The sequence below is a fragment of the Artibeus jamaicensis genome, unplaced genomic scaffold (genome assembly GCF_021234435.1).
Source record: "Artibeus jamaicensis isolate MK-2021 breed Jamaican fruit bat unplaced genomic scaffold, CSHL_Jam_final contig_1526, whole genome shotgun sequence".
Lineage (NCBI taxonomy): Eukaryota > Metazoa > Chordata > Mammalia > Chiroptera > Phyllostomidae > Artibeus > Artibeus jamaicensis.
Window position 1 is genome coordinate 1,198,022 of NW_026521297.1, and position 64,737 is coordinate 1,262,758.

The following is a 64,737-nucleotide window of genomic DNA, read 5'->3' on the forward strand; positions in this document are numbered from 1 at the left end:
TGAGATATCTCCCAGAATCTTGGCTCCTCACCCCAGTTAGATCACCTGACTCCAGCGACTAAGGCACCAGATAAGATAACATGAGGTGCTGAATTAATCAAACTAAAAAACAAACCACTGCACTGCAGCTCTAATGAGAATTAACCCATCAGCTTCGCTCATGACCCCTAACCTCTAAAATTTAATCTCTGCCTTTATAAATCCTTGATGAAAAACCACCAGGGAGTTGGGGTTTTGAGCTCTAATGCCTTAGTCTCCTGGCTTGGAACCCTACCAATAAATGGCTTTAATTTGTCTTCTGCAAAACTTGGTATTCAGTGTTTAGCCTTACTGGGTTTTGAGTGGGCAGACCCTCTTTGGTTTGGTGATAGTGGGGGGATAAAAGACATATGTGAACTCCGTACTTTCTGCTCAGCTCTTCTGCGGACATAAAGCTGCTCACACAATAATGTTTTGTTTTGTTTTCTAAGAGCACAATAATTAAACAACAATAAAATAATTTAAAAATAAATAAAAATAAGAGCACAGGACCCAACAGGCAGGGGCTACCACTCACCAAACCTTGACATTTAGAGAATCAAAATAATGATATTAATAGATTATGGCCCTGGCTGTTGTGGCTCAGTGGATTGAGTGTCGGTCTGCAAACCAAAGGGTTGCTGGTTTGATTCCCAGTCAGGACACATGCTTGGGTTGTGGGCCAGGTCCTCAGTAGGGGGGTGCCCAAGAGGCAACCACAAATTGTAGTTTCTCTCCCTGTCTTTCTCCCTCCCTTCCTCTCTCTAAAGATAAATAAATAAAATCTTAAAAAAAATAAATTATAGCCCTGGCTGGTGTGGCTCAGTGGAATGAGCACTGGCCTGTGAACTAAGGGGTCTCTGGTTTGATTCCCAGTCAGGGCACATGCCTGGGTTGCGGGGCCAGGCCCCCAGTTGGGGGCGCATAAGAGGCAACCACGCATTGATGTTTCTCTCCCTTTCTCCCTCCCTGCCCCTCTCTCTAAAAATAAATAAATAAATAATCTTAAAAAATAGATTATAACCCAGTGAATAAAATGGAATTCTAAAAGTTCATAGTGATATATGTAATGAATTAAAACATAAGTGAGAATAGGAATATTTTTCTTACAGTGGAATGGCAACTAATAAGCATAGAAGAAAAGACAGAATTAGGAAATTACCATGGGGCAATTATTATCATAGTAATAATTAATTCAGCCAAGAAACATTAATGAACACTATAAATAGGGGTGGAAGTTTGATGAGGAAGGAGATATTTACATACTGTCAATTTTCTCTCCACCAAATATTTATTAATTCCAAAAGGAAAAAAAGAGCCACTTTGCACAGGAGGAACCTGGTAGGTACCACCTTAGCCAAGTGATCAAGGTGAATCTCATGGTTAACAGGGTAAATAATAGTCCCGTGTCACCTGAAAGGATGCATGAGAAGACCCCTGCATCACTTGTGTGGCATTCCTGCAAGAGATGCAAATATTGAAGCTAGTCATGAGAAAACACCAGATAAACCTCACCTGAAGAATGTCCTATAAAATGATACAAAAGTGTGAAAGCCAGTCACTGCCTGGCTCATTTCACTTAGTATAATATTCTCCAGTTCCATCCACACTTTCCCAAAAGGTAGGAGTTCTTTTTTTCTTCTGTGTAGTAGTCCACTGTGTATATGAGTGGATCAAAAAACTGTGGCACAGCCCCAGCAGGTGGCTCAGTGGCTCAGTGGCCTGCAAACTGAAATGTCACTGCTTTGATTCCCAGTCAGGGCACATGCCTGGGTTGCCACCAGTCCCCAGTAGGGAGGGTGCTGAGTCAACCAATTGGTGTGTCTCTCACACATCAATGTTTCTTTCTCCTTCCTCTTTCTCCCTCCCTTCCTCTCCTTCTAAAAAATAAATAAAGTATATTTTTTAAAAACCTGTGGTACATATTTTATAATCTTTGACTATGAGTGACTAACATGCTTTCTTAATCTTTGACTATAAGCTGCGTGACAACCAAAGCAACTGAAACATTTAGTTAAAGCCCATACCTAAGCATGTCTGCTGTTGACTGTCGGTCGCATTACTGTTCAGTTTAAGAATTCTTCATGTGTTTTGGATAAGAGTCCTCACTCTCCCATCTGAAAGCTAAAGAGCCAGGAGACCTAGTGGTGTAATTCAGTTTAAGTGTGAAGGCTTGAGAGGACGGGGAGCGCCAAAGTCCCAGCCTAGGTGAAGGGGGACATCCCCGGCTCAAGAAGAGAAAGGGAATTTGCCCATCCTCTGCTTTTTTATTCTATCCCTCAATGAATGGAGGATGTCCAGCTACAATGCTGAGGACAGATCTGTTTACTCAGACTACTGATCTAAATGCTAATTAATCTTTTCTGGAAACACTGTCACAGCCACACCCAGAAGTACCGTTTCACAAGATCTATGGGCATCCGTTATTCCAGTCGAGCTGACTTATAAAAATGAATGTCACCCTCACCCAGAACATCTGTGTTTTCTTACTGAGGCGGGATAGTAAAAAGCTAGGAAAATAACTTAGCATATGGAAAAGGGAAACTGAGGCAGAGAGCTGAACACAGTGGCTGAACAATTTACAGCCAGATACACAAGCTCCCCTCCCTGGAGATAACATCTAGGCCTCAGTTGTATTTCAGCTCCAGGCCCAGAAATGCTGCAAAACCAGGTGGGTGATGCAAGGACTGGCTGTAATGACTAACGACCCCCTGCCCTGGGCTGACCAATCAGTGGAGACCACAAACCCGAAAGGACACACCTCGAGAACTAATGAGTATTCTGCTGAAACCTTCCCCTGAGACCTCTCCTCAAGATTCCTGCCAGAGAGAGAGAGAGAGAGAGAGAGAGAGATAAAAACCCAACACAAAGGACCCAGTGCTCTCCCTCTGGGAGGCAACCTTCCCTTCCCCTTCTTCTCTCTCTACTTCTTCCCCCACAGGCATGCATCTCCTAAACTCTAAGGGACCCCGAGACTTGCAACCAGGGGAGCAGTGGGTAGTGGCAGCCCAGCCCAGGCTCATTTCTCCTCCTAGTCCCTCTCCTGTTGCTTCTGTCCTAAGCCCTTCTCTGTTTCACTGTCCCCAGTTTTAATACATTCACCCTTAAAGTCACCTGGACTCATGGTGTGAAGTCATTCCTCCACAAAGTTAACGACCCACACACTGCCGGCTGGCCCTAGCTAGACAGATGCACTGAGGGCCAGGTGCCCTGTTGGGTAACACTAACACAGACTTACATCCCACCACCCACACAGTCATGGTAAGCCTTAAAATTCTGCACATAGAGCTCCTGTGAATTCTTCTGACACCTTCCACTACGCCCCACAGGAAATGTGGGCAGTAAGTGGCTATTGGAGCTGATACCAACAGCAGGTCTGTCCTGTCTCTTATCTGCCCGCTGGATGTTCCCACTGCGCCATGGGTATGAGTGGAGATGAGAAGGGAGAGAGTGATGTTCATTAAGCTTTTTAACAGAGCAACTTCATTCATCTGGATTCACTGTTGAGCTGACAAAAGAAATTCAGAGTGACCATCAGCCACACAAAGCCACGCTGCAAGGTGGAGCGGGACCCGCCTTCCCACAGTCACCATGAGAGCATTTCAGAGACAGCTGTCCCAGGTCTTCCACTGTCCATCAGCTATAGATTGTGCAGAGGCTGGAAGTGTCCTTGGCTAGTAGTGCATTTCTCCGTCTCCAGAGCTTTGCACAAGACCATAGCAGAGGCAATTTGGGGGAGAGGCTGTGCAATGAGAAACTCCTGGGTTGAGGAGATGAGTCCACTTACCAGGGGAGGGAAGTGGTCAGGGTGGAGATACTGAAGGACAGATCGTGTCTATGCTGGCTGTGAGTTCTCAATCCAAATTCCCACAATTTAAATAGTTCTGATACCTCTCAATACCTCTCACTTGACTTCATAATTAAATTTCTTTTGTTGACTGAGAGAGAACGAATCAAGAAGCTTTGCTAAAATTAAAAACTGTTAAGTTTTAGTGCTCTTACTGGTGTGGCTTAGTGGGTTGGGTGTTGTCCCACAAACCAAAAGGTCACCTTTTCGATTCCCAGTCAGGGCACAGGCCTTAGCTGTGGGCCAGGTCCCCAGTTGGGGGTGTGCAAGAGGCAACAGATTGATGTTTCTCTCTCTCATTGATATTTTTCTCCTTCTCTTTCTCCCTTCCCCTCTCTCTAAAAATAAATAAATAAATAGTATATTTTTTTAAATGGCAAATTTTATTCAAAGGTCCTAGGATTTGCAAATTTGAAACTGCCAGGTAACGCCCAGTGTGTTCCAAAGAAAATACTGTAAAAAAGGTGCCCTGGCTGGTGTAGCTCAGTGGATTGAGCACAGACCTGAGAACCAGAGAATCGTGGTTCAACTCCCAGTCAGGGCACATGCCTGGGTTGCAGGCCAGTTCTCAGCAGGAGATGCACAAGAAGCAACCATACATTGATATTTCTCTCCCTCTCTCTTTCCCTTCCCTCTATAAAGATAAACAAATTAAATATCTGGTCCTGGCTGGTGTAGCTTGGTGGATTGAATGTGGGCCTGCGAACCAGAGTATCGTGGTTCGATTCCCAGTCAGGGTACATGCCTGGGTTGTAGGCCAGTTCCCAGCAGCGGACACATGAGAGGCAACCATACATTGATATTTCTCTCCCTCTCTCCTTCCCTTCCCCTCTGAAGATAAATAAATAAAATCTTAACAAAATAAATTAATTAAAAATCTGAAAAAAAGTGACAATTCTTATATGAAAATGTGCTTTCTTGAGAATAAGTCCTGCATTCTTAGCTTCTGTACTGGTCTGAGATGGCAATGTCCCCAGTGACCAATGGTGAATGTCAGGTGTTCTGGACACATGAACATTCTTTCTTTCTTAAGTTCTTCATTTTTGACTAAGTCCTTCAGATGGTTATCTATAAGAATTTATACATCTCCAAACATTGACACATAACTGAAAAGTTCAAAAGTTTAAGTCCTCAGGCTAGTTGAAGTAAAGTAAAATCTATTCTTCATGCTTCATCCCATTTGGGCTAAACCAGTGTCATCAATTTGACAATACAGGCTCCATTTTAAGTCAGCATTGCTGTGCTGACCTCACTTTGTCTTCTTCATTCATTCCTCATTTTCATACATTGGTGTGGAATGTATATGCAAATAAAGTTCTTTGTTAAAAAGTCCTCTGTGTAAACATAAAAGAAAGATAATTTTTACCTTATCTTTCTTGTAAAATACCACATGATACTCCTCTGAGGAATGTCCTAGCAAACAATGTAAAATATGTCATATCTGGCATGGGAAAAACTTATTTCTAAAAACACTGCAGTACATAAAAAAATATATATAGTGCCATCTCAATCAGGTTTTCATAAAATTTGAAAATCAGATTGTGAATTTTCTGGAAAAAATATTCTTAAAGGTAGGGTTGGGAAAATAGACAAGAATTATTTGCAGTGCTATTATTAAATCAAAACACGGTGTACCTCTGTGTTATTAAAACCCACGTGGTCTGCCCACATCAGTTTGGCTCAGTGGGTTGAACATTGTCCCGAAAAGGGAAAGGTCTCCTATTGGATTCCCAGTCAGGGCACATGGCTGGGGAGTGAGTATGAGAGTTAACTGATAGACTTTTTCTTCCTAGCAGCATTGTTTCTCTCCCTTTCTTTCTCCCTCCCTTCCCCTCTCTCTAAAAATAAATAAGTGAAATCTTTTTAAAAAGCAGTGTGGTCATGACAGATGCACGATGCAAATTAGGTAAGTTGAAGTTGAAGAAAAAGCTGGTCAATTTTCTGCAAACCAGAGAGTCATGAGTTTGATTTCCAGTTAGGGTTTTGGCCAGGTCCCCAGTAGGGGGTGCTAGAGAGGCAACTGCACACTAATCTTTCTCTCCCTCTTTTTCTTCCTCCCTTCCCCTTTCTCTAAAAACAAATAAATAAAATCTTTTTTAAAAACCTGGTCAATTTATATTTGTGCACTTACTGTATGCTGAAGATAAAATTTTAACTCCATGAGAATAAATGGAGTATTTAAAAATAGTATCGGATGCATGGCTATTAATTTAAAGAAAAAGAGCTAGATGCCAACTTCATGGCATTCATAAAGTAATCTGGTATATAAGAGATAAATATAAAGAGGGCAACAAAATTATTAGGAGAAACTAAGCTAGTTGGAAAAAATGCGTTATGACGGTATATGTGAGAAGCACCTCTGAATCAGTTTCTATTAAAACTAAAATCTTTATATCTTGTGTGTAGACTGAGCAAATGATAATAATGCTCATTGATGTGGTACAAAGTACCAAGGTGGGAGAATGAAGTCAGGAATATAGAGGTTGAAGAAAAACTCTGAGGCAAGGATGGGAACTGGGAATCCTATTGGCTTCTGAAGACCATCCCCCTCCCGGGACAATCCAGGCTGTTTAGGGAAATCGCTGACTGCAGGTCTGGATGAAGAAAAGGACCAAGGGAGTCTGGCATATGTTGTTGATATAGAGAGTGAAGACGTTCTCAATAAGACCTGGGACACTTTGAGAAAATAAAAAACCCAGCACAAATAAGAGGATCCTTGTATACCAACTGGAGAGACTGGAGCACCTTCTAAATGTACAATGCTGCATGATAACACATTGAATGAAAAATGATCTCCCCCTGGGCATCAATTCTGATAATAAAAAGGAAGCAGAAAAAAGAAGACATTTTGGCTATTGAGAGGAAAGTAAACTTTACAAATACAAATAATTAAAAAACAAATGAAAATTATGTAGTGCGATAAATATCACTACAACAGCAATTGTATTACAACATTGAAATGTATCAAAGTAACATGTGTGCAACTTATATTTACACAATATTACATGTCAAATATATGCAATTAAAAACATTAAAAAATTGCCCCGGCCAGGTGGCTTAATTGGTTGGAGTGTCCTGGATGTCCCTTGTCCCGAACCCAGGTTTCTGTTTCAGAAGCTGGGCCTCTGGTGTCACAGAGCCTGTCACCTGTGACTGCAATTCTGTCCTTGTGTGTGGCAGTCAGGAAAGTCCAAGACCTTGGGGGAGGGGTTTCCATTTTGTTTGGGGTGAAAGTGGACAAGAAGTGTCACAGGTGATCACAGCTAACCATGTTCTTGGTGACTGTAGACAAAGGATTGAACCAAACACACAGAGAGTTTATAGCAGAAAGAGAGGGAGCAGATTTATTGAGCGATAGAACACTCCCCAGAACATGGGTGTGGGCCAACTCTGAGCAGAGATTGACCCCGGGGGCTGGAGGGATTCTATTTTTACAGGACAGATATTCCTGGCTACTTTTGGCAGGGTTTTGTTGTGCATGCACAAGTAGTTAGTTTACTTTAAAGCTACTGTGCATGTGGTCTCCCATGATTTTCCTTGACTGGACACCAGGGAAGGGGAGTCACACAATGTTAATTTATTATAATGTTGTTATAATGAGGTAGGAGTCATGCAGCATCTTCTGCACAGGTACATTCATGATTCACCATGATTCAGCGCTTTTCCAGAAAGCTGGAACAACCAGTCGTAGAAGAAGGTCTCTGTTCTATATCGATGTTCTTTATCTTAGCCCTAGGGCTCCTCCAAAGTTTCCTCCTTCCTGACCATCTCCTGCCTCAGAAGTGTCCTAAATGTGAAGGTGAGTTACAGGGCTGTGGTGGGACCTGGCAGGGACACAGATTTGCTGATGCAGAGGGCAAGCATGGCCCACGTTCTTGGGTAAGGCGGGGTGAGTAGCATTTAGGGATAATCAGAGTGAGGTTTGGGATTTTGATTTCTGGATCATATTATATGTACCCCTCTCAGGGAGGGCACAGGAAATACTTGGAAGTATGACCTCGAAAATGTCAAAGTAATTTTCAGTTGAAAAAACATTGCGTTTCCCCCTCTATTTATTTTCCTTTTTGTGCATCGTTTTACACAGTACAAAGTTTTTTTCAGTAAAAACAAATATTTCAAAAATATTTAAAAACCTTCTCACAAAATATTGGGCAAAAACGTTGAACTGTAGGAATGTAAAGTCATGTACTGATTAGTTTACTCTTCACAGGATTTTCTCCAGTTGTCATTTGATTTTTTTCTTTTTGTTCATCGGTGATGGGAAACACAAATGTTTGGTTCAAGGATCTGCTTATTTTTCTTTTATAACTTTATCTATTTTCTTTTTAATCTTTGAGTATTTGCATTCTTCCTAGATTGGTTTAGCTGATGATGTCTGTTATTTTGAATTTATATTGATGTTATTTATGTGACATGCACATTGTGAATTTAAGCGACACAGTAAAGCAAAGCTCCTTCCATCCTCAGCCCTCCACTTGTTCCCCTCAAAAAACACACTATTGCCTAGTGTGACCTTCCAGAAGGTTCTTTGCCTGAAAAGCATGTCTGCATGAACAAGATGGAGACAGCAGGTGCTGTCTCCACCTGCTGTCAGGTGCAAGAAATCAGCAGCTGGAGTTCCCAGGTGAGACCCCACTATGATATTAATTGTGGGATTCTGGGAGTGATAGGGCCTCTGTGCCTCAGTTTCCTGAATTGGAAAATGGTGATGAAACCCAGGTAAAATAAACTCACATTTGTAAAGGATTTTGACCTATGCCTGGAAAACATTAAACACTGTGTAATTCTTATTGAAGCATAAATGATGTTTGTTTTAAATTTTATTTAGTTATTTTTCAAGTACAGTTTTTTTTTTGTCTATTTCTCCCATCCCAGCCTCCCCCGCCCCTTGCTCCCCACCTCCCTCCCATTCCACCCCCCCCTTAGTTCTCGTCCCTGTGTCCTTCCTATTTGTTCCTCCAAATCCCTCCCCCTTTTTCCCCTTAACTTCCCTTCCCTCTCCCCTCTGGTCGCTGTCCCCTTGTTCTCTATTTCAGTGTCTTTTTTTTTTTCTGCTTGCTTGTTTGTTTTGTTGTTTAGCTTCCTGTTAAAGGTGAGATCATATGGTATTTGTCTTTCAACACCTGGCCTATTTCACTCAGCATAATGCTTTCCAGTTCCATCCATTTTGTTGCAAAGGGTAGTAGCTCCTTTTTTTTCTCTCTGCTGCATAGAATTCCATTGTGTATACGTACCACAATTTTTTGATCCATTCATTTACTGATGGGCACCTAGGTTGCTTCCAACTCTTGGCTATTGTAAATTGTGCTGCTATGAACATTGTGGTGCATAGGTTCTTTGATATTGATGTTTTAGGATTCTTAGGATATAATCCTAGCAGTGGAATTGTTGGGTCAAAAGGCAGGTCAATTTTTATTTTTCTGAGAAAATTCCATACTGTTTTCCATAATGGTTGTACCAGTCTGCAATCCCACCAACAGTGAACTAAGGACCTCTTTTCCCCACAACCTCTCCAACATTTGTTGTTTGTTGCTTTGTGTTTTAAATTTTTTAAAATATTTTATTTATTTATTTTTAGACCAAGAGGGAGGGAGGGAAAGATCAATGTATAGTTGCCTCTTGAGCACCCCCTACTGGTCACCTAGCCCGCAACCCAGGCATGTGCCCTGACTGGGAATCAAACCAGTGACCCTTTGCTTTGCAAGTTGGTGCTCAGTCCACTGAACCACACCAGCCAGGGCTGCTTTACTTAGTTTAAACAATACCAAGAATGACTAGATCTTGTTCATCTATCCACACCCTCATTACTACTCTCACTAATGTTTCTTGTCCCAGCATGTCTCACCCTTCACTCCCAGAGGCTGTGTTGGAGATGTGAACTTTTTCCAGCTCCACAGGCCGGCTCCAGTGGGGGTCTTGGACAAGGGTGGGGAATGCTTGAACCGCGCTGGGCTTCAGCTTCCTCCTCTGTCCAATGTGATTCACTCTCATCACTCAGAGCCGCTGTGAGGACTAAGCTGATCCTCGTGAGACGTGGGGTGGTGTGGATGCAAGGTCACCTCACCCCCACACTTGTTCAGACACAGACTTCATCACTGCTTCACCAACCGCAACCAGTAAGGTATCTGATATGCCGTTAAACGTGGCTGAGTTTAGCAGCTTTTTCGTCTTTTTCCAATTGACTTCACCCTGTTACAAGCAGAGTGAGTGATTCTGCGAGGGAGGGATTCTTGTCCTGGAGGGAATCCCTCCGCCCCCAGATGCAGCACGCAGACCCACAGGTGTTTGGGTGGGAACCCAAAGGTCTGACTCTAGGGATGCATTCCAGGTCCTGGTGCGGACACTGCACCAGGTTTGTAGAGGGACGTTTTGTGTATTCCAGACTCTCGTCTCAGGGGAGGCTATGCCCTGAACGCAGAACTGGGCTTGAGAAAGTGGATCGGAAATACTAGTTTCAGTCTGTGGTTTGTTGAATCTGCAAATGAGCATCCCAGGGATACAAGGACAGACCGCATATTTAGTGAAAAAATCTGTGCATAAGTGGACCCCCCCATAGTTGTCTGAGCCCCCTTTGTTCAAGGGTCAACTGTTCTCTCTCTCTCGCGTGCTCTCTTATGTTTGTTTAGTCACAGTTTGCTGATATCCAGGCTGCCAAGTCAGCTTGTATCTCACTGGGTGGTGAGTCTGAAGACCCCAAGAGCCCATCTCTTTCTCTCACACTGGGTCCACTGCCCCTGTATTTTCCCCAGTGCCTTCTACACTGCTCCTGCTAATTATTTTCAGGTGCAGCTTTTGAGGATGCAACTTCTTGAACTTTCTGTCCGTTAAAAATGATTGAGATTCTGCCAACAACCTGTACGAGTAGTGTATTCTCTCGCAAAATATACCCTGTCCAGGGGGATGGTAGTGGGGCTTAGGTTAATAAAGAACCAAGTTCACCCAATGACTCAAGTTCACCTAAAGAACCAAGTTCACCTAATGAATTACCTGCCTGTGTTCCTCACCATTCCTGTTCACTCCTACTGCATTTCTATGCTCCCTTGGGAGGAGGGAGTTGGAACCTCTTTGCACAGACCAGGTGATGGGGAGACCGCAGGTCACCTGGACCTGAGGACGATGTGGCCGCTTCAAAGAAGTGTCCCCAAGAAGAGGAGGTCAGCTGTCCCCGCATCTACATGTGGCAGATCTTCTAAGTCTAGTATCTAATGGGCAATTCTCTATTCAAAGTTGAAGGCAGGATTACCCGCATATCTGAGGCATTTCTGTATTGTGTATGCTGAATAGCATCTGCTTACATTGTTTACTAAAAAAAAAGTTAAGCTCCCAGTTCAGAGGTGTTGTTAGGGGTCATTTCTGGGGTCCTGGCATGGACCCAGCAATGTAGCCTTGGCACGGAATTGACCAGACCCTATTCTGGTGCTAAAGCTCCTTCTATTTATAATAGTTTGAGTATGTTCTTCTTTTCGGAAGTTCTTGCTACTGCTGCAAAGCACCTGAAGCCTGACCATCACATGTTGGCATGTAATGAACAGCCTCTGCCTATAGCAGAGACCTGCCTTTAAACTTGAAGTACACAGGTGGAGCAAAGGGCACTACTCCACCCAATCAGACTTTGGAGGATGGGCCCTCTAGCCCCTCCTCCTCAGCCACCTCCCACATACCTGACATTCTTCCACCCACCCCCACCCTCAGCCTCCTCCCGGTGGCTACTGTAGTAGCTCTCTGCATCTTCATACCTGACATTCTTTTTGAAAAATAGGAAGTTCCACCAAATTTCTGCCGATTCCTTGGAAGGAGCTCCCCGAGGCCAGATGGAAATAACACTGGGGCAACCAGGAGGAAGTTCTTTAGCACCTTGTGGTAAAGGGAAGCCTGTGACATTGCAAATAGCCATGCTGGTCTGTTTCACATTCCAGAATCAAGGGCCTGCCAGCACCACCAGGGCACTGTGGGAATGTCCTATTTAGGGCCTGTGCCAGGGTGTCCCTCCCAGAGGGGCTGGGCCTGAGACAGATGGAGGTTCCCCGGCTGGGACTTGGATTGTCTGGGTCCGGTCCAGATTGTGTCTGTGGCATCATACAGTGGGGCTTCATGCTAGGGTCTTCCTGAGAAAATTGGGCAGAGAGAATACAGCCAATGGGGCTTCCAGTACAATCTTTCTCACCGTGAGGCCCCGAGCATCCTCACGGAACCCTAGGTCCAGCAGAGATGCCAGACTCAACCCAGATGGGCAACCCAGAATGGGCAGCCCAGGGATGAGGGGTGTAGAGGCAGCTTGTTGGGTACTGTTTATGTGGTCTTTGAGTTTTCTTTCTGTCTTTTTTAAAACATGTATGGTCTTTCAGTTGTCTACTGTGCGGGTGTTAGCCCAGGTACGATATGGGAACAGTCAGGCACCACTGAATATGAAGTAATGCTTATCTTGGCCCAGGACACAGCAACACAACTCCCCTGAGGAGATGGGTTCAGTTTCATTCCCGTGTGAAATGACTGTGAATGTAGATGTTGCTCTTTTAATTTTTTTTTTTTTTTTTTGCCTAGGACCTCGGCCCAGGGTTTGGCTCCTATATGCAGGCAGAGGTAGAGGGTTGGACTTTTGTTCTGCCACCAAGTAAAGTATACGTGATCAGCTCCGATGTGTGCTGGGAGTGAGTGAGGTGGGTTCCATGCCATCAGAATCCAACACGGAAAACAAATCCTCCTCTTATACATACACGGAGATGAAGAAAGCTGCTGGTGAATATTGTATATGGTCCCTTGAGAAAGTGTAAAGTTTAAAACCCGGGACTATCTGGCCCCAAGCCCTCATCGCTGTTTAGACAGGGCTCTCAGTGTCCACAGACTGGCCCTCAGTGCCCATGTCACCTGCGCAGTCCCTTAGATGCCCCTACCCTACCCACACCTCCCTCCCTTTCCTACCCAAGTCCTGACTCAGGCACCTACAGAAACTAGGATCCAGGCCAGGTGGGAGATGGGCTCCTCCCTCCTCAGAGGTGCCAACCCGACTCTGCCCCAGGGATCCTGTATACCTCTGAGACTGATGGAGACACGGAGTCGTGTGCAGGGTCCAACTTCAGTCTCCACAGAAAACGCCTGTAGCAGAGGACATGAGAGCCAAACCCACTTTTTTAGAAGACGTGATGAGGCAGTTTGTCCGGAAAGGAGATGCAAGTTTGTGCCCGGAGCCTTCCCACCCCCGTGTTGACTATCTGTGTGTACGTGACTCACTGGAAAACATAGATGTTACATCATTATGCCAGGCGTACACAGATCAAAGACACTCTGAATTACCCAGTAATGGTCAACATTCTAAAAGTGTACACTATTCCGTTTTCAATAAACCCTCTTAGTGTTTGAGGTATCCATTTGGACAAGCTCACTGGCAACACAGGGGAGAGATGGTCACGATCTGCAGTTTGGAGGCATCTCTCTGCCCTGCAGCTGTAAGAGAGGGGAGGCCTGAAGAGCAGGGAGAGGAGCGTGCTGTCCCCTGGCCCTTGGGGCTCTGCTATTGCATGATTGTTTCTGCTCTCAGATGCCTCCTCCCTGCTCTCCTGCCTCCTGCTTAACCCCCCTGTCCCCTCTCTCACAGGAGACACACACTGGGATCTTCCACAGACACAAATCTTACCTCTTTTATCCCCTGCTTAGGACCCACTGGGGGTCCCAGAGCACCCAGATTAAGTCCCACAGGGAGACTGGCCCTGCCCTGCCCTCTGCCCTCCCATAGCCCAACCCCACTGAAATAGTCAGAGTCCCCGCTCATACTTACTTAAGGTCACCCTCAGAGAGCCCCTCCTCCAGGAAGCCACCCCTGATGCTCTTGGCCCTCCTCCCCAGCCCTATTCATTCTGGGTCATGTCTGGGGTGGTTGGTGTGTCTCACTGGACCTGAGAACCAGGAGGACAGGGCCTGGGACTAAGTCACCACTAGGTCCCCAGCATCAACTAGCACAGGGCTGATGACAGGCACAGTAGTGCACAGGGAATATTCAATGAGTGAGTGAATGAATGAAGGGGTGGAAGGGAACTCCAGTGCACTGCTGGTGAGAATGCAGACTGGTGCAGCCACTGTGGAAAACAGTATGGAATTTCCTCAAAACACTAAAAATGGAACTGCCTTTTGACCCAGAGATTCCACTACTGGGAATTTACCCTAAGAACTCCAAATCGCCAATTCTAAAGAACCTATGCACCCAATGTTCATAGCAGCACAATTTACAATAGCCAACTTCTGAAAACAGCCTAAGTGCCCATCAGGAGATGAGTGGATCAAAAAACTGTGGTACATTTCCACAATGGAATACTTTGCAGCAGAAAGAAAGAGGGAGCTCCTACCTTTTGCAAGAACATGGATGGAACTGGAGAGCATTATGCTGAGTGAAATAAGGCAGTCAGTGAAAGACACATACCATATGTTCTCACCCATAAGTGGAACCTAATTAACAAAACAAACAAATGGGCATAACAGAATGAGAGACATGGAAATAAGGAACCAAAGGACAGTTACCAGAAGGGAGGGGGCAGTGAGCTAATGGAGGAAAGAAGGGGAAGGAAAGAGTCAAGGAACATGTAGGAATGATCTACAAACATGGACAACATGTGGAAACTGACTGTGGGAGCAGGGGGTGGGATGGGCAGAAAAGGCCAAACTGGAACAACTGTAATAGAATAGCAATAAAAAAGGATTTCAAAAAGAAATAAATATTTTATGTACATATGTGAAAAAAAAAAAAAAGCTCTGTGTTCAGGGTGTGTCTGTCCTCACACACAGACTCTCTAAGAACTGGCCCCTGAACCTCTCCAGGCAGCCTCCCTGCTCTCCCTGCGATGCTTGTGTTCAGCTGGACCCTGGACCCTGGATCTCCTGGGCTGCAAAGGCCTGGGGGCTCCTTTGTGCAGAAGAACTTCCCTCCCAGCCTCCACTCTGCTGCTCATCTCTGCCACACACTTGGGACCCCTTTTGCAGGGTGGCCTGAGCATGAATCTCAGAGCAAGCAACTGCACCTGAGGTGTACAAGCTTTGTGTCATTGAATAAAAGACAGCTAAAACAACAACAACAACAAATCCAGAAGTGGACATAGTCTCCTTTAGGCAGTTGAGCTCCTGTCTTGGTTTCAGGAGTGACCCAAGAAAACTAGAAATTTCCCATGTTGCTCACCCAGGCTGCCAACATCCAGGTCCTTCCTGGAGTGAATGAGCTGGGCCAGGGCTCAGAGCCTTCTTCATTAGTAATGGTACTAGTGATTTATACTACTGATTAGGCTGCATCTCCTGGAAAAAACAGGCATTGCCTCATCGTGCCATTTACACACAGTTGCAAAAGAAAGTGAAAACAGGCCAAGAAGTGCACCATCAGTTTCCCTCAGGGGATCAGGACTTTCACCTTGTGATTCCATGGGGCTTCTCTCCGAGAGAAGCATGGCCCCTCCCATTGATCAAGCATATTCAGGCAGGAACAGAAGGAATTCCTGTGAAAGAGATAAGGGAAAACCTTTAATTCATCCTTTTTCCCAACTCTTATAGGGCCCCAATCTATGGAGAGTCTTTGGACTTTTTGTCCAGATCATCAGTAAAACAAGTAAGTATGACAATGACATTGGTCACATTAATCACCTCTCAAGTCATCAATTGCTGACCAAGTGTCCTGCACAACTTCTCTATTCTCCTCTCCATATTCTCCTCTCTTTTAAAACAATTTTTCTTCTTCCTTTATCTGTAAACATTGCAAATGTCCATCAGTTGATAAATGGATAAACTGAAGGTGGTATATCCATATAAGGACATATTATTTCTCATAAGAAATGCAGTACTGATACATACTACAACATGGATGAATCTTGGGAACATTGTGATAAGCAGAAAAAGCCAGACACAATGCATATACTGTAACTTGCTATCTATATGAAAAATCTAAAATAGGTAAATACATGGAGACAAAGAGGGGATTCAGTATTTTCTAGGGACTGGGAGGAAGATGGAGTGAGTAGTGATTGCTCAATGAGTGTGAAAATTTTTTTCATTCCTTCTTAGGATAGGGTTTTCTTTTGGGGTGATGGAAATATTCCAGTGATGGTTACACAACATTTTGAATGACCTAAATGGCACTGAACTTACAATGGTTCAAATGGTAACTGTACTGTATGTGCGTCCGGCCACAGGGAGAAAGAAAAAAGCACTGATGGAGCAAGAGAACTGTCCACACCTCTGGTGCTGACCAGGTGCATTCTCTCATTGTTTCTGGTGCTGGAATGGCCCATCCTGGGAGTATCTACACTTCACAGTGTGATTCTGATTCCCACCTGCTTGTGCAGAGTGGAGGCTGATCTGGTTCAACAAAACCTAAAGCCCTTGATCTAATTCATCCATGAAACCCATTTTTACCTTCTCACAGACGATCAAAAACCACAGCTGTGACTGATCCTCAAGTGTCTTCCTTGACGGCAAAGGGACAAAGAGATGCAAGAACTGCGAGGCAGAAGAAGACGTCCAAAGTGCCATCAGCATAGAATGGGGTGACTCATTGGTGTCTCTGGGTTCAGAGGTGTTGTGGAGGGTGGCATTTAAACTTGAAGCTGGAGAATAAATAGAATGCATGTGAAGAGAGAAGGGACACAGATGAGAACCATCAGGCATGGAGCCTGGGACACATGGGTGTGGAGGGGGGCGCAGGCACTGAAGTCAGAAACAGAAAGTGGGGAGAGAGTGGTGAGGCCACAGCTGTGAGACATGAGGGCAGAGCCCTCATGGAAGACATTTGGGGTTGCACTGATGGGGACCCGTGACAGGTGTGCAGGGCAGTTGGCATCCTTCCCAACCATTTAGGGGTTCCCTGACTCCAGAGGACAGGCTACCTCAGACTGCCTTTCCCAGGTGGCCTTGCAGCTGGGATGCATGTGAAGCTCTGGGCAGCACAGAGCTCCACCAGGTGTTTCCCCAGCAGCCACTGTGGGTGCAGGCAATAGCTCTGAGTTGCCTGAGGCTGCTGGGGCTGCAGAAGTGAGATCCAGGTTCTGAGTTCCATCAGCAGTGCCATTTTAGGGGTCACAGCCTAGAGCCTGCTTCTCCAGTTCCTTCTATGACAAATGGACTCTTAACTCACTGTTTTACCTGTGGGATCCAACCAGGGCTGGGGTGGGGAGAGACCATTCATTCTTCCATCCATTCTTTGGTCACCAAATGTCCCTTTGCAGGGAGAGGGGTTGGTAACTAAAATCCTGATGATGTTGTTAGAGCCAAGGAGTGACACATGTTCCTCACCAATCAAAGGAGGAGGACTTCCTGTCCCTGGAGAGCCCCAGCCCCGCCTCCTGCATGCCTGACATTCTTTCTCTGCACCTGAAACTACCACATTCCTGCCTGTTGCCTGGAAGGCAGCTTTCTGGGCCAGATGGAAATCCCACTCCTATGCTGACAGGAGGGATATTTTCAATGAATCCCTGGGCAAAGGGAATGCCAGGAGGAATGCCAGGAAGAAAGCTGGCAATGCCAGTGTCCCGGTTTCACACCCAGCAGCCCAGCTCTGTCAGTCTCAACCAGGAGCCTGGGAACATCAACCTGGGCTCGTCCCTGGTGTCTGTGAGCAGGGCCTGCCTGTCCTTCCCAGAGGGGCCTGGCCAGGGGTGCATGGGGACTCCTGAACTTGGATTCAGGAGTCCAGGGTTCTGTTCCAGCCTGTGTCACTGACCAGTAGGACTGTGGGTGGGTGTCCTACTTGGATTCAGGGAGCAGGATGGGAAAATAAAACCAATGACCGTTTGAGGTCAGGCTATTGAACTTACTACCAACAGAGCCAGAATCTTTTCTAGCCATTAGTAGAGGCAGAATCCCAACACCTAACCACGGCTTCAACCCAGATAGGCCGGATCCTACCTCCCAGATGGGGGCTCCCCTGCAGGAGACAGAGCTGTCCCCAGACAGCTTGTGTCCCACAGTGGACACAACAGGAAGGGGGTGCCTGAGGGAGCTGCTGGTGGAATTGGACAGGACTATGTGCAAAGGCCTCACTGACACCATCAGGAGGGGCCTGTGCAGGATCTAAATCCCAGCATGTCTCACCCCAAAGCCTGCATGCTGTTGGGTTAGTGGCTCTCAGTGTCCACAGATCTCAGGACCAGCTGTCTGCTCATCCACCCAGCCTCCCAAACCCCTGCCCTGGCCTGGTCTCCCTCCACCATCCTGTCACTCAGCTGTGTGACCTGGGCTGTGCTCTGGGCTATTTCTATTCAGGCACAACCTGAGCCATTCCCTGGGGAGTGTGTTTTCTCCCTCACCCTGCTGGCACCCCACACTTTGGCAGAGGCAATCAGGCCTGGGTCCCAGCCTGCCTGGCACTGTCCTGGGAAACTTTTGTGTCACTGCCTGCTCACTTAGGTTTCTGTGTGAAATGGGTGCCCTTCATGGAGGAGATTCTGGCTGGATCTGGGCTCCAAGGGGAGGGGTGTCTGGGAAAGCAGGCCTGGGAGTTCTCTTGGGCAAGCAGAGACACGGGAAGCAGGGACTTTGCAAAGGCAGGAAGGAGGTACAGAGGGGCAGGGCCTCCTACAAGAGTGACAGGTCACCTTTCCTGTGTCCCCAAAGAGAACTTTGTCCATGCTGCAATGTGCTGGGGTGTCCCTGAGAGATGAATTCCTGCAAAAACTGAGGGAGAGGCCTTCTAGTCCTCACTGCAGGGGGTGGGGACCTGAACTCACAGAGCTGACCCCTCAGTGTCCCTCAGGGGAGGTGTCCTTCACCTTCTGTCCTCACATCCTGACCCCAACGTGGCTCTCTCTTTTCAGGGAAAATCCCACAATCTTCTCCCTCTGAACATACACATTAAGGATCAAAGCCTTGGAAAATCTATTGACAGTGTGTAATTTCTCTCACACAACTTTACAGACAAGTAAGAGTGATAATAACATTGACCACAACAACCAACCTGAAAGTCTTTCTCTCCCTGACTCCCAGCCTCCCTTTCATGAACTGCATGTAAATAGGTACTTGTGAATAGGCTGCTTGCCCCTCTCTCACCTGTGTCTGAAACAAACCTGGGCCCTGCAAGGTGCTAAGTGGACATGAGCTCCTGAATGAATGATGGTGATGAAGAGACAAGAGATAGGGACGAGCACCTGGGAGTCTGTGAGTATCCTCCAAGCCTTCCCCATGGTTCTGTTTCATGAGCTGCCCCAGCCTCCTCCCCACATATCTCCTCCTTTCCCCAACCTTGTTCAACCTGGAATTTCCAAATATGCGAAAAGTAGTCCTTTGCACCCGAACACTATGAGCTGTGGTTTAGTGAACAGTGCCTGGTCTGGGGCTGTGAGGTCAGGGAGCTGATACTCTCAGGCCCAGAGGGTGTAAGGGGTGGGCAATATGCAAAAGGAAGTGGGGAAAACAGGAGATTCATAGGATGCAATAAAAAGCTCTTTCGTGGATTCATTCTGGAAGAGGGGATGGCTGTGAAGCATGCCCTGTGCCATCCTGCTTGGCCTTGGCCTGTGGCCAAGGCTGTGGTGTTGGGCATGAGTGGGAGGCACTTTGAGGGAGTAGCATGAGGAATGAGTCAGGCATCATCCTCTCTTATCTGTCAAAGGATGCGCAGTGCCAGGTCTACGTCTGGATCCTCCTGACTCCAGGGCCCAGAGTGTCTCTGCAGGCCTGGACAGAAGGCAGAAGACTGGATGACATCACACCTTATCAAATAAAAGCACCTGCTGGAGACTGCAGACCTACCTCTGATTCTGCTGCAGCCAGCCGAGAGCCATGACTCCCCGAAGCTACATCCTGGGTAAGGGGGACCCAACCCCAATTCCCTCAGAACTCATCTCCAATCTCAGCCACCACCCCATTGTAGGGAACCAATCTGCCTGGCAATGGAAATTTTAGCACCGCCCTATGGAAAAGCCCATAGGCCCGTGGTGGCACGCAGGAGCCAAACCCATGGCAAATCAGGCCTGCATTATACATAGGCTGCTTTGTGACTTGCTCTTGCTAAAACTCCCTCACCCGGAGTTGAGGCAGAAAATACTTACTGCATATCTTTAAAGTAACTTCCTGAAGTCTGTGCTAATTCTCCCAAGGACTAAAATTACTCTTATCCATCCCTTGCATTTGCAACATATTTTCTTGGTTAATCTTTAAGAGGTAATTGGTAAAATCCCTTCCATTGTTATCTGTAAAAAGTAATTACCTAAAGCAAACCTAAGCATAATGAATGAAAAATCTTCTTTGATGTGTGCTATTAGAAAGCCAATAAGAGCCTGTCAAGGCAAGGGTCAGCGTGCTCTCCCCTTAAGAGAGTGGCCATGCTGTCCCTCTTCCTCCACAGGACTTGGCAGTCCATGTGAATTTGCCTCATCTCATCCATGATGCCACGGACACTGCGGGTCAGTGTCTGCCCCAACCTCAGCCTAGTCCTCCTCCTTAGCCCCAGACCTTAGCCGATCTATATCCCTGGGATCACCCCCACCCACACCTCGGATTCACTTCTGAAGCTCATGCCCAATGCCGCACGTATCCCTCTTCCTTCCTCTTCCCCACAATCTAATCTTTTAACCTTTCACAGGGGTCCTCCCCAATACAAGCCACCAGCTCAGCCCCCTGAAAGCCTGACAGCCCTCCAGCCCCCTGCTCTCAGCTCCTGCCCAGGAAATGCCCACCCTCCCCAGAGCCCTACATCCAATTCTCCCAAGAGTCCTGCCAGCACCCTTCACCCTCCACAGGTCCATGGTCCCAAGAAGCCTGAACACAGGTGACTCAGTCCCACCCTGGACTGCTCTGAACCTTCCCCTGAGCCTCGGGCAGCACAGAGATCCCCTCAGACCCCCCCTCAGACCCGGCTCCCCGAAGTGGGCCCACGGCTCCCCTTCAGCCTCACTCACCTGTCTCCTCTCCCACAGCTGTCTCGGCTGCTCTCTGCATTGTCACCCTCCTCTGCTCACATGGAGCCCCAGGTGAGCCCAGGAGGGACAGGGACACATGGGGATCGGCTGCAACTCCCAGAGCACCCAGGGTGGGCCCTGCCTGCCCTGCCACCTGGGCCTCACCAGCTCTGTCTCCTCCAGTGTCTCCCACGGGCGCTCACCTGCTGCTGTGCCAGTCACACACAAGGTGTGGGGACAAGTTCTACGACCCCCCAGCAGCACTGTTGCTATGACAACGCTGTGGTGCCCTTGAGCAGAACCCGAAGGTGTGGGAACTGCACCTTCAGGGTCTGCTTTGAGCAGTGCTGTCCCTGGTCATTCACACGCCAGGAGACCTTCGTGGTCAAAGTGAGAAGCCAGGCGTGTTCCTTGCCCCGGTCCTCAGACGACAGGGTTTGTTCCAGGTAAGGTCCTGTCCCCTTCACAGGAATAGGGCATGGGGGGGAGTGTGGGGGCTGGGGAGGGTCTGGATGCCAGGTCTGTCCATGATACCACCTCTCTGCCCTGTTGTCAGCGTCCCCCTGTCCCCGTCCACCTGCTCTATTCATCCACCTGTCCCTCTCTCTCTCCTCTTGTTCTGACTTCTCTCACCCTCTTCGCTGTCCTTCTCGTGTCTCTCTTTCCCACCCCTCTGCCCATGTTCGGTCCGTCCCTCCATTTCTGGCCCCCTCTCTCTGCAGTGTCAGCTGATAGAGGACCCGGTGGCCATCTGGCTGCTGGATTCTGCTTCCTGGATGAGCCGGGACACAGGGCCCTGGTGCCGACAGAGCTCTGGGACGTGGAACAGATGTTTGGTGACAGAAGACACTCAGCTTCAATCGCTTGTCTTGTTCTTGCTCCTTTAACACTAAGCCTGTCCTACATTGGTGGCTGGTCCTCTTTCCACGATTCTGAACAACCTGGAGAGATTGCTTTGCTGTGGGAGGGTCTGGACACCTGGAGCCAGTCTCTCGAGCAGCATCTCAATGGCCTTCTCTGAGACAGTTCATTACCTTCAGCCATTTTCTCTACCTGCTGCAAAACAAGGCGATAAAAAAAATTTGCAGCTGTGCACATACTGTCCTGGCTCATGAACGGTTGGGAAAGGTCATAAATGGTAGACAGGGGTCTTTTCTTTGGCTTCCAGGGGTCGCAAAGTATGTCCAATTTTGCCAAATATAAGCAAAGTTTACCATGATCTGCTTGTTTCACTAATAAAAATTCCACCCCAATCACAGAAATCCGGTTTCTGTTTCCACCTCACCAGGGCTTGGGATGGGACAGGATATGATTCACTGGGAGGAAGGCCTCTCTGGCGCTGAAACAGAGTGTCGTCTTCCCAGATGTCTGGCCCCAGGGGAAGGAGGTCCTGGCAGCTGCGCCCTCAGGCGTGTACATCTGGTGGGCAGCACAGGGCAGTGGACGCAGGGAAAGCAGACTGCTCTGAGTGTGGACCAGCCTGGAGTCGCCAGCGCTGGGGGTAGAAAGTGCGCCCCTCCTGCAACCCAGCCCAGGGCTAAACACCCCACTTGTCCCGGTCAGCCGGTAATTTGTGGTGTGGGAAGTGGGGAATCTCGGACAGGAAGAATTTACTTGCCTCCAAAAACTTTGTTTTGGGATAAACCAATGAGGTGTCAGCATTTCCAATGGTCCACTTTCACCCTAAACCGAGGGCACAAACTCCTTTCCCACGTCCTGGACTCTCTGACTACAACTCACTCCAGGGAGCCACGGTCACCGGCAGAGGCAGGACTTCTGGAAAGGGGGACCCGGTTCAGGGAGGAGGGGCAAGCGGATCACAGCAGGCCCAGGGGTCAGGGCGGGACGAGGAAGGATAGAACAGGACAGACCTGGACGGGTTGGGCAGACCCTGAACAGAAGTTGCAAACGCCTCCTGTCCTCTCCAGACACTTTTTAAATTGTGGGAGAAATGAAAACTACTTTTATGTATTAATTTTTACTTAAACAGTCCTATGAACATTGGACAGAAGAGGCAGGGACTTCAGAGTCCCTGTAGTGGGGTCTCATGAGCAGGCCCCTCCCCGCTCCTACTTGGTGCCCCAGACCTTCTGAAAATGCTGGTGTCCTGGGTGCAGCCCTGACTGAGGGGCCTGAGATGAAATGGCCTTTGGCTGCTGTTAGGTCCCACCCACCCACCACCACTGGCTGAGGGAGACCCCTGAGAGTCAGTTCTTCCCCTGAGGAGGAGGCCCAGAGCCTCGGGGATTGTCCACTCGGACCTTTGTCTCTACTTTGTGTCACTAAGTCCAGACCTGCTACTTCTCAGAAACCTTTGCATGCAAGTCAAATAAAAAAGCAAAGCTCCTCCCCATCCTCACTCAGCCCTTGTCACCCTCCCCTCCAAAGCACACTATGGACAGTGTCAGTGTGGCCTTCCAGGAGGTTCTTTGCATGTCTGCACAGACAGAATGGAGGCAGCAGGTGTTGGGGGAGCGGCAACTCTGCAGCTGCAGGACCCAGGTGAGACCCTGCCTTGCTACTCAGTGTGGTTCTGGGAGTGATGATGTCTCTATGCCTCGGTTTCCTTGTCTGTAAAATGATGATGGAAACCAGGTAAAATGAATCTATATTTGTAGAGGATTTCAAACAGTACCTGGAATATATTAAATGTGTCAGTGTATGTTGAAAAATGAATGTTTTCGTCTCTGTCTTAACTGACGTGTACAAGCAACTTTTATTATTTTGCTATTTAAAAATTTTTAATTGTTGTTTAAGTACAATTTTCTGCCTTTTACTCCCATCCCAGCCCTCTCCACATCCCTCCCATTTTCACCCCGCCCTTATTTTTGTCCATGTGTCCTTTATACTTGTTCCTGCAAACCCCTCTCCTTTTCCCCTGAAATTCCCTCCCTATTTTGCTTTTTTAAGATAAGAAAAAAGTTAGAACTGTTTTGGTGTGAGGAGCCATAGATTCATCTCAAACTTTCAGCAAAAAATGGGTGTAGTATCTGAATGTATCAAGATTTTTAAATCCAATGTCTTTTGATATTTTAAAAATATATCTTAAAGACTTTAAAATGACAGGGAAAATGTTTATGACGTGATGTTAAAGGGAAAAAAAACCCCTAAGACTCATAACTGCCTAGACCAGCAGCCCAGTTTTTGAAAATGCGTGTCCCTGAGCTCCTAGAGCCTCAGGATTTCTTCAGGGTCAGCGAAGGGTGGACGCTGCCTGACCACATGGTACTTGGACGACAGCCATGTAGCAATACCTCGATGGCTGTTTTTCTTTCAGTGCTTGTCTTTAAGGGTGTATCATTACTATCTTAAATTAAAATTTACTTAACATAGAATTTCTGATTTAATTAGTCAGTGGGTTTTAAATGTGTATATATATATGATGTTTAGGATGTTGTGCAATACTCACTAATCCCCAAACATTTCCATCAACCCAATAAGACAGCCTGCACCTACTAGCAGTCACCCCAAGTCCCCTCCCCCCAACCCTTCACACCCACTGATCTGCTTTCTCTCTATGCATTTGTCACTTCTGGGCATTTCATATCAATGGAACCGCACCCTATGTGGTCATTTATGGCTTTCACTTAGTGTAAAGTTTTTAGGGTTCATCCGTGTTGTACTGTGTGTTGCGTTCCACTTCTTTTTAGTGAAAATAATCTTCCCTTGTATGGACACATCTCATTTTGTTTATTTGTTGTGGTAAAGTGCCTGTCACTAAGCTTTTAAAAATTTTAATTTATTAATTTATTTTTAGAGAGAGGGAAGGAAGGGAGAGAGAGGGAGAGAAATATTGTTACGGGGAAACCCTCAGAAGTTTCTCCCTCAGTGGAAGAGGGAGAAGCTTATGAATGAAGCAAGTTGAGCAAAGAAAAGCCTAGTTAGGAGAAAAGAACCTGGAAAAGCCAGCACTTTCCGCACTTTCCACTGAGGGCTAAAATCCTGCTTTCTGCTCTGGAAAACTAAACCTAAGTGGGGAATGCACCACAGGGTTGGGAGTGGGATTCTGGCATTCTGTCCCAGGACCTGTCCTAGCTTGTCCTCTCACAGATGTCTTTGTTGAGGCAAATGTTTGACCTGTGCCCACAGGGTTGGAGAGGGAGAGAGCAAGGCCTTCACCCAGAAAAAGTAACATGCCCCTCCCTGCAAATCCTGCAAGGAGTATTTGTTGTTTTTTTTTAATTTTTATTTTATTGATTATGCCATTACAGTTGTTCTATTCCCCCCTTCATTCCTCTCCACCCTGCACCCCCCCTACCATCCCCCCTTTAGTTTATGTCCACGTGTCTCAAGTTCTTTGGATTCTATATTTCCCATACTATTCTCGCCCTCCCCCTATCTATTTTCTACCTATCGTCTATGCTACTTATTTTCTGTACCTTCTCCCCTCTTCTCCTCCTCCCACTCCCCTGTTGCTAGCCCTCCATGAGATCCTCATTTCTATGTTTCCACTCCTGATCTAGCTGTCCTTTTAGCTTGCTTTTGTTTTAGATGTGGTTGTTAATAACTGTGCATTTGCTGTCCTTTCACTGTTCATCTTTTTTATCTTCTTTTTCTTAAATAAGTCCCTTTAACATTTCATATAATAAGGGCTTGGTGATGATGAACTCCTTGAATTTAATCTTATCTGAGAAGCACTTTATCTGCCCTTCCATTCTAAATGAAAGTTTTGCTAGATAAAGCAATCTTGGTTGTAGGTCTTTGGATTCCATGACTTGGAATACCTCTTTCCAGCCCCTTCTTGCCTGTAAGGTCTCTTGAGAGATCCGCTGACAGTCTGATGGGGACTCCTTTGTAGGTGACTGTCCCCTTAGCTCTTACTGCTTCTAGGATTCTCTCTTTCATTTTAATCTTGGCTAATGCAATGATGATGTGCCTTGGTGTGTTCCTTCTTGGGTCCAACTTCTTTGGGACTCTCTGAGCTTCCTGGATTTCCTGGAAGTCTATTGCCTTTGCCAGATTGGGGGAATTCTCCTTTATTATTTGTTCAGATAAGTTTTCCACTGGTGGCTGTTTGTTTCCCCCTTCTGGTACCCCTATAATTCGGATGTTGGAGCGTTTAAAGATGTCCTGGAGGTTCCTAAGTCTCTCCTTATTTTTTTGAATTCTTGTCTTTTCTGGTTGGTCATTTTTATCCTCCTTCTGGTCCACTCCTTTGATTTGAGTCCCAGTTTCCTTTCCATTACTATTGGTTTCCTGTGCATTGACATTCATTTCAATTAGTTTAGCCTTCATCTGTTCCTTTAATTTGTGACTAAAATCACCCAGTTCTGTGAGCATCCTGATCACCAGTGTTTTGAACTGTGCATCTGAAAGTTTTGCTATTTCTTCGTCACTTAGATTCATGGGCTCTGGGGCTTTGAGATCTTCTTGAGCCATTTTTGGTCTGTTCGCGCTCGTTAAATATGAGGAGCGGAACCTTAGGGTTGGGGCGGGGCCTCCAGGGCGGGTCGCTGGGTTGTGATGCTGTATGTGGGGGTGGGGTCAGAGCCAGGAAATGGCGGCTGTCTCTGCTGCCTCCTGTAGCTGGGACCTGCTCGGTCCTGTTTCACTGCCCACTCCCTCGCTGGTCTATCTGCTCAGGAATTCGCCAGCACAGTCAATCCGCTGCCCTTCACCCTTGCCGGATCTGCCAGTCACTCACTGGGTCGGCCCTTTGCAACCCCACGCCTGGGATCCACACGCCTAAGTCCGTCTGACCGAGTTTTCCTGTGCAACCCTGCTTCGCCAGCTGCTAGTTTCGCCCCTCTTATGGGTCAGGATGAAGAATTCGTTGTTATTGGACTTCCAAAAAGTTCAATTTTCTGTGTTCTGATTGTGTTTTCTGTTGCTAATATTTAGTTTGTCTCTAAACTTGGTTGTGTGAGAAGGCACGGATATCCACCTATGCCTCCATCTTGGTGGAAGTCAGGAGTATTTGGATATACATTGAAGTGCTAGAGAACAGACCCTGGAAGAAGCCACATGGGGGAGAGAGATGCTGCAAGCCTACAACAGGCCAACAATGTAAACTGACTTTTCTTATGGACAGGCTTAGAGGCAGAAAGGGTTAACTGTGGTGGGTGATGGGAGTTCATTATGAGTCTTCTGCACATCTTAGGAATTGACCGCAGACAACTCCACAAGGCCCCCACTTAAGTAGGGATGCCTAGGAACTTGGGCTGGAGGAAGTGCCTTTTTTTCTTTTGTCTTCAAAGCCCCTGCAGAGCCCAGACACTCATCCCAGATTTCATTGTTTCTATATCCAAACAGAGGCACAGCATATCTGAATGCCCCACTCCCACAATGCAGTATCTCCTTTACCCCAGAGGTGAGAGGCTGCACTCCCTGGATTTGAAAGAGCTGGAGACAAAGGGCGAGATCCAGTTACTATCCCAGTATCAGCACCTGAGAAACTCCTTTGCTACAGAGAAATTCCCAGAAACTCACTCAGTTCTTCTCACTGACACAGTAAACAATTACAGGCCAGAGAGCCTACTATCGTGCAAACAAAGTTTATCAGTGCTAAGTTGTAATGGGAGAGCAAAGAAGAGTGGTTAGAACAGGGGTGGCAAATGGCTGGGTGGCCAAAAGAGGTGGCCAGGGGTTCCCCTGTGTGGCAAGAGAGCCACAAGGCCAAGAGAAGAATGTCCTTTTTTTCTGAGGTCTTACATGGTGGGGGTGGATGGAGGTGAAGAAATTACATTTTGATTGGCCGGTAAAGGTGGTGCCAGCTTTCGGGGGAGACATGACTACCCAAACGTAGGTATGAGTGGGCGTCTGTGAGCCCAAATCTTTATCTTCCTCAAGATTCTATTTGTCCATTTTGCATACATGACAGGAGGCAGGCAGTTAACCAAAGTTGTTTTATGGCTTTTTTCTTTGGGCACTGTGGAATCCCTCCCCGTTTCCCTCCCAGGCCTTGGGATGAATGTACGGTCTCAAGGTGTTCCTTCTCCCAGCTAGTGGAGATGATACACACAGACTTTCAAGGGCTTCACTACCCACTACACTATCATAGTTTCACTCGTTTGGGATGCCTGGAAGCCTTGTCAGACTAGACTCAGCATTATTGGGTCAACGTGCAAGCTTTTGCTTCTAGCCTCCCGTATTAAGTTCTTTGTTAGATTATAATGGTGAGGGCCCTGCCTTTATTTCCCTTCTAGCTGCTCATTCCACTGTAACAATATCATGTGTGAGAGATACACCCCCCAGCTGGGGACCTGGCCCGCAACCCAGGCATGTACCCTGACCTGGGATTGAACCAGCAACCTTTTGGTTCACAGGCTAGCAAGCCACTCACTCAGCAAAACTAGCCAGGGATACAAGACTTTCTTAAATCCCTGTCTTGGTAAAGGGAAAGGAACATCTGAATACAAGGTATTTCATTCCATTTCCCTTCATTTTTGCACCAAAAATCTAGATGGAGAATAGAGTTACAATTGAGAGATCCAATCACAGACCTGACTTCTCTGTGCTTGAATTTATATTGAGGCCAGTGACATTGTAAAGGAAAATAAGGCATTTTTTTCTCTTGATCATCGCCCTCAGGTTGGACCAATTGTCAAGGAGACACCCTAGGGTGGGGGGAATGTTGGGGGATGCTTTTGTGCCATCCATTTCATCTCTCTTTTGCCTGGTCAGTGCAGCCGATGACTGAGGCTCCCTGTGCCAGGAGATGGGGCAGCAGATGCAGGGCCAATCCAGTTATTCCTTAGAATTCTATAAACTTTTGTCCCATTCAGCAGTATGATCTGAAATTTTATTTTGAGAAATTTGTAATTTAGATAGGTCAGGATTCTTCCATACATTTTAAAAAGATGAGACTTATGCCCTGGCTGGTGCAGTTCAATAGACTGAGCACTGGCCTGTGAACCAAAGGGTTGCTGGTTCTATTCCCAGTCAGGGCACATGCCTGGGTTGTGGACTGTGTCACCAGTAGTGGGTGTGAGAGAGGCAACCACATACTGATGTTTCTCTCCCATTCTCCCTCCCTTCCCCTCTGTCTAAAATAACTAAATAAAAGATTAAACATATTTGTAAACATATTAGAACAAAATGGTGACTGTCCTTAGATGACAGAAGAAAAGACCCCTTCACAGATCTTATCATAATGCGATTCTCATGGATCCTCCTCCTTCGCACACACAGGACATTTCAAATAACCTTCAGAATATAGATGAAAGTGTATCAGAACTTTGTAGACTCTTGGAGATTTTTACACACCCCCTAAATATTCACTTTAATAATACAAATATGTTTGTACAGGTAGAAACTATTTACTTTTTCTTTAATTAGCAAAGCTTCTCATGTGCTTTAAGCATACAAAATGGGCATAATTCATTCAAGATTTCTCTTTTGTAAGGAGAAAGAAAAATCCTTGAGACATTTCAGGGGCCCATTGAAGCATCTCTAAGACATTTCTAGGTTAGGAAGAAGTCTTTTAGATTTCCGGCCAAGATGGCCACAGTATGTGGAAATACTGTGCCTCCTCGCACAACCAAATTAAGGACAACAAAGATTTAGAAACAAAAACACAACCAGAACAGACAGAAAATTGTATGCAAGTCTGACAACCATTCATCCAGACTGGTAAGAGGGGTAGAGTTGGCGTCCGGTGGAGAGGGGTTGCAGCAGGAAAAGGTGGTGGCTGGCAGACCCGGGGGACTGGATGGCCCAGGGCTAGCAGACCCCTGGCACAGGGAGGAAACGAGCAGACCCATTGAGGCGTGCAAGGCTGTTGGCTGACCGCAGACGCACATTCACACGCAGATAAACCAAGCAAAAACGTGCAGTGAGACAGACTGCGCAACCCGGGGCCCCAGTGATGGGAAATGTAGCCTAAAAGCACCAATTGAAAACACTTGTGGGGGCTGAGGTGCCGGGAGAGACTCCCAGGAGAGTTTGTTGGAGAGACCCACAGGGTCCTAGAACATACACAAGCCCACCCACCCAGGAACCAGCACCAGAAGGGCCAGTAATGATGGAAAGGAAACTGGGACTCAAATCGAGGGAGTGGACCAGAAGGAAGAAAGAAACAACCAAACAGAAAAGAATGAAGAAAAAAAGATGAGGAGAGGCTTAGGAACCTCTGGGACATCTTTAAATGTCCCAACATTCGAATTGTAGGGGTACCAGAAGGGGAAGAGGAAGAACAAGAAGTGGAGAACTTATGTGAACAAATAATAAAGTAGAACTTCCCCAATCTGGCAAAGGAAATAGACTTCCAGGAAGTCCAGGAAACTCAGAGAGTACCAAAGGAGGTACACCCAAGAAGGAACACATCATAATTATATTAGCCAAGATTAAAATGGAGGAGAGAATCCTAGAAGCAGCAAGAGATAAGGGGACAGTCACCTACAAAGCAGTTCCATCAGACTGTCAGTTGATTTCTCAAAAATGACCTTACAGGCAAGAAGGAGCTGGAAAGAAGTATTCCAAGTCATGAAAGGCAAGAACCTACATCCAAAATTGCTCTATCCAGCGAAGCTTTCATTTAGAATGGAAGGGCAGATAAAGAAAGCGCTTCTCAGATAAGGTCAAGTCCAAGGATTTCATCATCACCAAGTCCTTATTATATGAAATGTTAAAGGGACTTATCTAAGAAAAAGAAGATAAAAATATGAACAGTGAAAGGACAGCAAACTCACAGTTATTAACAACCACACCTAAAACAAAATCAAACTAAGCAGACAGCTAGAACAGGAGCAGAGCCACGGATATGGAGATCACATGGAGGGTTAACAACCGGGGACTGGCGGGGGGCGGGGAGAAGGTACAGAGAATAAGTAGCATAGATGATGGGGAAAAATAGACAGGGGGAGGGCAAGATAGTGTGGGAAATGTAGAAGCTAAAGAACTTATGACACATGGACGTGAACTAAAGAGGGGAAATGTGGGTGGGAGGGGCTGTGCAGGGTGGAGGGGAATGAAGGGGGGAAATGGGATAACTGTAAATGGCATAATCAATAAGATATATTATTTAAAAATTACCTGGTTTTTTTTTTACCTGTCTCTCGCATTGGAGGGAGGGACAATCACCTCTACTGCTTCCACAGCCTGCGCAGGATTTGGGGTGTTAAACAGACTCAGCGTACATTTTTATTCTAATTGCCCAGTAGGAAGATTTGTTAAGACTCTCAAAGTTTTAAAGGCCATGAATGAGTTGTGGAAACAAAGAAAGTCTTACACATGTCACATCCCCAAAAGCATTCAAGTGAGAGAAAGAAAAACCCAGTAACAAGAGATGAGATGTGTCCTGAGTGGAATGAGGTTGTCAAAACTGGTGTAATAAATGCTTCAGAGAGAGGACTGTGAGTTATAGAACAAGTACAGAAATGTGCTATGGACATGGTTACCATTTGCCCTCAGGTGGCCTCACCAATGACCTGGGCTAGATTATCTGAGGATAGATTTACCCCACTCAGACAGAAATAAAGAAATCTAAAGAGAAAGTGTGTGGTCGTCTCATGGACCTGTCTACTTCATGCCCTGAAAGTGGTTTTCTCGTCAACTGAGACATTGGCTAGTTGCCCCAGGAATGGATTCACCCCACTGAGGCAGGAGGGTCAATTCCAGAATGGCACAGAGAGGAACACAAACAGAAAGCGTGTCTGCCCCGTGGGCATGTATATCTACTACTCATCTTAAACTCAACCCAGACCAACAAAGGCCAATCTCATGTGGCAGAAGGTAACCTGCAGGTCCTATATCCCATCTGGGTCTTTCTTGATATTTGTTTTGCAACCCCAGAAAATATTTGTTTTCCTCCATAACATTTCTTAATGTATTTTCAGGATATGGTTTGTATTTTCTAATAATAAAAAGTTTATCTGGGAGTACAGTTCTTTAGCAAATATACATTTGCTATCAATATTCCTACAAAGACTGTCATCCATGAAGGTGCTGCAAGTGGACATCTGACTCTGAAAAAAGGTTTTGGATCCAAAGATCTCATCTTTTCGCCAAGAAATAATAATCATTTCACCTGTATTTCCATATGACATTTCTTAATGAATTTTCTAGGCAAGGTCTAGTCCAAAAATCTATTCCAAATTCCAAAGAGTATGACATGTGCTTGGAAGCAAGGATGATGTACCAAATATATATTCGGTGCCAGGATGGCTGCAGCATTGGCTTCAGTGTGGTTTGGGAATGTGGGCATCTGAAACTGAGAGAAGTTTCAGGATTTCACCCCCTTGCTGGTAAATGATGAGAGTCACACTGGTTAATGCAGTGACGGTGTCTCCATGGGACTGGAGATTTTTTCTGGCATAAAAGTTAGGGTGAGAACACTGCAGAAAGGTATGAATGGTGATTAGTAGAGTTATAAAATCAGCATTTTTCTTTTTTTTAGTTTTTCACTTTTTGGTAGTTTTTATTTTTCCTTTTCGATGAATTTATGCCAAATCTCTAAGTATTTTTTGTTTATCTTCTTCAATTTTTTTTCAAATTTTATTCACTTTTTTTGCATTATCATTTAACTCCCTTATACCCATCTCACCCTAAATGAGCATTTTTTAAATAGCAAGAAAACAACAGGCTCTGAAGCCTGAGAACAGGTAAGTCTCAGTGGGTGGTCATTATTGGACAGTGAATTCTAAGAGGTAGGAGTATTTACTTCAACTATAGCTATGCTTGAAACTAGGCTAGCATGAAAGTCTTGTTTTTACAAAGTGTGAGTCCTTTTTATTCATTAGAATTTGATGGGGAAAAGTGAGGTGAGAATGATATGGTAAGGTGTGAGGAGACAAACTTGGAATTGTGGAAAATAGCCATGACATTATGTTTCATTGCTTTCATAATCATTTACTAATTATCTCACTGCTTCAGAGGCTGAACTAGGAATGTGTTATACAGTAGTGATTAAAGAAATGTGATCACAACCAGGGTTGTCCCAAGGTTTTATTGAAGGAGCAGCCAACAATTCAAAAAGTAAATATTCCATGAAATAATACATTGTTAGCTGATCTGTTATGTGGAAACATAAATTGACCAGCACTCTGGGGTGAGAAGCCTTGTGGATCCTGAGGAATTTAAGAACACACATTTAAAGGAGGGGAAAAGGGATTCAACTTAATGGGAAAGATGTTTCATGTACAAGAAAACACTGTAGACAGAGTCTTCCCATGCCAGTAGTTCATCACCACTGTCAGGCCTCTCCTGCGATTTTTGTGCCATTTCCAGGGTGCTGGGGATTATGTTCATGTACAAGTAACTTTTATAATTTCTGGTAAGTTTTAGATTTTTCTCAACTCTGGTACATTACTTAGTTCAATTATTTCAAATTGTACTTTCTAGTTCAGTGTCATGAATGCTCTGAAATTTTCTTTTTTTTTAAAGAGATTTTATTTATTTATTTTTAGAGAGAGGCAAAGGGAGGTAGAAAAAGAGGGAGAGAAACGTGAACACATGGTTGCTTCTTGCACATTCCCTACTGGGGACCTGGCTCTCAATCCAGGCATGTGCCCTGACTAGGAATGGAACCAGCAACCCTTTTGTTCACAGGCTGGCACTCAGCTGGTGAGCCGCACTAGCTAGAGATGCTGAAATTTTCAATAGGAAATGTTTATTACCTAATTATAATGAAATTTAATGTCTATTGCACTTACGCACACCCATAATTACTTGTTACTTATAATGGTTCCTGTGATTTTTGAAGTGTCTGAGCTATACATGGGTCAACTCTCATTATAAATATGTATTTTTTTACCCTAAGTATTATGTATACATATGTTTGTAATCTGAAACATTGAGAATGCCTGAGATATCATATCACCTCAAGTCTTAAATATGTCAGTAAAGAACAAATTCTCTTCCACTATGATAAATACAAATGCATTTACACATTAACAAAGACACCAATCACTGTAACAATTCAGCTCTCTCACTTAAATTATCTTAACTGATAAATTGATGTTCAAGTTATAAATGAACAATAGAATTCCATTTACTGTTTATATTATGTATTGTCTTTTTTCTTTCAAAGTCTTGTCCTACAGTCTTGTGTTATACTTGTTACATACATATATGATGGTGTAAGTAGGTCATTTGTGTAAATATTTTCAGGACTCTACAATGCAGGCATATCTTTTTTATTATGAGTTTCTTTGTTGGGAATCACAGATAATTTGTTTTAATTAAGATGGGCTGAAGCCCTTTATCAGGAAAAGATGATGACTTTCTTTAGCCATATTGGAGAAGCGTTCTTTGTTGGGACCTCGTATTTCCCAATGCCTTTAGCCATGGGTCCTGGTCATTTCTATTGTAGTGATGTGGGTCCAGCCCTCCCTACTCCCGGCCTTGGAGTCTCAGGAAAAGGTGTGGGGAATACCACCACGCCTACCCAATGGGGCGGGAGGCGGGCGGGGGGCACATTTCCGTTGGGGCACACTTGCGGGGACGGGACTTCCGGCGTCCTCCCCGTGGCGGGCAAATTGCTTCAGCCAGAATCCCCTCAATTACGTGCTCAGAAGGTCCAGTTCGCTAGGTGGTGGCAGACATGCCCAGGCGGAGAAGGCTCCAGAGTCGCGGTCCTCAAAGATCATCCGAGAGGAAGAAGGTGGACGACGCTGCCCGGGGGGCCCGCGCCAGGCCCGAGACAACGGTCGCCATGGCGGGGACGGCCTCCTCTCCCGCCACTAAGTCCCGGCCTAGAGCTCAGAGTGCGCTGGCGGCCTCCCTGAGACGCCCGGCTGAGGTAAGTGCGCGTCCCCTCACACCCCCACCCACCTCAAGCGCCTCACCACGGCGAACCCTGCATCCCGTGTGCAGACGCCCTGCAGCCCAAGCTTGGCTGGTGGCTCGGAGACGAAGGCTCATGGGAGAGAGGAGTGTTGTGGTTTCTGAGGACACAGCAAGTACAGTGCAGAGTGGACAGGGCTTATTCGTATCTGAGACTCCCGCGCCGATCTCGGTGAGGATTATTGAAGCAAAGAGCAAAGAGGAGGCAGGGTGGACTTCAGAGCCAATAATTTGGGACTTTATTGGGCTGTGAGATCCAACAGAAAACTGGGGTTGTGCAGGATCCTGCTGGAACATTTCAAGGACTCTGGCTGCCGTAAGCCTAGTTCATGGGCGAGTCTGTTGCAGAAAACCAGGCGCCTGAATGACATAGCGAAGCAGAGAGTAACGAAGGGAGCTTTAGTATGCATGCGGACCCACAGGAGTAGCCTCCCAAAGTCTGGGCAACAAACTTCTATTTCGTTTCCTTTTTACACAGCAGGACAGATGGGGTGAGCGACATGTGGGCTAACAGTTTTCACCTCGTTCAGCAGCCCTTTTTGCAGCGTTTCCAGCCCATTTTCAGGGTTTCCTGCCCAAGGCTGCTGGAGCAGGTTGATATCTGCAGTTTCCGCGCGCCAAGCACGCTTACAGAACCAAAAGTAGAGGTTATTGCCGCAGCTTTAAGAAAATGGCATTTGGCTTTTTCCCTTACAAGTCCAGAGAGATGCCCGTGCTTTGTGCAGCAGGAAGGTGGCAGAACTGAGGGAGTGGACTTGGGGTGTGAAGATGTGAAGGAGGCAGACATTCCACAGTCGTGTGCACAACTAGAGGGAGTGTGAGCTGGAGATCCTGGGCCCTGGTGGGAGGACATGGGGGTGAATCCTAAGCTCGTGTGTGGCTGTGCCTTGGGCGCATGATCTGGGAGACTGTGGCAGGAAGGACGGGAGCCTGTAGTCATGGTCCAGGGCTTCCATGACCTCTGTATGGGGTTCAATACATTGCTGTTGCTGACCATGTTAACATTAATTACTGGGACTCTGAAGAGAGAGCAGCCAGCATTGGCACTAGGGCTTGAGGTCTACACTGAACTGGGGGAGCCCTGGAGGAAATATAGGGAGGGAAAGATTTGTAAGAAGTAATATTGGGCCGGGTGGGGTGGGGTGGGCGTGAATCTCAGGTAGACAGCTCTTCATTCATTCGTCTCCATTGCTACAGGTTGGTGTGACCTTTGCAGACATTGCCCTGTACTTCTCAAGGAAAGAATGGCGTCTCCTTGATGAAGCTCAGAGAAGTCTGTACCTGGATGTGATGCTGGAGAACTTTGAACTTATATCTTCACTGGGTAATGCCTTCACTCTGCCAGTGGTGTAGACCAGGCTTTGCATTTCCTTATGCACCTGTCCTCTAGATGGCACTCTGTCATCATAAGTGGACTGTATGCACTGCTTCCTCTTACAGTTTTCTGAGTAGTTGCTTTCCTTCGTAGGGCTGGTTTATTTGCAATCACTCTTTTCTCCCCCTGCAATACCAGTACCCATTGTAGTGAACTCACAGGGAAGGATTTGTGGTTTGTATTGTTGTGTGAAGACGAATAAATACCACCTAGAGGTATTTATTACAAATAAATTTTGTCACCAATAAATAAGATTTGTGACAAAAAGTATTCTTTTTATTCCTGTTGGTCATCTGTATATACATATTTTGGAAAACTCTACAATTTTGGCTAATGAGTCTGTTGAATCCCTTGTGTATTTTATATATTAATTTCTTTTCCCTGACGGGTACACAGCTTTTCTCATTTGTTTAATTTTGCTTTGTGGATACTGCTGGTTTTTGTTTCTTGTTTTAGAATTTCAATATGGCAGCGCTACATTCAGCAAGTGCAGTGTTGCCAATTTTTCAGTAGATGAAATGCTGGGTACCAGTGGTTATGGATAAATTATTTTTATTTAAGTCATGTAGAGAGTTTTCTTTTTTCTTTTTTTTGGATTAAAGTGTTATTTTGTGAATAGTCTTCATAAATTTATGTGACTTTTCTGACTTGAGGCCACAGTACCTCCAAGCATATTTGTATTTGATGTCCAAGTCTGTTATCCCATCCTGGGGTTAACCTTTTTTTGTTTTTGTTATTATTATTTTTATGATATATTGACTTCTATTTTTAGATAGAGGAGACAGAGGGAGAAAAACAGTGATGTGAGGGAGAAACATTGCTCCTTCCACTCTCTCTCCTGCTCCCATCAGGGACTGAACCCTCACGCCACTGCTGTGCCCTGCCAGGGAGAACGACGGGCTACCTTTAGCTTTGAGGGACAATGACCTTAAAGGGGACACACTGGTCTGATCCACACTGGTCAGGGCTGCCTTTTCATTTCATTATGTTATATGCTGACCTGTGAAGAAGTTTTTTTCATTTGTGGTAGTCCAGCCTGTTTATATTAGCTTTTTTTGCACGGTGGAGGTGGTGGTCACATTCAGAAGATTATTTCAAAAACAAATCTTCAGCCCTAACTGTTGGGACCGAGTCCTGCAAACTGGAAGGTTACCTGTTGGCTTCCAGGTTAGGGCACATGCCTGGGTTGCAGTCCAAGGTCCCAGTTGGTTGTATGTGGGCAGCAACTGATTGATTTTTCTTTCTCACATTGGTGTTTCTCTCCCTCTCTTTCTCTCTCTCTTCCCTTCTTTTGAGAAGTAAGTAAAGACCTTTTAAAAAATAATTATATGATTTTATAAAAAGCAAATGTCTAAAACTTGTCTAGGTTGTCTGAAGCAGTTTTAAATTTCACTACTGACATTGAATTTTTCATGACGTTTGAGCTCATTTTTATCAGTGGTGTCCACAGTTTTTTTGTTTTACATGTGAATGTCCATGTTTTCTAACACTATTTCCTAAGCAAACTATTTTTTCTTTCTCATATGTCTTTTTTTTTGGTCAAAAATTAGTTGAACGTCAGTGCCTGTGCTTATTTCTGTGTTTTTCTTGTGTTCTAGTAGTCTGTATTCATTTTAATGACATACAGTTTGGTTGCTGTGGTTTTGTTGTAGATTGAAGTCAGAAAGTGTGATACCATCAAAATTTGCTTTTTTCCTGTCAGGTGGCCCTCACCATGGAGCTGGTCCTCAACCCAGGCATGTGCCCTGACTAGGAATCTAATTGACATCTTTTCTACTCACAGGCTGTCTTACTCAGTCCACTCAGCCACACCAATCAGTGCTGTTTTATTGTTTACATTTTTCTGTGTATCTGATATTCTCCTATTGTTCTCATGCTGGTTTCTTTTTTAAGTTGGTTCCCTTTGCATTCTCTGGTGGCTCATGGATATTTTTTAATATAATTTATTGATTATGCCATTACAGTTGTCCCATTTCCCCCCCTTCATTCCCCTCCACCCTGCACACCCCCATCATCCCCCCCTTTAGTTTATGTCCATGTGTCACAAATTCTTTAGATTCTATATTTCCCATACTGTTCTTGTCCTCCCCCTGTCTATTTACTACCTACCGTCTATGCTACTTATTCTTTGTACCTTCTCCCCCCTTCTCCTCCTCCAACTCCCCTGTTGTGACCCCTCCATGTGACCTCCATTTCTATGGTTCTGCTCCTGATCTAGCTGTCCTCTTAGTTTGCTTTTTATTTAGGTGTGGTTGTTATAACTGTGAGTTTGCTGTCCTTTCACTGTTCATCTTTTCTATCTTCTTTTTTTTTTAGCTAAGTCCCTTTAACATTTCATATAATAAGGGCTTGGTGATGATGAACTCCTTGAACTTGACCTTATCTGAGAAGCACTTTATCTGTCCTTCCATCCTAAATGAAAGCTTTGTTGGATAGAACAATCTTGCATGTAGGTCCTTGCATTTCATGACTTGAAATACTTCTTTCCAGCTCCTTCTTGTCTGTAAGGCCACTTTTGAGAAATTGGCTGACAGTCTGATGGGAACTCCTTTGTAGGTGACTCTCCCCTTATCTCTTGCAGCTTCTAGGATTCTCTCCTTCATTTTAATCTTGGCTAATGTAATTATAATGTGCCTTGGTGTGTTTTTTTCCTGAGGTCCAACTTCTTTGGGACTCTCTGAGCTTCCTGGATTTCCTGGAAGTCTATTACCTTTGCCAGATTGGGGAAGTTCTTCTTTATTATTTGTTCAAATAAGTTTTCCACTTGTTGCTGTTCCTCTTTTCCTTCTGGTACCCCTATAATTCAGATGTTGGAACATTTAAAGATGTCCTGGAGGTTCCTAAACCTCACCTCATTTTTTTGAATTCTTGTTTCTTCCTTCTTTTCTGTTTGGTCATTTTTTTTTTCTTTCTTCTGGTCCACTTGATTGAATTGAGTCCTAGTTTCCTTTCCATCACTATCGGTTCCCTGTGCATTTCCTTTCATTTCACTTAGTTTAGCCTTCATTTGTCCATCTAATCTGTGACTAAAATCAACCAGTTCTGTGAGTGTCCTGATCACCAGTGTTTTGAACTGTGCATTTGATAGGTTGGCTATCTCTTGGTCGCTTAGAAGTATTGGCTCTGGGGCTTTGAGTTGTTCTTCTTGAGCCATAATTTTTGGTCTGTTTGCCCCTGTTATGTATGAGGGGTGGAGACTTAGATGTTCACCAGGGTGGGGCAACCTGGTAGCTGGGTTGTGATGCTGTATGTGGGAGTGGAGTCAGAGAGGGGCAATGGCGTTTGTTCTGCTCTCTGATTTCAGTCCTGTCTGCTGCTTTGCGCAAGCAAATTGGGCCCTTCTGGTGCTGTTTCCCGGGTGTGTGGGCTTGTGCACCCTCCAGGACCCTGGGGGTCTCTCCAACAAACTCTCTGTGAGCCTGGGAGCCTCTCCTGGCACCTCGACCCCCAAAAGTTTTTCCAATTGGCGCTTTTAGGCTTTAATTCCTGTCTCTGGGGCCCTGGTTTGCCCGGTCTGTCTCACTGCTCGCTTCTTTGCCTGGTTTATCTGCGTGTGAATGTGTGACCGTTGTCAGCCAGCTGCCTTGCGCCCTCACTGGGTCTGCCTGTTGCCTCCCCACGCCTGGGATCTGCCAACTGCCACCTGCACCCCTGGGTCGGTCTGGCCACTTTTTCCTGTGCCACCCCTCTCCACCAGCCACTGACTCCTCCCCTCTTACTGGTCTGGCTGAATGGTTTGTTATTGTCGAACTTCCGTACAGTTCAATTTTCTGTCTGTTTTGGTTGCATTTTTGTTACTAAATCTTTGTTGTCTTTAAACTTGGTTGTGTGAGGAGGCACAGTGTTTCCACCTACGCCTCCATAGAGGGCTCCACTGGCAGCAGAAAGTGGTAGAGTCTCAAAACCACATGGGTCCCCATCTTCAGAGTTCTCAGAAGAGGTAAGTCAGAGCCACCTCTTAAATCATTGGTAGGTGTGGCTCTTCATCTCTTTCTCTAGCTTTTCTGAGCAGGACCTCCTCCAGCTCATGGATATTTTTGAAAGTAAAATTTTGGATTCCTTATCAGACTGTACATTGAAATCCATGTGTTTGTTATCGATTATTGGGAAATTATTACGTTTTGTTGGTAGTTTCCCTGTTTTTAGTATTTCTTTTAATCCTCTATTCATGTCTGTGCATTTGATGAAGCAATAACTCCTTTCAGTTACATGGACTAATTTCTGGCTGGAGAGATAGATTCATCTTCATGTGGATTGCAGGGTGGCTGAGTTGGTGTTGTGTCTCAGTCTTAGACAAGTCCCACCAACCTAGTGTCTGTGGTGCTACATGAACTGAGGGTAGAATAACAAAAAAATGTGCAGGTCAGCCATTGCTTTGTCAGCGTTTCTTTTCAATGACATTCAAGGGTTTTGAAGTCTTTGGTGGCACTGAATTTTTGGTTTTTCATGGACTAGGTTGTGGACAAAGGGATGTGTTTTGGGTTTCATGCCGAGAAACTCTGTAGGGTCCTCTGATTTGTAAATGATGGGGAATTCATGGATATTTCAGAGGCTTCTTTGGTTCTTGAAAACAAAAATTTCCTGTGTTTTTCACAAAACAGTGCACTAAGGCCAACCTGAGTACAGTCACAGCAGTTGACAGATGTAACTGTGACCCTTGTTTTTGACCCTTGCTATATTCAAACTTGTTTGTTAACCCATTTTCCCTGTCTTCTTTTCTGTGCTCTTCTATGTTTTTTGCACATCGCTTTGCTGCTTGTCTTTTGTGTTTGTTTTTATGTATGAATGCTTGTTTATTGAATTTAGAGAGAAAAGGGAAAGGGAGAAAGAGGAAAAATCATCACTTTGTTTTTCCAATTATTTATGCATTCATTGGTTGCTTCTTGTGTGTGCCTTGACCAGGGATCCAACCCACATTCTTGGCTTATCACATCGATGCACTTGCCCTTCAGTCTCCATCTTTTTGGCATCAGGAACCTTTATAGCACAAGGTGGGATGGGTGGCATGGGAGTGTAGGGGGTTAAAGGGATGGGAACTCGGAGGTGCAGCTCAAGTGAGCTTCTTGCTCACCCACTGTGGAAGGGGCCAGGAGAATATAGCAGGACCCCTTTCCTTTGAGGGGAGCTTCACTTGCAGCCCAGTTCCTAAGAGGCTGTGGAGTGGTATGGGTCTTTGGCTGGGATTGGAGACCACTGCTCTAACCAAAACCTAGTCAAGGCTGATTTTCTATTTTTATAATTATATTTATATTCCCCTCCTCCATGACTGATTATGTTTGTAGATAGCCATCTACTTGTTGTGGAAGAAGGGAGAATTCTCCTATTTCTTACTCACCCATCTCGATGAAGTCACTCACATAGACCTTTTCTCTGTGGTCTCTTGTGCTTGTTGTTCTACCACAATGTTGCCCATCCACCTCTTCAGTTCTTCTCTTTCAATTTATATCATGTGTATTCCAGGTAATGGCTCCACTGGGATTAAAGGGGACATTTCCTTTGTGCATTCCAGAAAAAACACAATTCTCTCCATGCAGAGTGGACACAGAGGCTGTCCTCGTTTAGCGAAGTGCTGTTGGAGAGGGTTTGGCACATGGGTTTTGCTAAAGTCATAACTAGGAACCCATTTTGTTGATTCGTATTTTGTTACCATTGCCAGTTCCTCACCCCATTCTAATTATGCTTGTTTATTGTTGACAAAGTGTCAAAGAATCAGTTCTGAGTTATCATTCCTACTCAGATTTTTAGCCCACAGGTAATCTTCACCTATGTAAACTTTGCTCCTCAACCATTTTTTTAAAGATTGTGTATATTTTTAGAGTGAGGGGAAAGGAGGGACAGTAAGAGTGAGAGAAACATGGAACATGTCAGAGGTACATTTATCGGTAGCCTCTTGTGTGCCTCCAACTGGGGGCCTGATGGACAACACATGCCTGTGTCCTTACTAGCAATAGAACCAGTGACCTTTCAGTTTGCAAGCTCACACTCAATGCATTGAGCCACACCAGGCTTGCCTGCTCTCCCCTGCCCTGCCCCGTAGTAGTAGTAGTAGTAGTAGTAGTAGTAGTAGTAGTCCCTGACTATCTACTTCGTGTTTTATCCTTCCCCATAATGTCAACATATACTTGACTAGTGTTTCCTTTTGTTCAGGTTGCTGCTGTGGAGCAGAGGACGTGGACGAACTGATTGAACAAAACGTTTCTGTACGAGTGGTACAGGCAGAGAATCCCAAGGTGGCTTTGTCTTCCCAGAAGAGCCACCCATGTGAGAGTTGTGGGCCAGTGCTGAGATACATTTTCCACTTGACTGAAGAGCAGGAAACACAACCCAGCCAGAAATCACTGCAGTGTGGGGCATGTGCAAAACGATTTTACTTCAGTACAAAGTGTCACCAGCACCAAGAGCACCATGTGAGAGAGAAGCCTTTGAGAAGAGGTGTGGACAGGCTCCTCCTTGCAGAGGGCTGCAATGTCAGTGTGTCCCAGAAGCTTTTTACCTGTGGGGAGGTTGGACAGGACATCCTTACTGAGTCAAAACATCTCCAACAAGAGGCTACTCGCACCAGGGACAGGCCAAATGGAATCTGGGCATCTAGAGACACTACTCAAGGCAGAGAAAATTATTTCACCCTGAGTGAGTATAAAAAAGCCCTTGGCTGCAACCATGCATATGTTCAAAAGAAGGGTGTCCATATTGGAAGACAGTGTTTTGTGTGTCATGATGGTGGAAAAAATGTCTCCAGAATTTGTAGGTTTTGTTATTGTCAGAGAGTTCCCAGTGGAGAAAAGTCACATCAGTGCAGTGAATGTGGAAAATCTTTTACAAAACTGTCTCAACTACATCGTCATCAGACAGTTCACACTGCAGAAAGGCCTTATCAGTGCCTCATATGTGAGAAGTCTTTTAAAAGAAGAAATAGCCTGTATGTACATGGGAAAATTCACACTGGAGATAAGTCTCATGTGTGTGATCAGTGTGGGAAAATTTTTAATAGACGAGATAATCTCCTTTCTCATCAGAGACTTCACACTGGAAAAAGGCCTTATCAGTGCAGTGAATGTGGGAAATCTTTTTTCCGAAAGACTTCACTTCATTGTCATCAGAGAGTTCACAACGGAGAAGGGCCTTATGAATGCAGTGAGTGTGGGAAATCTTATCAGAGTAAAAGAGGACTTTGCTCTCATAAGAGACTTCACACAGGAAAAAGGCCTCATGAGTGCAGCGAATGTGGGAAATCATTCTTTCAAAAGAGTGCACTTTGTTCTCATCAGAGACTTCATACTGGAGGCAGGACTTATGAATGTAGTGAATGTGGGAAGTCTTTTCAGAGTAAAATTGGCCTTTACTCTCATAAAAGTCTTCACAGTGGCGAAAGGCCCTATGAGTGCAGCAAATGTGGGAAATCTTTCTTCCAAAAGAACGCACTTCATCGTCATGAGAGAGTTCATACTGGAGAAAGGCCTTATGGGTGCAGTGAATGTGGGAAATCTTTCTCCCAAAAGTGTATACTTCGTTTTCATCAGAGACTTCACACTGGAGAAAGGCTGTATGAATGCACTGACTGTGGGAAATCTTTCCTCCGAAAAAGTGGACTTCATTGTCATCAGAATATTCACACAGGAGAAAAGCCTTATGTGTGCAATGAATGTGGGAAATCTTATTACAGTAAAACTGGCCTTCGTCGTCATCAGAGTCTTCACACAGGAGAAAGGCCTTATGTGTGCAGTGAATGTGGGAAATCTTACTACAGTAAAACTGGCCTTGGTCGTCATCAGATTCTTCACACAGGAGAAAGGCCTTATGAGTGCAGTAAATGTGGGAAATCTTACCGCAGTAGCTCAGGCCTACGTTATCATCAGAATTTTCACACAGGAGAGAAGCCTTATGAGTGCAGTAAATGTGGGAAATCTTACCGCAGTAAAATTGGCCTGCGCTATCATGAGAGATTTCACACAGGAGAAAAGCCTTATGAGTGCAGTGAATGTCGGAAATCTTATTGCAATAAAATTAGCCTGCGCCATCATGAGAGATTACACACAGGAGAAAGGCATTATTAGTACAGTGAATGTGCAGAAAGTCTTAGATCTTAAGACATGTACACGATTTTACTTTCATGGTAAAAATAAAAGGGTATTCTGTGAAGCCTTGTTTGAATCCAATCTCAGGAGCATCAGCAGTTAGGAGGTTCAACATAAAAACCTTTCATTTGTGAAGCCTGTGTGTCCATGTTGCACTTTCTTGATTTACCCAGGTGGTTTGCCAAATCCATGTCCATGCATATTTCTGCTGAAGGTATATCCTGTGTACCACCTATAAGGCTCCAAGAGATTCCATGAGTCATCGTGCTTGATGTGGTTAGAAAAGGTAACTGTTCTGTTATTTGTTGGAGAAAATTAGGAGTAGCCTAGGTTTTTAGGTTTCTTTTCCTTGTACTCTCACTACTCGGCGCAGTGATGTGACTCAATGTGGCCCAGAAAACATCATCTGAATTCAGATGTCAGCTTGTAGGAGGACTGCATTTTTGAGGGACATGCTTTTTTTACATAACCAGTGATCATTTTTGAGTGTGTAGATCACCAGTGCAGGAACTTCCAGGCTGATCTCCCTTCGCTTGGTAAAATAACGGAGGACTTTTTTCCCAAGTCTTCTTTAAACTTGGATGCTCTGCTTATTGTGTGTGGTAGTTTATAAAGAGTTTTGGTCCTCACACACATCAAGATGTGAAGAACTTTCATGTGTGTCTCAACTTTCTCTGCTTCTGTGGAGACAGTTTAGTGCAGAAATCCACTCAGTGGTTTTTGCCAGAGTTGCATTCTTGCTCATATTCCCCCCCAGGCAAGACTGGGATTTGTAGTTCTTATGAGAATCTTCAATGCTGTGAGTTTAAGGAGACATGGTCTTCACTGCAAAGAAGGGGTAGGTATGACAACCTCAATATGTCTGGGAACAGCATGATTTTTTTTTTCATATAAAGGGTGGCAGTATTGCAGGGAATCTCTGGCCCAGTCCTTGGAAAGGGCCATGTGCCATAATGTCTGCAGTTCCATGGCGGATGGTCAAGTGGTAGCACCACAGAGGTGAGGGAAATGATTACAAGAGAAACACTGCTGTGACAGGTCCTGGAGGAGTCTGAGGAAACTAGACAGAATGTGTATTTTCTCAGCGTGCATCCAGAAACATTTCTGAGAAAAAGACCGCAGGATCAGTGTGTACACAAATCACAGGAGCTGCAGGAATCTGTTGATTTTGTCATTGTCATTAAATACAATCAAAAGGTTTTATGGCCCTGGCCAGGTTGCCCAGTTGATTAGAACATCATCTTGATATGTGAAGGTTCTGATTTCAATTCTTGGTCAGGACAGGTACAAGAAATAACAAATGAATGCACACGTAAGTGGAACTACAAATCCAAATTTCTTTTTCTCTCTCCCCCTCTCCCTCTCTCTGCCCGCCCCTTTCTCCTTCTCCCTCTCTCCTCTCCATTTCTGTTTCTCTCTAAAACGAATACAAATTTTTAAAGAGTTTGTGAATTTTTGTCACCTCTGAGATATTCATGTTGGAGCCACTAGCGCCCTGGTAGAAAAAAGAATGAAGAAAAAGCGAATCTATGTTCAGGGATGTAGCTATTTTGACCCAACCAGCAATGCTGTTGCTTTCAGTGATGTTTTTACTTTTTGCTTTATTTGCTGTTACTGAGGCAAAGTGTCACACAGAGCACATGAAGAAATGAATTGAATATAGAGTTGCTAAGCCTATTTTCAAAGTGAGTTGCTTGTACAGATTTTAAATATATTGATCTACTTTTAAAATGTTACAATTAGTAAACATATTTCAAGTATAATGGTTGATCAGTCTTCACTTATACATGACATTGAAACCATCACCATTGTCATAGTACTGACCATTACTGTTTCTGGGAATTTACCTTCTGGCCATTTTAATCTCTCCTACCCCTCACTACTCTGGAAGTAAACAATGATTTTTGTTCCATTCTAATAAATAGTTTCTAATTTCTTAATTTTAGATGGTGCAAATACCATTCTGCTATCATATACATTGCATATGTATTTGGAGATTTCTTAATGATATATTAATGGCTCATCTGCTTTTGCTGAGAAATAATTCTGTTTTAAGTATATTTTATTGATTATTCTCTTAACGTCCCATTTCTTGTCCCCTTTCTTTCTCTATACCCTGTACCCCACTCTCACCAGCATTCCCCCTCCCCCTTAGTTCATGTCCATGGGTCATATCATTTCTTTGGCTTCTCCATTTCCTATACCATTCTTAGTGCTGAAACTGGTGCAGCTGGATGGGTCAGGTCGAGAGGGAAGGCCACGGGAGATTAAGAAATAAAGAGATGAGTGGAAGTGGGGTCAGGTGGAGTCCCTTCTCAAGACTTGGGGCAGCAGATGCAGGGCCAGTTCAGTTATTGCTTAGAGTTTTATAAATTTGTTTATTGGTATGATCTGAAATTTTATTTTTAGAAAATGATTTGGAATAGGTCAGAGCTCTTCCATGGATTTGTAAATGTTGAGACTTATTTGTAAACGGGTGAGAACAAAACAGCAGCTGTCTTTAGATGACAAAAAATAAATGACCTGCTTATAGGTCTGATTCCAATGTGATTCTCGGGGATCTCCCTCTTTTGCACACAACACCACATCCCAATCACTTTCTGAACATGGGTGGGCACTGTTAGACTCTTGGAGATTTACATACCCTGTAGAATGTTTGTTACTAATAAAAACGTACACATAGAACCTAGTTACTGCCTCTTTAATTTGAAAATTTTCTCATGTGCTTTAAGCATAGGAAATAGGCCTAATTTGTCCAAAATTCCTCTTTCGTAAGGAGAAAGAATTAATTCTTGAGATATTTCAGGGACCCACTGAAATATCTCCAAGACATTTCTAGGTTAAGAAGGAGTCTTTTATATAAAAAATTTCAATTCCAAGATGCTTGTGAAACTTAATCTACCAAAGGATCATATATTGTTATGAAACAATATTTGATATTCTATTTAGTTAAGGTTATAATGAAATATATGAAACAATACATGCTGGCAAAATTTCAGTTCCTAGGGTAGAGAGAAATAATTTTCTTGAAATTTGACCAAGTATCTGATTACCACACTATGACACCTAAATGTTCTAATAAAACAGAATCTGACCTTTCTAGGCAGATGCAAGAACTTCTTCCCAATTCACATACTGAAAGAGAGCCATGTAAATTCTGTGTTAGCTTACTTTTCATATTTAGATTCATTTACCTAAATTCATTATTAAGGTTATGTGTAAAATTTCCAGATCTCTTCATAAAGCTTCTTTAACTTATTATATAAACCATGTGCCACTTACATAGTCCTTTTGCTTTGTTTCTTCTTAAGTCATCGAGAAATAACCAACTTTAGAAAAATTTGTTCTCTTCAACAAATATTTTCACATTTTGTATCTCTTATTGCCAAACTGTATGTTACTCAGGAATTCCAAACCAGGCAGCTACACTGCTCTTGTGTTTATGATATTCTGAAAAAAACAAAAAAAAACCCAAAAAAAACCACCCAAAGGACCAGCAGAGGTGCCCATGCTGTGGACATGACATTTATTACTCACATTACAGGGAAGCTCACCAATGGTGGCAGATTGTTGCAAGACAGACTGGACCCTGCATGCAGCCTTGCTTCTACTTGTAGGTCTAGGGAGGGAGCAGTGGTAGCCAGAAGGGAGCCACGGTGGTAGCCTGTGAGAATGCTACAGGGTGGTGATAAACACAGGGGCCTTCAGAAGGCTGGGTTCTTGCTCCTTAAGGCTGCTAGCCAGGCAGCCACCTGTTCTGAGTTGAAGGAGCCATATCTTGAGCTACCCTACACACCATGCAAACATTACCCCTCCACCTCACAATCTTTGCATTAGTTATTTTGGAAGAGAAGTCCTTGGGTGGTGAGAGCATTGGTGCATTGAATCTCCCTACTACAAATACAGTACTGGCTATACCTCAAGAGGAGCAGAAGGCAGAGGCTGAGAATGCCAAGGAGGACATGACTTTTGTCTTTCCCTGACCAGACAATGCTCACGATTTTTGACAGAAACCAGGTCCCTGCCTCTTACTGAAGTCTCTCCCTGACTGATGAAAGGGAGACAAGGGAATGGGATCTGAGCCTGGAATGGAGAGGCTGTTAGCTGATTCTCCCGAAGTAGGGATAGGTTGGAATCCCCAAAGCAGCATCACCTTGTTAGGGAATTTTTGTGTCCAACTCAACCATCTGCTAACAGGTTCATTCAGCCAACAATTGAGTCTCACTTCAGGAGGTGGTGATGCAGACAGGCTTCTAAAGTGAGTGCTGTATTGTGTCAACAAAAGCATTGTTTAGGTTGGTAAATATATTTCATAACTTCTAGAAGTTCTGAGTCCTCCATTGTTAAATCATATTTGTAATTTTGAGACATCTTGCTTTTTTTAAAGATTTTATTTATTTTTAGAGAGAGGGGAATGGAGGGAGAAAGAGAGGGAGAGAAGTAGTGTGTGGATGGCTTTCACACACTCCCTACTGGGGACCTGGCCCACAACTCAGGCATGGGCGCTGACTGGGAAGTGAAAAACAATCCCTTGGTTCACAGGCCCACGTTCAATCCACGGAGCTACACCAGTCAGGGCTCACCTAAATTTTTTATCTTAACTGATAAATTGATGTTCAAAATAGCTGAACAATAGAATTCCATTAATGTTTATGTTATGTATTTAGTTCTTTTTTCTGTCAAAGACTTGTGCTGCAGTCTTGTGTTATACTTGTCACATACATATATGATGGTGTAAGTAGGTCATTTTTGTATTTTCAGGACTGTGTAATGGAGGCATACCTTTTGTATTATGACTCCCTGTGTTGAGCAAACAGATAATTTGTTGTAATTAACATGGACTCAAGCCCCTTCACCAGGAAAAGATGACGACTTTCTTTAGCCACGTGCAAGAAGAGTTTTTCATGGGACCTAGCATTTCCTGGCGCCTTTTGCCATGGGTCTTGGTCATTTCTACTGTAGTGTTGTGGGACAACCCCTAGTCGCCGCCTTGGAGTCTCAGGAAACGTTGCGGGGGAAATACCAACGCGCCAACCCAATGGCTGGGGGAGGGGGTCGTAAAAGTCATTTCCGTTGGGACAGTTGCTGGGGCGGGACTTCCGGCGTCCTCCTCACGTGGGCAATTTGCTTCAGGCAGAATTGGCTCAGTTACTTACTCGGGAGGTCCACTTCACTGGGTGCTGTCGGAGATGCCTGGGCGGGGAAGGCGCCAGAATCGCGGTCCACAAAGATCATCCGAGAGAAAAAAGGTGGACGACGCTGCCCGGGGGGCCCGCGCCAGGGCCGAGACAGCGGTCGCCATGACAGAGGCGGCCGCCTCTCCCGCAGCTACCGCCCAGCCTCCAGCTCAGAGTTCGCTGGCGGCCTCCTTGAGACGCCCGGCTGGGGTAAGTGCGCGTCCCCTCACACCCCCACCCACCTCTAGCGCCTCACCACGGCGAACCCTGCATCCCGTGTGTGGACGCCTTGCAGCCCAAGCTTGGCGGGTGGGTCGGAGACGAAGGCTCATCGGAGAGAAGGAGGGTTGTGGTTTCTGAGGACACAGCAAGTACAGTGCAGAGTGGACAGGGCTTATTTGTATCTGAGACTCCCCCGCCGATCTCGGTGAGGATTATTGAAGCAGAGAGCAAAGAGGAGGCAGGGTGGACTTCAGAGCCAATAATTTGGGACTTTATTGGGCTGTGAGATCCAACAGAAAACTGGGGTTGTGCAGGATCCTGCTGGAACATTTCAAGGACTCTTTGGCTGCCGTAAGCCTAGTTCGTGGATGAGTGCGGAGAAATGCCTGTGGTGTGTGCAGCAGGAAGGTGGCAGAACTGAGGGCGTGGACCTGGGGTGTGAAGATGTGCAGGAGGCAGACCTTGCACAATGGTGTGCACACCTAGAGGAAGTGTGTGCTGTAGATCGTGGGCCCTGGTGGGAGGATATGGGGCTGAATCTTAAGCTCATGTTTGCCTGTGCTTTGTAGGCGTGATCTGGGAGACTGTGGCAGGAAGGATGGGAGCCTGTATGTGTCGGTCGCCAGACTGCTGTAGTTGAAAGTGGTAACAGTAATTAATGGGACTAGCGCTGACCTCAGGACCTGATGTCCACACTGAACTGGGCAGCCCTGGACGAAATACAGCGAGGGGAAGATTTGTGAGAAGTAATATCCGGGGGGGGGGGGGGGGGGGTATTCTCAGATAGACAGCTCTTCATTCATTTGTCTCCGTTGTGACAGGTTGGCCTGACCTTTGCGGACATTGCCCTGTACTTCTCCAGGGAAGAATGGAGTCTCCTCAGTGAAGCTCAGAGACGCCTGTACCTGGATGTGATGCTGGAGAACTTTGAACTTATATCTTCACTGGGTAATGCCTTCACTCTGCCAGTGGTGTGGGCCAGGCTTTGCATTTCCCTATGCCCCCTATTTTCTAGGGAGTACTCTCTCCTCATTCGTGGACTATAACCACTGCTTGATTTTTTTCTGAGCAGTTCCTTTTTTTGGTAGGGCTGCTTTGCACCACTCTTCTCCCCCTGCAATACCAGTCCCTGTTGTTCTAAACCCTCAGGGAAAGATTTGTGGTTTGTCATGTTTCGTGGAGACTAATAAATACCAGCTTGATTTGTGACAAAAAAATTTTTTTGTATTCCTTTTGGTTATTTGTATATAAATATTTTGGCGAATTGTCTCTATAATTTTGGCTAATGAGTATTTTGAGTCCCTTGTATATTTATACATTAATTTCTTTCCCCCAACTGGTACACAGCTTTTTTCTCATTTGTTTAATTGTCTCATTTGTTTTAATTCATTTTTCTCATTTGTTTAATTTCTGTTTGCAGATACTGCTTTTAGGGATAAATTATTTTTTTTAAATATTTTAATTATTTTTAAAAAATATTTTATTTATTTTTAGAGAGAGGGAAAGGGGAGGAGAAAGTGTGGGAGAGAAACATGAATGTGTGGTTACCCCTACTGGGGACCCGGCCTGCAACCCAGGCATGCGCCCCGAGTGGGAACCGAACTGGCAACCGTTTGCTTCACAGGCCCATGCTCAATCCACAGAGCTACACTAGCCAGGGCGGGGATAAATTATTTTTAATTAAGTTATGTAGAGGGTTTTCATTTTCTATTTTTTAAAATTAAAGTGTTACTTTGTTAATAGCCTTCATAAATTTATGTGACTTTTTCTGACCTGAACCCACAATATCTCCCAGCCTTATTTTTATATGGTTTGCAAGTTTTTCTGCCATCCTGAGATTGCCTTTTTTCTTTTATTATTATTATTATTACTATTATTAAAATTTTATTATAATGATATTATATTGACTTTTATTTTTAGATAGAGGAGAAGGGAGGAATAAAACCGCGATATGAGAGAGAAACATTGCTCCTTCCCTCTCTCTCCTGCCCCAACTGGGAACTGAACCCACAGTCTACTTGTGTGCCCTGACAAAGAATCTAACAGGCCACTTTTAGCTTTGAGGGACAATGTCCAACCCTCTGAGCTACAATGGTCAGGGCTGCCTTTTCATTTCATTATGTTAAGTGCTGACCTGTGAAGAAGCTTTTTCATTTGTCTTAGTCCAGACTGTTTATCTTTGCTTTTTGCTTGGTGGTATTGTTACATTCAGAATATTATTTCAAAAACAAATCCTCAGCCCTGACTGCAGGGCCTAAGTCCTTCAAACTGGAAGGTCACCTGTTGGAGTCAAGGTCGGGGCCTGAACTGCACTCCGGGTTCCCAGTTGCTTGGGTGTGGGAGGCAGCAGATCAATTTTTCTTTCTCACTTGGTGTTTCTCTCCCTCTCTTTCTCTCTTCCCTTCTTTTGAGAAGAAAAGTAAGTAAAACACTTTTAAAAATAATACAGATTTTAAAAAAAACTAAATCTCTAAAACTTCTTTAGGTTATCTGAAGGAGTTTTAAGTTTTAGGACTAACATTGAATTTTTCATGAAGTTCCAGCTAATTTTTCAAAAAAAAAATTTTATTGATATGCTGTTACAGTTGTCCCATTATCCCCCCTTTATTCCCCTCTGCCCTGTACTCCCCCTCCCAACCACATTTCCCCCCATAGCTCATGTCCATGAGTCATACATGGACATGTCCATACATGTCCATATACGTTCTTTGGCTTCTACATTTCCTATACTATTCTTAAGTTCCCCTTGTCTATTTTGTATCTACCATTTATGCTACTTATTCTCTGTACCTTTTCCTTCTCTCTCCCCTTCCCACTCGCATGTTGATAACCCTCCATGTGATCTCTATTGCCGGGGTTCTGTTCGTGTTCTAGTTGTTTGCTTAGTTTGTTTTTGTTTTTGTTTTGGGTGTGGTTAATAACTATGAGTTCCTTGTCATTTTACTATTTATATTTTTTATCTTTTTTTAGATAAGTCAATATTACACTTCATATTATTATAAGGGCTTGGTGATGATTAACTTCTTTAACTTGACCTTATCAGAGAAGCATTTTATCTGTCTATCCATTCTAAATGAAAGCTTTGCTGGATAGAGTCATCTTGGATATAGGTCCTTGCCTTTCATTACTGGGAATACTTCTTTCTAGTCCCTTCTTGCCTGTAAGGTCACTTTTGAGAAATCAGCTGACAGTCTTATGGGAACTCCTTTGTAGGTAATTGTCTCCTTTTCTCCTGCTGCTTTTAAGATTCTCTCCTTATTTTTAATATCGGGTAATGTAATGATGATGTGGCTTGGTGTGTTCCTCCTTGGGTCTAACTTCTTTAGGACTTTGAGCTTCCTGGACTTCCTGGAAGTCAATTGCCTTTGCCAGATTGGGGAAGTTCTCCTTTATTATTTGTTCAAATAACTTTTCCACTTGTTGCTCTTCTTCTTCTTGTCCTGGTACTCTTGTAATTCAGATGTTGTAATGTTTAGAGATGTCCTGGAGGTTCCGAGCCTTTCTTCATTTTTCCTGGGAGTTGTCTTCGCCCTCCTTACTGGTCTGGATGAGTGTGTCTTCTTTAACTCCTTGGTTGTAGGGCTTCCATACAGTTCAATTTTCTGTCAGTTCTGGTTGTTTTTTGGTTTTTAATCATTGTCCTTCCTTTGGTTGTGCAGGAAGGCACAGTGTGTCTACCTATAACTCCATCTTGGCCAGAAGTTAGAATTCCCCTTCCTCATTTCTTTCTTTACTTTCTGATCCTGACCTGAGGATATTTATATTGATTTTAGAAAGAGAGGGAGAATGGGGTGAAAAGGATAATCATAGATGTGAGAGGAAAATCACTTGGTTGCTTCCTATATATGCTCCAATCTTGGACCCAACCAGCAACCTATTTGTATACTATGACCTGGAATCAAACCCACAACCTTTTGGATGTTTGAGACAATGCTCCAACTGATCGAGCCACCTGGTTACGATTTTTATTTCTTTTTTCTTTGTTTCAATTAAAGATTTTATTTATTTGTTAGAGAAGGGGGAAATAAGAGGGAACGAAAGGGAAAGAAACATCATTGTGCCCTTGCTCCTCACATGGCCCTCACTTGGGGACCTAGCCCTCAATCCAGGCATGTACCCTGACTGGGGATTGAACTGACAACATTTCCATCCGTAGGCTGGTGCTCAGTCCACTGACACACACCCATCAGTGCTTTTATTATTTAAATTTTTCTGTGTGCCTGATGTTTTTCTATTCTCATGTTGGTTTCTTCTTTAAGTTGATTTCTTTTGTATTTTCTGATGGCTCATGGATATTTTTGGAGCAAATATTTTGGATTCCTTATCAGGCTATACATTGAAATCCATGTGTTATTGATTATTGGGAAATTATTTGGTTCTGTTGGTAGTTTCCTTGTTTTTAGTATTTCTTTTAATATATTAATGTCTATGTATTTAATGAAGCAGTGACTCTTTTCAATTTTATGGACTAATTCTGGCTGGAGAGATAGATTCATGTACATGTGAATTTCAAGGTCGGCTGAGTCAGTGTTGTGTCTCAATCTTGAGACAAGTTCCACCAACCTAGATTGCTTGATGGTACATGAGCTGAGGGCAGAATAACAAAAAAATGTACAGGTCATCCATTGCTTCGGCAACATTTCTTTTCAATGACAGTCAAGGGTTTGGAAGTCTTTGGTGACACTGAATTTTTGTTCTTCCTGGACCAGGTTGTGGACAAAGGGATGTGGTTTGGGTTTAGTGCTGAGAAACTCTGTAGGGTCCTCTGATTTGTAAACCATAGGGTGAGTACACAGATGTTTCAGGGGCTTCTCTGGTTCTTTTTTTAAAAATATATTTCATTGATTATGTCATTACAGTTGTCCCATTTCCCCCCCTTCATTCCTCTCCACCCTGCACACCCCCTCCCCCACCATTCCCCCCCTTCGGTTTATGTCCATGTGTAACAAGTTCTTTGGATTCTATATTTCCCATACTATTCTTGACCTGCCCCCTGTCTATTTTCTACCTACCATCTATGCTACTTATTCTCTGTACCTTCTCCCCCATTCTCCTCCTCCAACTCCCCTGTTGCTAACCCTCCATGTGACCTCCATTTCTATGGTTCTGCTCCTGATCTAGCTGTCTTCTTAGTTTGCTTTTTATTTAGGTGTGGTTGTTAATAACTGTGAGTTTGCTGTCCTTTCACTGTTCATCTTTTCTATCTTTTTTTTAGCTAAGTCCCTTTAACATTTCATATAATAAGGGCTTGGTGATGATGAACTCCTTGAACTTGACCTTATCTGAGAAGCACTTTATCTGTCCTTCCATTCTAAATGAAAGCTTTGCTGGATAGAGCAATCTTGGATGTAGGTCTTTGGATTTCATGACTTGGAATACTTCTTTCCAGCCCCTTCTTGCCTGTAAGCTCTCTTTTCAGAAATTAGCTGACAGTCTAATGGGAACTCCTTTGTAAGTGACTGTCCCCTTATCTCTTGCTGCTTCTAGAATTCTCTCCTTCATTTTTATCTTGGCTAATGTAATTGTGGTGTGCCTTGGTGTGTTTCTCCTTGGGTCCAACTTCTTTGGGACTCTTAGAGCTTCCTAGACTTTCTGGAAGTCTATTACCTTTACCAAATTGGGGAAGTTCTCCTTTATTATTTGTTCAAATAAGCTTTCCACTCGTGGCTGTTCCTCTTCCCCTTCTGGTACTTCTATAATTTGGATGTTGGAACATTTAAAGATGTCCTGGAGGTTCCTAAGCCTCTCCTCATTTTTTTTAATTCTTGTTTCTTCCTTCTTTTCTGTTTGGTCATTTTTTTTCTTCCTTCTGGTACACTCCCTTGATTGAGTCCCAGTTTCCTTTCCATCACTCTTGGTTTCCTGTACATTTCACTTCGTTTAGCCTTCATTTGTTCCTCTAATTTGTGACTAAAATCAACCAGTTCTGTGAGCATCCTGATCACCAGTGTTTTGAACTGTGCATCTGATAGGTTGGCTATCTCTTGGTTACTTAGAAGTCTTGGCTCTGGGGCTTTGAGCTGTTTTTCTTGAGCCATAATGTTTTGGTCTATTTGTGCGTGTTACATATGAGGGGCGGAGCCTTAGGTGTTCACCAGGGCGGGGCAACCCAGTGGCTGGATTTTAATGCTGTATGTGGGGGCGGGGTCAGAGAGGGGCAATGGCACTTGTTCCATGCTTTCTCTTGGATTTTGGTCTCCTCTGCTGCTTTCCGCAAGCAAACCACAAGCAAACAGGGCCCCCCTGGTGCCAGATCCTGGGTGTGTGGACTTGTGCACCCTCCTGGACCCTGCGGGTTCTCTCCAACAAACTCTCTGTGAGCCTGGGAGCTTCTCCCTGCACCTCGACCCCAAAAGTTTTTCCAGTTGGTGTTTTTAGGCTTTAATTCCCGTCTCTGGGGCTCTAGCCTGCATGATCTGTCTCACTGCTTGCTCCTTTGCCTGGTTTATCTGCATGCGAATGTGTGACCACGGTCAGCCAGCTGCCTTGCGCCCTCACTGGGTCTGCCTGTTGCCATCCCACATCTGGGATCTTCCAATTGCTGCCTGTGCTCCTGGGTGGGTCCGGCAACTTTTTCCTGCCTGACCCCACTCTGCCAGCTACTGACTCTGCCCCTCTTACTGGTCTGGATGAATGATTCATTGTTGTCAGACTTCCATACAGTTCAATTTTCTGTGTTTTGATTGCGTTTTTGTTACTAAAACTTTGTTGTCTTTAAACTTGGTTGTAAGAGGAGGCACAGTGTTTCCACCTATGCCTCCATCTTGGCCGATAGTCCTCTGGTTCTTGAAAACAAAAATTTCCACTGTTTTTCATGGTACAGTACACCAAGTACAACCTGAGTACAGTCACAGTAGTTGATAGATGTAACTCGGACCCTTGTTTCAGTAGTTGATAGATGTAACTCGGACCCTTGTTTTTGACCCTTGCTATATTACCTTGTTTGGTAACCCATCCTCTCTGTCGTCTTTTCTGTGCTCTTCCATGTTTTTTTGCCCATGCTTTGCCACTTGTCTTTTGTGTGTGTGTTTGTTTATTAATTGATTCTAGAGTGACAAGGGAAAGGAGGAAAGAGGGAAAAACATCACATTGTTGTTCCAATTATTTGTGCATCACCAGTTGCTTCTTGTATGTGCCTTGGCCAAGGATCAAACTCAAAATCTTGGCTTAGCAGGTGGATGCACTAGCCCAGAATCTCCAACCTTTTTTGAACCAGGAACCTGTTTATTGGAAAATGGGGTGGGTGGCATGGGAGTGTGGGTCGTTAAGGGGAGGCGAAATGGGAAGTGTAGCTCAGAGAGCTCTTTGCTCACTCACTTCAAAGGTACAGGGAGGAGACGGGAGGCTGAGCTCAGGGGAGCTTTACTTGCAGCCCAGTTCCTAACAGGCTGTAGAGTGGTATGAGTTTATGCCTGGGGTTGGGGACTACTGCTCTAACCAGCTGAGCTATCTGGTCAAGTCTGATTTTCTATTTATCTTAATTAGATTTATTTTCCCCTCCTCCAGGATTGATTTTTTTCTGGATAGCTGTCTACTTGAGAAGGGAGAATTCTCATATTTTTTCTTCACCCATCTTGCTGAGGTCACTCATACAGATCTTTTCTCTGTGGTCTGTTGAGCTTCGTTGTTCTACCACAATGTTAGCCATCTATCTCTTCAGTTTTTCTCTTTGAATTTATGTCATCTGTATTCCATGTAATGGCTCCACTAGAATTTAAGGGGACGTTTCATTTGTGCCTTCCAGGAGAAACACAACTGTATCCATGCCAGAGTGTACGCAGAGGCTGTAACGGTTTGGTGAAAAACTGTTGGAGAGGGTTTGGCGCGTGGGCTTCGTTAAAGTCATAATGAGAAGCCCATTTTATTCATTAGTATTGCGTTATTATTGCCGGTTTTACATCTCATTCTACTTATGTTCGTTTATCGTTGATAAAGTGTCAAATATTCAGTTCTGAGTTATCATTTCTACTCAGATTTGCAGACCACAGGAAAATCACCTATCTAATCAATCACCTTTGATCCTCAAATCACCTATCTAATCAATCACCTTTGATCCTCAACCATTTCCTTTTGTTTTAAGATTGTATTTATTTTTATTTTTTTAAATGAATTTTATTTTATTTTATTTATTTATCTTTAGAGGGGAAGGGAAGGAGAGAGGGAGAGAAGCATCAATGTATGGTTGCCTCTGGTGAGTCCTCTGCTGGGAATTGGTCTGCAACCCAGGCATGTGCCCCGACTGGGAATTGAACCACAATTGTGTGGTTTGCAGGCCCGTGCTCAGTCCACTGAGCTACACCAGCCGGGGCAAGATTGTATTTATTTTTAGAAAGAGGGAGAAAGAGAGTGAGAGAAACATGTGATGTGTGAGAGGTACATTGATCAGTAGCCTCTTGTGTGCCCCCAACTGGGAGTCTGGCCCACAACCCAGGCATGTGGCCTGACTAGGAATAGAATCAGCGACCTTTTGGTTTGCACTCTGGTGCTCATTCCATTGAGCCACACCAACCAAGGCACAACTATTTCTGTTATAGGTTTTATTTTGTTTTATTTTTTTACTTCACTCTAACTTTGGTCTATGCTTACACACTCTTGGAGTTCACACATATCATTACATTGACCTTGAACATCACAGGCTCTAGTACAACTGATCTAGATGAGGTTGAGCTCATTCAAATTGTTCTACATAGCCTCACCTCACCAGTGGGAAAGATCATACAGGAAGCCGTATGTGAAGAATAGTAGTAGACCCTGACTATCTACTCTTTCTTTCATCCTACACTCATGTCTCTTCCTCAGTGAGGTCACCAACACTGCCATGCTTTTTGGTCAAATAATGTATAACAGCCATTTCTTCAGTGTGTAACTCACATCTCTTGAAAATGACTTTATAGAATCATCCCTACATGTGAGAGCTGGCCATTTATGATGAGGACATTCATTCCTCACAAGGTCAACATATACTTGACCAGTGTTTCCTTTTGTTCAGGTTGCTGCTGTGGAGCAGAGGACGTGGACGAACTGATTGAACAAAACGTTTCTGTAAGAGTGGTACAGGCAGAGAATCCCAAGGTGGCTTTGTCTTCCCAGAAGAGCCACCCCTGTGAGAGTTGTGGACCAGTGCTGAGATACATTTTCCACTTGACTGAAGAGCAGGAAACACAACCCAGCCAGAAATCACTGCAGTGTGGGGCATGTGCAAAACGATTTTACTTCAGTACAAAGTGTCACCAGCACCAAGAGCACCACGTGAGAGAGAAGCCTTTGAGAAGAGGTGTGGACAGGCTCCTCCTTGCAGAGGGCTGCAATGTCAGTGTGTCCCAGAAGCTTTTTACCTGTGGGGAGGTTGGACAGGACATCCTTACTGAGTCAAAACATCTCCAACAAGAGGCTGCTTGCACCAGGGACTGGCCAAATGGAATCTGGCCATCTAGAGACACTACTCAAGGCAGAGAAAATTATTTCACCCTGAGTGAGTGTACAAAAGCCCTTGGCTGCAACCATGCATATATTCAAAAGAAGGGTGTCCATGCTGGAAGACAGTGTTTTGTGTGCCATGACAGTACAAACTATTTCCCAGGAATTTCTAGGTCTTTTTATTGTCAGAGAGTTCCCAGTGGAGAAAAGCCACATCAGTGCAGTGAATGTGGGAAATGTTTTAAAAAATTGGCTCAACTTCGTAGTCATCGGACAGTTCACACTGGAGAAAGGCCCTATCAGTGCGTCATATGTGGGAAATCTTTCAAAACAAGAAGTAACCTTTATTTACATAAGAAAACACACACTGGAGAAAGGGCTTATGAATGTAGTGAATGTGGGAAATCTTTCACCGATAACACTCGCTTCCATTGTCATCTGAGAGTTCACACAGGAGAAAGGCCTTATGTGTGCAGTGTATGTGGGAAATCTTTTACCAGAAGTGATATCCTTCTTTCTCATCGGAGACTACACACGGGAGAAAGGCCTTATCAGTGCAGTGAATGTGGGAAATCTTTTTTCCGACGGAATTCACTTCGCTGTCATCAGAGAGTTCACACTGGAGAAAGGCCTTATCAATGCAGTGAATGTGGGAAATCTTATCGCAGTAAACCTGGTCTTAGCTCTCATCTGAGTTTTCACACAGGAGAAAGGCCTTATGAGTGTAGTGAATGTGGAAAATCCTTCTTCCGAAAGAATGCACTTCATTGTCATCAGAGACTTCACACTGGTGAAAGGTCTTATGAATGTAGTGAATGTGGGAAATCTTTCATCAAAGGTACTCACTTTCATTATCATCAGAGAGTTCACACAGGGGAAAGGCCTTATGCATGCAGGGAATGTGGGAAGTCTTTTACCAGAAGTGATCACCTTCTTTCTCATCAGAGAGTTCACACTGGGGAAACACCTTATGAATGCAGTGAGTGTGGGAAATCTTATCAGAGTAAAACTGGCCTTAGCTCTCATAAGAGTCTTCACACTGGAGAAAAGCCTTATAAGTGCAGCGACTGTGGGAAATCCTTCTGCCGAAAGAATGCACTTCTTTGTCATCAGAGAATTCATACTGGAGAAAGGCCTTATGAGTGTAGTGAATGTGGGAAATCCTTTTTTCAAAAGAGTGCACTGCGTTGTCATCAGAGACTTCACACTGGAGTAAAACCTTATGAATGTAGTGAATGTGGGAAATCTTTCTTCCGAAAGAATGAACTTCGTTGTCATCAGAATATTCACACAGGAGAAAAGCCTTATGTGTGTAATGAATGTGGCAAATCTTACCACAGTAAAACTGGCCTTCGTTGTCATCAGAGTTTTCACACAGGAGAAAGGCCTTATGTGTGCAGTAAATGTGGGAAAACTTACCGAAGTCGTGCTGGCTTACAATATCATCAGAATAGTCACACAGAATAAAAGCCTTATGAGTGCAGTGAATGTGGGAAATCTTATTTCAGTAAAATTAGCCTGTGCCATCATGAGAGATTTTACACAGGAGAAAGGCCTCATTAGTACAGTGAATGTGCTGAAGATCTTAGATATTAGAACATGTACAGGATTTTACTTTCATGGTAAAAATAAATTCTGTGAAGCCTTGTTTGAATCCAATGTCAGGAGCATCAGCAGTTAGGAGGTTCAACATGAAAACCTTTCATTTGTGAAGCCTGTGTGTCCATGTTGCACTTTCTTGATTTACCCAGCTGGTTTGCCAAATCCATGTCCATGCATATTTCTGTTGAAGATACATCCTGTGTACCCCCTATAAGGTTCCAAAAGATTCCATGAGTCACCATTCCTGATGTGATCAGAAAAGGTCACTCTTCTGTTATTAGGGAAAATTAGGAGTAACCTAGCTTTTTAGGTCTTTTTTTTCTTACACTTTCACTACTTGTCACATTGACATGACTCAGTTTTGGCCCAGAAAATGTCATCTGAATTCAGATGTTAGCTTGTAGGAGGACTGCATTTTTGAGGGACATGGTTTTTTTACATAACCAGTGATTATTTCTGAGTGTCCACATCACCAGTGCAGGAACTTCCAGGCTGATCTCCCTTCACTTGGTAAAATAACAGAGGACTTTTTTCCAAGTCTTCTTTAATTTTGGGTGCTCTAGTTATTGTGTATGATAGTTGATAAACAGTTTGTGTCCCCACAAGCATCAAGATATGAAGAACTTTTATGTGTGTCTCAACTTTCTCTGCCTCTGTGGGGACAGTTTGGTGCAGAAATCAACTAAGTGGGTTTTGCCAGACTTGCATTCCTGCTCATGTCCCCCTAGGCAAGACTGTGTGCTTTTTACTTCTTATGAGAAGCCTCAATGCTGTCAGTTACATGAGACATGGACTTCACTACAAAGAAGGGATAGCATATTGAGAACCTCAGTATGTCTGAGAGCAGCATGAATTTTTTTCTTGTGAGGGATGGCAATATTATTGCAGAGGATCCCTGACCCAGGCCTTGCAAAGGGCCATGTGTCATAATGACTGCAATTTCAATGGGGGGTGGTCAAGTGGTAGTACCACAGAGGTGAGGAAAAGTAATTGCCAGAGAAACACTGCTGTGATAAGTGCTGGAGGACACTGAGGCAACTAGACAGAATGTATTTTCTCAGTGTGCATCCAGAAACATTTCTAAGAAGACTGCAGGGTTGGTGTGCACACAGATTGCAGGATCTGCAGGAATATTTATCTCTGTTGATTCAGTCACTGCCATGGAATGTAATCAAAAAGGTTTCGTGGGTTGGCCAGATAACTCGGTTAGAGTATCACCTTGATATATCAGGGTTCTGATTTCATTTCTTGGTCAGGACACAAAGAAGCAACAAATTCACTCATAGTTGAACTACAAATCCAGATTTTCTCTCTCTCCCTCACTTACTCCCTCTCTCTACCTGCCCCTTTCTTCCTTTTCCTTGCCCCTTTCTGTTTCTCTCTAGAATGATTGAAAAATTTTGAAGAAATTGTGTACTTGTGTCACCTCTGAGATGTTCATATCAGAGCCATTGGTGCCCTGGCAGAAAGAAAAATGAAAAAGTGAATCTATGTTCAGTTATGTAGCTATTTTGTCCCAGGTAGCAGTGCTGTTGCTTTCAGTGAGTTTTTCATTTTCTGCTTTATTTGCTGTTACTGAGGCAAAGTGTCACACAGAGCACATGAGAATGTGGGTTTAATATAGGGTTGCTAAACCTAGTTTCAAAATGAGTTGTATGTATCCTTTATTAAAAAATCTTGATCTACTTTTGAAATGTTAATAAAAATCACATTTCAAGTATAATAGTTGATCAGTCTTCACTTATACATGACATTGAAACCATCACCATTGTCACTACCAACCATTACTGTCTCTGGCAATTTACTTCATTGCCATTTTAATCTCTCCCACCCTTCACATCTCTGGAAGTAAACAATGATTTTCATTCCATTCTAATAGATAGCTTGAAATTTCTTCATTTTAGATGATGCAAATAACATTCTGCTATCATATACATTGCATATATATTTAGAGATTTATTAATGATACATTAGTGACTCATCTGTTTTCGCTGAGAATTTTAAATATATTTTACTGATTATTACAGTTGTCCCATTTTTCCCCCTTTATTCCCTTCCACCCTGCACATGCCCTCCCACCTGCATTCCCCACCTTTAGTTCATGTGCATACATCATATATATAAGTTCTTTGGCTTTTCCATTTCCTATACTATTCCTAACCTCCCTCTATCTTCTACCTATAATTTATGCTACTTATTCTCTGTACGCTTTCCTTGTCTCTCACCAACTCCCCTGCTGCTAACTCTCCATGTATTCTCCATTTCTGTGATTCTATTCCTGTTCTAGTTGTCTGCTTGGTTTGTTTTTGTTATTTTGGTTTGGTTGTTAATAATTGAGTTTCTTGTTATTTTACTTCATATTTTTTATCTTAGATAAGTCCCTATAACATTTCATATTATAAGAGCTTGGTGGTGATGAACTCCTTTAACTTGGCCTTATTTGGGAAGCACTTTATCTGCCCTTCCATTCGAAATGATAGCTTTGCTGGATAGAGTAATTTCAGATGTAGGTCCTTGCCTTTCATGACTTGGAATACTTTCCAGCCCTTCTTTCCTGCAGTTTTTTTTTTAAAGATTTTATTTATTTATCTTTAGAGAGGAAGGGAAGGAGAGAAACATCAATGTATGGTTGCCTCTCATGTGTCCCCTGCTGGGAACTGGCCTGCAACTGAGGTACTGAGGTGTGTGCCCTGACTGGGAATCGAACCGCGATCGAGTGGTTCACAGGCCCGTGCTCAATCCACTGAGCTACACCAGCTAGGGCAGTTTCTTTTGAGAAATCAGCTGGTAGCCTTATAAGAACTCCTTTGTAGGTAACTGTCTCATTTTCTCTTGCTGCTTTTGAGATTCTCTCCTTTTTTTTTAACTTGGGTAATGTGATTATGATGTAACTTGATGTGTTCCTCCTTTGTCCAACTTATTTGGGACTCTGTGTGTCGTGTACTTCCTTTAGGTCTATTTCTTTTGCTAGCTTGGGGAAGTTCTTCATTATTTGTTCAAGTAAGTTTTCAGTTTTTTGCTCTTCTTGTTCTAGTACTCCTATGATTTGGATGTCTGGATGTTTAGAGATGTCCTGGAGGTTCCTAAGACTCTCCTCATTTTTTTTGAATTCTTCTTTCTTCATTCTGTTCTGGTTGAATGTTTCTTCTTTCTGATCCACACTGTTGATTTGAGTCTCGGTTTCCTTCCTGTCACTGTTGGCTTCATGTACATTTTCCTTTATTTCACTGAGCATAGCCTTCATTTTTTCATCTAATTTGCAACCAAATTCAACCAGTTCTGAGCATCTTGATTACCAGTGTTTTGAGCTGTGCATGTGATTGGTTGGCTATCTCTTCATTGCTTAATTGTATTTTTTCTTAAGCTTTGATCTGTTCTTTCATCTTGCCCTTTTTTTTTCTTTTTTGTCTCTGAGCTTCTTGTGTAGTAAGGAGTGGAGCCTTATATGTTCAACAGTGACACTGTATATGGGGTAGGGGTTTGAGAGGGAACAATACCGCTTTCTCACTCTCTGCAGGTTTTCAGTCAGTTCCCCTGGTACTCACAACCAAATTTGGCACTTCTGGTGCTAATTCCTGGGTAGGTGGGCTTGTGTACATTCTAGGACTCCATTGGTCTCTCCAGTGGATTCTCCTGAGAGGCTGGGAGTTTCTCCTGCTGCCTCCGTAACCCCAGAAATGTTTTTAATCAAGAGGTTTGAGGTTTATTTCTCTGCACTGAAATTCAGGGTTGTATAGTCTGTGTCACTCCCCAATTGTCCCTCCCTGTCTATCTGTTGTAGACCGGTCTGCCTAGTTTTAGGAATTGTATCTCTATCCCTTGTGGCTAAGAGCGAGGGACAACCTTTGGAATGTGAGCCGCAGGAAACAAAGCTTGTCTCTGGTAGCAAACGCTGCCTCAGTTTTCTCTCCCTGCTCCCAAAGCTTGGTCGAAAGTCAATGACAGGTAAGACCCCTCACAGCGGGGGGCAGCCTAAGCCAGACCTGATCACTTGGGAGGCCTTCATGGAAGGACTGCGGGGGGGCGGTGGGCTGCAACAAAGAGCAATGGACTCTCACCCCCCAGCTTTGACAGCCTGAGTCCATGTCCTCTGGGAGAAGCACTTCCTGGCTCTAATCCCCTTAAGCCTGAATACCTGTTGGGGAGAGGTGCAGCTCCTTGCGTTGGTAGAGCGTGTCCTGGGGAAGAATCTGGTATCACAAAGACTTGCTGATAAACCTGTGAAATTTGCTCCACTAAGAGTGCTTTCATTCATTTGATAAGGGTCCGATAGAAAATGAGCATGTCTACCAAAGTTTCTGCAACTCTCTTCCCGACAAACACTGACTCAGACTCTGAAGCCCTCAGATTTCTTTGAAGTGTTATCTACTGTTTGATCCTTGCCGCCCTGTATTCCTGTGTATTACAACCCAATAAAAGG

The 64,737-nt window shown here is 44.3% G+C and overlaps 4 protein-coding genes across 4 annotated transcripts; all 4 read left to right on the forward strand.

The window, feature by feature from the left end:
• Window positions 1-19,609: 19,609 nt before the first annotated feature.
• LOC128627910 (insulin growth factor-like family member 1) lies at window positions 19,610-21,459 on the forward strand. The gene is given in 5 exon segments (XM_053668275.1): window positions 19,610-19,634; window positions 20,746-20,799; window positions 20,911-20,978; window positions 20,980-21,173; window positions 21,450-21,459. Coding segments are annotated over 5 exon segments (351 nt in total).
• A 12,671-nt stretch (window positions 21,460-34,130) lies between these two features.
• On the forward strand, window positions 34,131-46,563 carry LOC119056622 (zinc finger protein 256-like). The gene is made up of 3 exons (XM_037155099.2): window positions 34,131-34,405; window positions 35,647-35,773; window positions 41,972-46,563. The coding sequence occupies exons 1-3, from the start codon at window positions 34,208-34,210 to the stop codon at window positions 43,876-43,878; spliced, it is 2,232 nt and encodes a 743-aa protein (XP_037010994.2). The 5' UTR covers window positions 34,131-34,207; the 3' UTR covers window positions 43,879-46,563.
• A 2,432-nt stretch (window positions 46,564-48,995) lies between these two features.
• Window positions 48,996-50,506, forward strand: LOC119056621 (zinc finger protein 772-like). Its single transcript, XM_053668856.1, has 2 exons — window positions 48,996-49,286; window positions 50,120-50,506. The coding sequence occupies exons 1-2, from the start codon at window positions 49,089-49,091 to the stop codon at window positions 50,342-50,344; spliced, it is 423 nt and encodes a 140-aa protein (XP_053524831.1). The 5' UTR covers window positions 48,996-49,088; the 3' UTR covers window positions 50,345-50,506.
• Window positions 50,507-58,226: 7,720 nt separating this feature from the next.
• On the forward strand, window positions 58,227-60,182 carry LOC128627911 (zinc finger protein 883-like). Its single transcript, XM_053668277.1, has 3 exons — window positions 58,227-59,274; window positions 59,422-59,810; window positions 59,892-60,182. Exons 1-3 carry the CDS (start codon window positions 58,227-58,229, stop codon window positions 60,180-60,182), a joined length of 1,728 nt encoding a protein of 575 aa, XP_053524252.1.
• Window positions 60,183-64,737: the final 4,555 nt, after the last annotated feature.

Bases quoted from the DNA above. Each gene is read 5' to 3' on its own strand.
- LOC119056621 (XM_053668856.1), top strand. From the start codon at position 49,089: ATGCCTGGGCGGGGAAGGCGCCAGAATCGCGGTCCACAAAGATCATCC. The intron at 49,287-50,119 runs GTAAGTGCGCGT...CCGTTGTGACAG, and splicing joins CCTTGAGACGCCCGGCTGGG to GTTGGCCTGACCTTTGCGGA.
- LOC128627911 (XM_053668277.1), top strand. From the start codon at position 58,227: ATGAGGACATTCATTCCTCACAAGGTCAACATATACTTGACCAGTGTT. The intron at 59,275-59,421 runs GTGAATGTGGGA...GTTTTCACACAG, and splicing joins AGAAAGGCCTTATCAGTGCA to GAGAAAGGCCTTATGAGTGT. The intron at 59,811-59,891 runs GCACTTCTTTGT...TTTTTTCAAAAG, and splicing joins AATCCTTCTGCCGAAAGAAT to AGTGCACTGCGTTGTCATCA.
- LOC119056622 (XM_037155099.2), top strand. From the start codon at position 34,208: ATGCCCAGGCGGAGAAGGCTCCAGAGTCGCGGTCCTCAAAGATCATCC. The intron at 34,406-35,646 runs GTAAGTGCGCGT...CCATTGCTACAG, and splicing joins CCCTGAGACGCCCGGCTGAG to GTTGGTGTGACCTTTGCAGA. The intron at 35,774-41,971 runs GTAATGCCTTCA...CCTTTTGTTCAG, and splicing joins TGAACTTATATCTTCACTGG to GTTGCTGCTGTGGAGCAGAG.